The 72,089-nt window shown below is 36.1% G+C and overlaps 1 protein-coding gene across 1 annotated transcript; it reads left to right on the top strand.

Moving 5' to 3' along the window:
- Window positions 1–9,349: 9,349 nt before the first annotated feature.
- LOC149944180 (uncharacterized) lies at window positions 9,350–44,893 on the top strand. Its single transcript, XM_090175119.1, has 2 exons — window positions 9,350–10,794; window positions 44,355–44,893. Exons 1-2 carry the CDS (start codon window positions 9,516–9,518, stop codon window positions 44,465–44,467), a joined length of 1,392 nt encoding a protein of 463 aa, XP_090031245.1. The 5' UTR covers window positions 9,350–9,515; the 3' UTR covers window positions 44,468–44,893.
- Window positions 44,894–72,089: the final 27,196 nt, after the last annotated feature.

Below are 72,089 nucleotides of genomic sequence, written 5' to 3' on the forward strand. Positions count from 1 at the left end.
ACGTTATCTACCACTTTCTCCATTTTATACCATAACGTTATTTACCACTTTCTCCATTTTATACCATAACGTTATTTACCAAGTGCTTTCTCCATTTTATACCATAACGTTATTTACGACTTTCTTCATTTTATACCATAACGTTATCTACCACTTTCTCCATTTTATACCATAACGTTATTTACCATTTTCTCCATTTTATACCATAACGTTATTTACCACTTACTCCATTTTATACCTTAAAGTTATCTACCACTTTCTCCATTTTATACCATAACGTTATCTACCACTTTCTCCATTTTATACCATAACGTTATCTACCACTTTCTCCATTTTATACCATAACGTTATCTACCACTTTCTCCATTTTATACCATAACGTTATCTACCACTTTCTCCATTTTATACCATAACGTTATCTACCACTTTCTCCATTTTATACCATAACGTTATTTACCACTTTCTCCATTTTATACCATAACGTTATTTACCAAGTGCTTTCTCCATTTTATACCATAACGTTATTTACGACTTTCTTCATTTTATACCATAACGTTATCTACCACTTTCTCCATTTTATACCATAACGTTATTTACCATTTTCTCCATTTTATACCATAACGTTATTTACCACTTTCTCCATTTTATACCATAACGTTATTTACCACTTACTCCATTTTATACCTTAAAGTTATCTACCACTTTCTCCATTTTATACCATAACGTTATCTACCACTTTCTCCATTTTATACCATAACGTTATCTACCACTTTCTCCATTTTATACCATAACGTTATCTACCACTTTCTCCATTTTATACCATAACGTTATCTACCACTTTCTCCATTTTATACCATAACGTTATCTACCACTTTCTCCATTTTATACCATAACGTTATCTACCACTTTCTCCATTTTATACCATAACGTTATCTACCACTTTCTCCATTTTATACCATAACGTTATTTACCACTTTCTCCATTTTATACCATAACGTTATTTACCAATTTCTCCATTTTATACCATAACGTTATTTACCACTTTCTCCATTTTATACCATAACGTTATTTACCAAGTGCTTTCTCCATTTTATACCATAACGTTATTTACGACTTTCTTCATTTTATACCATAACGTTATCTACCACTTTCTCCATTTTATACCATAACGTTATCTACCACTTTCTCCATTTTATACCATAACGTTATTTACCACTTTCTCCATTTTATACCATAACGTTATTTACCAATTTCTCCATTTTATACCATAACGTTATTTACCACTTTCTCCATTTTATACCATAACGTTATTTACCAAGTGCTTTCTCCATTTTATACCATAACGTTATTTACGACTTTCTTCATTTTATACCATAACGTTATCTACCACTTTCTCCATTTTATACCATAACGTTATTTACCATTTTCTCCATTTTATACCATAACGTTATTTACCACTTACTCCATTTTATACCTTAAAGTTATCTACCACTTTCTCCATTTTATACCATAACGTTATCTACCACTTTCTCCATTTTATACCATAACGTTATCTACCACTTTCTCCATTTTATACCATAACGTTATTTACGACTTTCTTCATTTTATACCATAACGTTATCTACCACTTTCTCCATTTTATACCATAACGTTATTTACCATTTTCTCCATTTTATACCATAACGTTATTTACCACTTACTCCATTTTATACCTTAAAGTTATCTACCACTTTCTCCATTTTATACCATAACGTTATCTACCACTTTCTCCATTTTATACCATAACGTTATTTACGACTTTCTTCATTTTATACCATAACGTTATTTACCATTTTCTCCATTTTATACCATAACGTTATTTACCACTTACTCCATTTTATACCTTAAAGTTATCTACCACTTTCTCCATTTTATACCATAACGTTATCTACCACTTTCTCCATTTTATACCATAACGTTATTTACCATTTTCTCCATTTTATACCATAACGTTATTTACCACTTACTCCATTTTATACCTTAAAGTTATCTACCACTTTCTCCATTTTATACCATAACGTTATCTACCACTTTCTCCATTTTATACCATAACGTTATCTACCACTTTCTCCATTTTATACCATAACGTTATCTACCACTTTCTCCATTTTATACCATAACGTTATCTACCACTTTCTCCATTTTATACCATAACGTTATCTACCACTTTCTCCATTTTATACCATAACGTTATCTACCACTTTCTCCATTTTATACCATAACGTTATCTACCACTTTCTCCATTTTATACCATAACGTTATTTACCACTTTCTCCATTTTATACCATAACGTTATTTACCAAGTGCTTTCTCCATTTTATACCATAACGTTATTTACCAATTTCTTCATTTTATACCATAACGTTATCTACCACTTTCTCCATTTTATACCATAACGTTATCTACCACTTTCTCCATTTTATACCATAACGTTATTTACCACTTTCTCCATTTTATACCATAACGTTATTTACCAATTTCTCCATTTTATACCATAACGTTATTTACCACTTTCTCCATTTTATACCATAACGTTATTTACCAAGTGCTTTCTCCATTTTATACCATAACGTTATTTACGACTTTCTTCATTTTATACCATAACGTTATCTACCACTTTCTCCATTTTATACCATAACGTTATTTACCATTTTCTCCATTTTATACCATAACGTTATTTACCACTTACTCCATTTTATACCTTAAAGTTATCTACCACTTTCTCCATTTTATACCATAACGTTATCTACCACTTTCTCCATTTTATACCATAACGTTATCTACCACTTTCTCCATTTTATACCATAACGTTATTTACGACTTTCTTCATTTTATACCATAACGTTATCTACCACTTTCTCCATTTTATACCATAACGTTATTTACCATTTTCTCCATTTTATACCATAACGTTATTTACCACTTACTCCATTTTATACCTTAAAGTTATCTACCACTTTCTCCATTTTATACCATAACGTTATCTACCACTTTCTCCATTTTATACCATAACGTTATTTACGACTTTCTTCATTTTATACCATAACGTTATTTACCATTTTCTCCATTTTATACCATAACGTTATTTACCACTTACTCCATTTTATACCTTAAAGTTATCTACCACTTTCTCCATTTTATACCATAACGTTATCTACCACTTTCTCCATTTTATACCATAACGTTATTTACCATTTTCTCCATTTTATACCATAACGTTATTTACCACTTACTCCATTTTATACCTTAAAGTTATCTACCACTTTCTCCATTTTATACCATAACGTTATCTACCACTTTCTCCATTTTATACCATAACGTTATCTACCACTTTCTCCATTTTATACCATAACGTTATCTACCACTTTCTCCATTTTATACCATAACGTTATCTACCACTTTCTCCATTTTATACCATAACGTTATCTACCACTTTCTCCATTTTATACCATAACGTTATCTACCACTTTCTCCATTTTATACCATAACGTTATCTACCACTTTCTCCATTTTATACCATAACGTTATTTACCACTTTCTCCATTTTATACCATAACGTTATTTACCAATTTCTCCATTTTATACCATAACGTTATTTACCACTTTCTCCATTTTATACCATAACGTTATTTACCAAGTGCTTTCTCCATTTTATACCATAACGTTATTTACGACTTTCTTCATTTTATACCATAACGTTATTTACCATTTTCTCCATTTTATACCATAACGTTATTTACCACTTACTCCATTTTATACCTTAAAGTTATCTACCACTTTCTCCATTTTATACCATAACGTTATCTACCACTTTCTCCATTTTATACCATAACGTTATTTACCATTTTCTCCATTTTATACCATAACGTTATTTACCACTTACTCCATTTTATACCTTAAAGTTATCTACCACTTTCTCCATTTTATACCATAACGTTATCTACCACTTTCTCCATTTTATACCATAACGTTATCTACCACTTTCTCCATTTTATACCATAACGTTATCTACCACTTTCTCCATTTTATACCATAACGTTATCTACCACTTTCTCCATTTTATACCATAACGTTATCTACCACTTTCTCCATTTTATACCATAACGTTATCTACCACTTTCTCCATTTTATACCATAACGTTATCTACCACTTTCTCCATTTTATACCATAACGTTATTTACCACTTTCTCCATTTTATACCATAACGTTATTTACCAATTTCTCCATTTTATACCATAACGTTATTTACCACTTTCTCCATTTTATACCATAACGTTATTTACCAAGTGCTTTCTCCATTTTATACCATAACGTTATTTACGACTTTCTTCATTTTATACCATAACGTTATCTACCACTTTCTCCATTTTATACCATAACGTTATTTACCACTTTCTCCATTTTATACCATAACGTTATTTACCAATTTCTCCATTTTATACCATAACGTTATTTACCACTTTCTCCATTTTATACCATAACGTTATTTACCAAGTGCTTTCTCCATTTTATACCATAACGTTATTTACGACTTTCTTCATTTTATACCATAACGTTATCTACCACTTTCTCCATTTTATACCATAACGTTATTTACCATTTTCTCCATTTTATACCATAACGTTATTTACCACTTACTCCATTTTATACCTTAAAGTTATCTACCACTTTCTCCATTTTATACCATAACGTTATCTACCACTTTCTCCATTTTATACCATAACGTTATCTACCACTTTCTCCATTTTATACCATAACGTTATTTACGACTTTCTTCATTTTATACCATAACGTTATCTACCACTTTCTCCATTTTATACCATAACGTTATTTACCATTTTCTCCATTTTATACCATAACGTTATTTACCACTTACTCCATTTTATACCTTAAAGTTATCTACCACTTTCTCCATTTTATACCATAACGTTATCTACCACTTTCTCCATTTTATACCATAACGTTATTTACGACTTTCTTCATTTTATACCATAACGTTATCTACCACTTTCTCCATTTTATACCATAACGTTATTTACGACTTTCTTCATTTTATACCATAACGTTATCTACCACTTTCTCCATTTTATACCATAACGTTATTTACCATTTTCTCCATTTTATACCATAACGTTATTTACCACTTACTCCATTTTATACCTTAAAGTTATCTACCACTTTCTCCATTTTATACCATAACGTTATCTACCACTTTCTCCATTTTATACCATAACGTTATTTACGACTTTCTTCATTTTATACCATAACGTTATCTACCACTTTCTCCATTTTATACCATAACGTTATTTACGACTTTCTTCATTTTATACCATAACGTTATCTACCACTTTCTCCATTTTATACCATAACGTTATTTACCATTTTCTCCATTTTATACCATAACGTTATTTACCACTTACTCCATTTTATACCTTAAAGTTATCTACCACTTTCTCCATTTTATACCATAACGTTATCTACCACTTTCTCCATTTTATACCATAACGTTATTTACGACTTTCTTCATTTTATACCATAACGTTATCTACCACTTTCTCCATTTTATACCATAACGTTATTTACGACTTTCTTCATTTTATACCATAACGTTATCTACCACTTTCTCCATTTTATACCATAACGTTATTTACCATTTTCTCCATTTTATACCATAACGTTATTTACCACTTACTCCATTTTATACCTTAAAGTTATCTACCACTTTCTCCATTTTATACCATAACGTTATCTACCACTTTCTCCATTTTATACCATAACGTTATTTACGACTTTCTTCATTTTATACCATAACGTTATCTACCACTTTCTCCATTTTATACCATAACGTTATTTACGACTTTCTTCATTTTATACCATAACGTTATCTACCACTTTCTCCATTTTATACCATAACGTTATTTACCATTTTCTCCATTTTATACCATAACGTTATTTACCACTTACTCCATTTTATACCTTAAAGTTATCTACCACTTTCTCCATTTTATACCATAACGTTATCTACCACTTTCTCCATTTTATACCATAACGTTATTTACCATTTTCTCCATTTTATACCATAACGTTATTTACCACTTACTCCATTTTATACCTTAAAGTTATCTACCACTTTCTCCATTTTATACCATAACGTTATCTACCACTTTCTCCATTTTATACCATAACGTTATCTACCACTTTCTCCATTTTATACCATAACGTTATCTACCACTTTCTCCATTTTATACCATAACGTTATCTACCACTTTCTCCATTTTATACCATAACGTTATCTACCACTTTCTCCATTTTATACCATAACGTTATCTACCACTTTCTCCATTTTATACCATAACGTTATCTACCACTTTCTCCATTTTATACCATAACGTTATTTACCACTTTCTCCATTTTATACCATAACGTTATTTACCAATTTCTCCATTTTATACCATAACGTTATTTACCACTTTCTCCATTTTATACCATAACGTTATTTACCAAGTGCTTTCTCCATTTTATACCATAACGTTATTTACGACTTTCTTCATTTTATACCATAACGTTATCTACCACTTTCTCCATTTTATACCATAACGTTATTTACCACTTTCTCCATTTTATACCATAACGTTATTTACCAATTTCTCCATTTTATACCATAACGTTATTTACCACTTTCTCCATTTTATACCATAACGTTATTTACCAAGTGCTTTCTCCATTTTATACCATAACGTTATTTACGACTTTCTTCATTTTATACCATAACGTTATCTACCACTTTCTCCATTTTATACCATAACGTTATTTACCATTTTCTCCATTTTATACCATAACGTTATTTACCACTTACTCCATTTTATACCTTAAAGTTATCTACCACTTTCTCCATTTTATACCATAACGTTATCTACCACTTTCTCCATTTTATACCATAACGTTATCTACCACTTTCTCCATTTTATACCATAACGTTATTTACGACTTTCTTCATTTTATACCATAACGTTATCTACCACTTTCTCCATTTTATACCATAACGTTATTTACCATTTTCTCCATTTTATACCATAACGTTATTTACCACTTACTCCATTTTATACCTTAAAGTTATCTACCACTTTCTCCATTTTATACCATAACGTTATCTACCACTTTCTCCATTTTATACCATAACGTTATTTACGACTTTCTTCATTTTATACCATAACGTTATCTACCACTTTCTCCATTTTATACCATAACGTTATTTACCATTTTCTCCATTTTATACCATAACGTTATTTACCACTTACTCCATTTTATACCTTAAAGTTATCTACCACTTTCTCCATTTTATACCATAACGTTATCTACCACTTTCTCCATTTTATACCATAACGTTATCTACCACTTTCTCCATTTTATACCATAACGTTATCTACCACTTTCTCCATTTTATACCATAACGTTATCTACCACTTTCTCCATTTTATACCATAACGTTATCTACCACTTTCTCCATTTTATACCATAACGTTATCTACCACTTTCTCCATTTTCTACCATAACGTTATCTACCACTTTCTCCATTTTATACCATAACGTTATCTACCACTTTCTCCATTTTATACCATAACGTTATCTACCACTTTCTCCATTTTATACCATAACGTTATTTACCACTTACTCCATTTTATACCTTAAAGTTATTTATCATTATTTACCACTTGTTTAATACCACTTTTTAGTTTATGGTTCTGACCAATTTAATTTCTACTTTTCACTAGACGCAATTTGCGCTCGATATATGGGCTATGAATGTCACGAAAGGATAATTATATTACTGAATTTTCCTTTGATCAGAGTCGGAAATAGTAAATTTCCAATAATCTCTTTGAATAGAAAAGACCCAAATTAATAACTAACACCAGAAGTTTATAGTATATATCTTACGAGAGAAGTACCATCTAAGCCACGAAAATTAAACTTTTACCTTCAAAGGCTTGACGCGGATTCCGTTGGGTACGAATTTCCCGCCCAATCGCAGATGTTGTAAAATGTAGAAATTACACCGCGAAGGGATATTAACCTATCGATAAAGCATATTTTCCCGATGAAATAGTATTAAAAAATTGAATATATATTTTTTCTTTCCAAACGTTTTTTGAAATATCAACGGGAGCTTGCGTAGGCACATGTTTCGAGCGAAAAACATTATCAAGATATCTAGGTAGATGCATACTTATCTCGTAGGAATATGTTATATATACTTCTGCTAACACGAATTCGAGAAATATGAACAAAACAAATGGAATTTGATTAATTTAGAAGGCGATCGATTCAATAATCTCTTCGAATTGAAACGACACAAATTTAATACCGAAGACGGTTTCGAGAAATATCAACAAAACTTTAATTGAATTTAAAAGTAAATTTTGGGCCCAAAGAAAACTGGCAAACAAATTTCCTCGCGTCTTATTTTAATACATATGTTTACTTCAATTTTAATCTCATTTTTGGGGCCGTATCTAAAAGATAGATTCCCACGAGAATTTCGTCCACTTTTACCGGTTTATAAAATATAATAAAAGTCCATTTCGTTCTCATTCTTAATATAATTTGTCCGTTACGAAGCGAAATCGCTGAACTGCGGATTGGATGTTTGCACGCCCTCGCAGAGTGCTCCCCGGGGCCTTTTCTGCCGCCAGCGTACCCTTTTCAGAATACATCGACGAGACCGGGAACCTTTTAAAATATTCAGAGAATTCAGGTCCGCTCTTTAACAACGCTACGGGTTTTTTTTTAATCTCTCTAGCGTATTGCGAAATATCCAAACAAGATATTTCAACCGGCGCAGCTAGACTGGAGCTTTTTACATCCCTGTCCGGAATGACCCTCGTAGGCTGTCTTCCCCTCTAGTCTCCATCGCGGGGTTTCTTCCCTTACCAGCGGCCCCAAACTCTTCCTCCGGGCGCGCTCGCGGGGGTGACGTTGACGTTCTTCTCATCTTGATCTTCTGGCTTTTGTTTCGCCCCCCCTCAGCCTCAACCTCCGGATATCTCGTTTATTAAGGCGAGCGTCCTCGCCGCGGAATCGGGCGTCGACTGTACCCCTATTAAGGCGTTTATTCGTAATGTAAAGTCGGGGTTGGGAGAGACTGGCGAGTAGGGTAGCGGCGGAGGTTTCCATCTATCTCTAAGCTACCGGCGCGCCACCTTTATCTGGCTGTAGGAAACTGTCGAGAGTGGCGGGAAGGAGGCGGGGGAGGTAGCAGTCGTTGGAAGAGAAAAACGCGTCGGATTCTTATATAGATCGCGAGTGGGCATCGGGCTAGAAGCAGCGCCGCTCCTCCGCGCTCAAGACGTCTCCTCCGTCGCTCCGATCGTCGTCATAGTAACGGAGAGTCCCGACGATATTTCAACGAGCCCTATTCTCGCGGGTTTGCGTTTTGCCGAGTGAAATTGTTCGTTTAAAAGGGTAATTGTCGAGAATGCGGTTTTCGCTCGTGTTGTTAGTTTGTTTCGCGGCGGTGAACTGTCGGCCCAATCCGTCGGGTTTCAGATGTCCCCGAAAGGAGTCGATCTCGCCCTGTACTTGCAAAGAATTGCACGCCTTCAGCTACGTCCGATGCGCGGCTCAAAACGACACGGCCGTCATCCAGCGAGCTCTCGGTAGTAAATTCGGATGCAAAATTCCGTGGTTGCGACTGACCGGGAATAACTTGACCGACTTGGGTCCAGCCGCTTTCGCCAATATCAGCGTCTCACGATTACTGGTCAACGGGTCCAATATCAGCGGTTCCAGCGAAGACGCATTCGTCGGTCAAGAAAATTTGGATTTCTTAGTCCTGCAAAATGACGGTTTCGTTAAGACGCCGAAAGCTCTCCTCGCGAAACTACCGCGTTTGAAGACCTTCAGTTTGGCCAACAACGAGATTGAGGTCATCGAGAAAGGAGATTTCACCGTTCATCCGGTGTTGGCGCATTTGGTGCTGAGCGGGAATAAAATCCTGCGCTTGGAGAAGGATTCCTTCCCGACGTCGCTACGAACTTTGGCTCTGTCCGACAATAAACTGACCACTTTAAACGGCACCGTTCTACCGCTGACCAAAATCGAATGGCTGCTGGCCGGGGACAATCACCTGGCTTCCATCGACGGCCAATTGGACGGTTTGACCAAACTGCAGCTGCTCAATTTGGCCGGAAACTCGCTGACGGAACTGGGCTTCTCCTTCGAAGATCTCTCCGATTTGAGAGTGCTGAACTTGGCTTTTAATCAACTCAAGAGTCTCGGTAACCATTTCTCGGGATTGAATCACTTGAAACACTTGAATCTGTCCGGAAACCGGATATCCGGCGGATTATCGGGCGACGAGTTCTCCAACCTGACTCACTTGCAACTCTTGGATTTATCCAATAACGGGATCGTCTCTCTGGGTGACGCCATGATGCCCATGAAGAGCCTGTTGAGCCTCAACCTGTCCCTCAACAGTCTGACGGCGCTGCCTCACGAAGAGTTGAAGTGGCTCCGCAATTTGCGCGACTTGGACGTTTCCCACAACCGACTGATCACCCTGGACGACAACTTCGGTCGCGACCTTTCCAAGATGGTCAGTTTGATTCTGGCCGACAACCATCTGGAGTCGCTGCACGGCTGCCTGAAGCATTTGCACGACCTGCAAGAGTTGGATTTGAGCTTCAATCATTTAACTTCCTTGGAACGTCACGATATTCCCAGCACGGGTCGCCTACACCACGTTAGACTCTCTGGTAAGTCTTCTTTCCTTTATCTTATCTTTGGACCGCCCACTTTTCAACGACTCCAGAATCAAAACAATAATTGACCTTCGCGTACAGTTTGATACCAAAACGTGAACACTAGATTGGCGATTAGGGATGAAAACTGCTAAATAGGAACAACACGTTTTTTAAAAGGATGTAAACTATTTCTTACGAAATATCGAGTATTCCTTGGTTGACTTTTACACTGTGGTTATCCGTATATTTGTATTTCTGTTTCACTTAGATTTAATATAGGTATAAATAATCAGATGTATTTATGTTTAGAGATAGTGCTCGGCATTCGATTCATTTTTATCCATGAATAAAATAAGCTCGGCGATATTTAAATAATATTTATTTAAATAACCAATAGTTGAATAAAAATTTTAAAATGTTTAAATAATCGAAAGTGAATAAGCCTATTATTTAAATAAAACAAACAATTATTTAAATAAATACCACTTTGATTCAAATAAATGCTTGGTTGCGTAAAAAACATAATTAAATAAGTCAAAATGATATTCTTTTTACCAACGTTTTTAAAATAAATCGGACAATTTGTGGATAATGAATAAACAATTCCGAGCACTATTTAGAGAGAAGTATCAATTTTAGGGCTACGCGATTAGTGGCTTTAGGCAATCGAGTCGTTTATCGAGTATCAAATTTTTTTACATTGAGCATTCGAGTCGAGTAATATTGAAGTCGAGTCTAGTAATCGAGTACTTGATTAAGGGGAAACTTTCTCTTATTCGAGTCGAGTAACTAAAAACAACTTCGAGTAATATTTTTAACGAGTCGGGTTATGGAGTACTTGATTAGGAGCTGGTTTTATTCGAGTAATTAGGAAATTAAATTTAAAAGGAGAATAAAGTAACTTTCAATTTAAATGAACCACAGTTTCCACAACTTTGTAAGTACCGTTTATTGCCCCCTAAAAAGTTGTAAAAACCCCTCTTTGAAACTTTAAAGCATATTCGAGTAATCGGATACCCGAATATGCATTTTTTTAGTACTCGGTAATTGACGACCTCAAAAAAGGGCAAGTGCTCGTTGATGTTCGAGTACTCGCACAGCCCTAATCAATTTATACTATTTAAATGTAGGCTAGACAAGGATTCCGTTAGCCGCTAATTTCCCACAAAGGTGTACACCGCAACATTGCTACAAAATTTACCGAATCTATTTCTTCGCTTAAAGGTGTAAAATGTAAAAATGACACCGCGTAGTGATATTTACCTATTGATAAACCATATCAATGTATGACGGTCACTAAAATTTCTTCCCAAACGTGTTTTGATTAATTAAAACTTGTTCCAAACATTTAAATTATTGCCGATTTTGTTCGTGCGTAATGTAGACCTATATGAGATATGAAATTTCGCAAAAGGAGACGTTGCCCTACGAATTCAATTTGCCATGGCAACCGAAAATGTTTTTGACCACCTAAAACAAAAATATTTTTTTTTCCTTATTTTACCTAAAATTTCCAATTTACCCAAATCAGAAGTAAATGAACCGAAGTTATCGAAACAACACTCAGAATCGGAGGGCGTGTTCCTTATGAAAATGATAATAAAATCGAGTCAAATAAAAGCTAATTTCCATCCCCGTCCTTTGACGCGATAAATGGCACTTGGGAATTGTGGGTATAGCTATTTCTATGTATAAAAAATAGTTTCATAAAAACCAAAACGTTTTTTTTTCGGCCTAGGAGCGCGCAAAATATCAAATTCGAGGTAAAAATGTAACTTCATAAGGAAAACGCCTCCAACATGGGGAGTATAGTAGTCTGATAACTTCGGTTCATTTACTTCTGCCCAAACTTGATGAAATTTACCTGAATGTGGTCCAAATTACCCATTTCGTGATTCTTAATTTTTTCAAATTGAGATTTTTTGTTTTAAGTGGTCAAAAACATTTTCGGTGGCCATGGCAATTCGAATGGGTAGTTCAACGTCTCCTTTTGAGAAATTTCATATCTCATATAGGTCTACAATATTACGCTTGACTTTGAACCAAATCGCTCATAAACACCTCGGGCAAATTGACCTGATGAAGAACTATACGTTTCGAAAGTTCTATATATTTTAAGACGTTTAATTAGATTTTAATAGTAAATGATTTCTAAGAAAACTTGTCTGATTTTTATCTCCAAATGTCAATTTCTTCCGTGGAAGATATGGTAACTTGAGATGTACGATCCATATTTCGCTTACGAAATATTTAATCTATATTCTAGAATGGATTGAAAACGCAACTCAATTTATATGATATTTAGGTTTTCACATTCCATTTTGATATATTACACACGAGACTCGGAACAAATTTTCCTTATTTGAATAACGACCGTTAATCTTTTACGCAACGTGTTAAATTATAATTAATTGACGTATCGGAAAATTAGTTTTTCCCTCCCAATAAATCGATGAGAGCCGTCAAGCGAGACTATCATTAAGAAGCTGAGTTTACCGACATCAATCTTCCGTTCAGAATGTGACGGACCAACTCTGCTTTGGAAATTGCTATTTTACCCAGTGCTACAATCCTTTGCGCGAGGTATCGTTTTCGAGAGAAGAGAACAAGGTGATCTTTATTAGAAAACGGATAACTCTATAGTCTGTACAGAGTGTTTCAATTTGATCGACCATCAATATTTTCTCGAAGATTCTAGAAAGTTTTATTTTAAGTTTACATTAATAATGTATTTATTTATACCATAAGTAACATAATAAAATAAGGATGATACTTCCTATAGTTTTAATGGTAATTTATTGACCGAACCTTTTTACGACTTGGACTCGCACTCGAACTAACAAGGAGACGACCAGAGGTGATTTTCATCGATTTTGTTTAAATTCGGTGGATAAGTAACTGGAAATTTCCCAAACGGAAAAGTTTCGACGGGCTTTAATTTTGCCATGGCAACCAAAAATGTTTTTGATAACTTAAAATCTACTTTTCCCTATTGAAATTAGCAGATTTGATAAAAATTGTACCACTTAAAACAAAAAATCTCCATTTAAAAACGCATGGGATTTTCTCGGTGAAAATTTTAATTCATTTTTGAAAATCACGAAATGGGTAATTTGGACCACATTTAGGTACATTTCATAAAATTTGGCTAAATAGGCCGAATATTATCCTACGAGGAGACTTCCCATCAGTACTTCCCCCGCGTAAACCCGCGAAAAAGAGGATTTCTCTGATTGGTCGGAATTTACGGCCAACTTCGACGATTTGTTTTGCAGTCTAACGAATTCGCAATTCGCGAATCGGCAAGTTTGAAGCGATGGATTCTCCAAAGAAAAGTTTTGTTAATTTTTTTGATAAATGTAAATTAAATAACATTTAAATAAAACAGCAAACAGATCCTCCAATTCCAATTAGACGATTCATTTGATATTTTTAACTTATAATTTACGTGTTTATCATAAGAAACGTTCGCGTAAGGCCACGATTCTTGCTAAGGCTTATGTTTCCCACAAAAATACTGCAGCAGACGAAATTTGTTTTTAACGTTTTTTATAGTTTTGATATCTGTACATAGATGGCGCTGCTGTTGAACATACGTCACAGACTTACTTCCCCTTCCTACCCCCTTTCCGAAATCCTCTAGTAGTGAGGGAAAGAGAACAACTTAGGCGAAATAGTTTTATTGGCTTATTGGAACATTTTTGGGGTAACATAAGGAAATAAAATCTTATTTTTGATTTAAGTGGTCAAAAACATTTTCGGTTGCCATGGCTAATCGAATGGGTAGTGCAACGTCTCCTTTTGGGAGATTTCATATCTTATATAGGTCTACATTACACCCGACTTTGAACAAAATCGACAATAAACACCTCGGAAAATCACTGAATGGAATATTTCCGGTTGGTCGGTTACCAAATTCGCCTGGCTAGCCAAAGAACCAACTACAATCATAAGACTATCAAGGCCCTCCCTAAGTTTGAAAAGAATGGGATTTTAAAGTAAGACCAATGACTGGCCAAACGGGCTTCATGAATCCACCTGGTTGGTTTAAAAATTGAAACATATGCGCAAATCCCCCAATGCATGCTACCGGATGTCAAGAGGTGGTATAGGTGGTAGGGGTGAGGAGGGTTTAAAGGATTTGATCTTTTTCTCCTCCAGGTAGCGTAGATTATATAATTTTTTCTCCCGCGCTTGTCTAGTGCTGAATACACGCGCCTTTATGCCCAATTCAAACTTAGGGGTAGAGCTCGGCGTTTGGATAAAAATTAACCACTTATTTTATTTTTATCCATAACCTACAATTATCCGAAAATATAAATTATTTTTGCATGTTAAATCGTTGTTTATCCATGGATAATATCCATAAATAAACAGTTAACCAAAATATTTAAGATTAATCGAAATTTTGTCAGTTAATTTATCTGTTACGCAGAGCTCTACTCAGGGGGCCGTTGATAGTCTTATGCTACAATCCATACCCAAGCCAAATCAATTCAACTAGGTTTGACATTCACTTTATAAACGATTTTTTTTCTTCATTGCTGGTTTAATTTTTCCAAATGCAAAAACGACACGTTGACGAATGTTGACGCAAAAATCTCGGTTAAGCTTGGTTTGCACTAGCGCGCGTAATAACGCGCCATTCAAATATGGAACGTATAATTGTTTTTACGCGCGTAAAAAAAATACACTATAACGCTCCCTAGTGAAAACTATGCTTTAGGCCTAACTTCATTTTTTCGCGTCGACGCAAAAAACCTCCGGTGGACCGACGGTAATATAAGCCTCGCACCTTAGATTCGCGCGCGTAGTCAATAGCGTTTACCCACTTCCTACCGAAACTCCGAAATAATTAGCTCCATAGTTACCATGGTAACCGACTATAGATAAGACTACGGCAATTGTGCATCATCAAAGTTGGCCGTGATCGGACAATACAGCCACTGATGGAGGCCGATTTTTTCGGAGGTCACGTGCCGAAAGTGGGGAAACGCTTCGTTACAAAATGGTCAATCGGAAAGTTCTCAGAATTCGAATCTAGGGTATGGACTCTTCGGACTTCTATGTTACCTTTGGTTGGATCTAACATAAAATTTTCGCGTTGACGTACAAAATCTACGTTGGGCCTGACACAAGTCGAACGCGTCGACGCAAAAAAATATCCGTTGGGCCTGACACAAGTTTCCACGTTGACGCAAAAAATCTCCGTTGGGTCTGGCACAAGTTTCCAAAAAATATCCGTTGGGTCTGACACAAGTTTCCACGTTGACGCAAAAAATCTCCGTTGTGCCTGACCCAAGTTTCCGCGTTGACGCCAAAAATATCCGTTGGGCCTGACACAAGTTTCCGCGTTGTCGCAAAAAATCTCCGTTATGTCTGACACAAGTTTCCGCGTTGACGCCTTGACCATCATGTGGAATATTTGGTCTTTTGAAAACTAACCCTTACAAGGACTATATAAACAGTAGCTTGCACATCTAGGATGCATCCTAGCGTATCGTTGAACGGTTTTATTGAGGCATCTATTGAATCTTTAATAACGGCCGCGAAAAATTATCTGATCGAGCAAATTGGAACACCCTGTACAGTGTGGTATTTGGAGCCTCAGTCCTGGGGAAAACCTCAAGTTACCATCAACGGAGTCAGTCGATTAATGTAATTATACGCGGCCCTGTGCCTGTGAAAATTGGGCGAAGGAACTTTCCAAAAGGCCGCACTTTGATCCTCGTTAACTTTTAGCCCCCGGGCCCCATTGCAGCCCGATGTGGCCCGCCTGAACCCCACTTCCCGGGCTGCTCTAATTAAAAGGCCGAAGCCTTTTCGCAATAAAAGTTTTATGAAAGCCCGATGCTCGTTAGTCGTTACGTTTTAGCGAAAGCCCAACCATCCAAATTACTCCACTTTTTGCCCCCATACTAAATTTAACTTTGTACCTATTCGACTCAGTCGTTATGTAGCAAATGTTTACGATTTTTCTATATTTCCACGATTAATTCTATTGATTTTATATTTTAACTAATAATTGGTACGCGATAATTAATTCCTTTTTTTAATCGCGCAAAATTAATTAAACGCCCATTTATGCGCGGAAAATTCTCATTTGCATATCATATATTGGCTCTTAATTTAAAACTAAAAATTAGGTTATTTCTGTCTGCAAAAGTTACATAAAGAAAACTTTTGCATAATTACCACTTTGGCATAATTATGCCACTTTTGCTACAAGTATAAGTAACGTAATAGCGATAAGTATGCCAATTAGTAAAAATTATTCACCGAACTGTTCAATAGGCCTTTCCATAAAATAAGCTTCGATTGCTGGACTGGTTTTTATGTAGCCTATTCGTCACGAAATATGTAAAAGTTCAGTTCAGTCTATACTTAAAAACAGGGTGCATCGTCGAATTTACCCTTATCATAATAATATAGAGCTATTCACAAGACCGACTGCATTACGTGTTTCGTCGCCGTTTTGCGTCCGCTTTCTAACGCGTCACACGTAGCCTTTGACAGCACCTCGCTAGGGGGAGATTTTCTTCTTTTGATGACGTCACTCCGGTACTAGCTCTCAGTAAAATATTCCCAAAAGTGACAGACTTATGGAACAATATTATAGACTTATGCCCTTATGTCCAGCGCTTTTCGTTGTGAGACGTCATCGATACGTCAGCAACATCAAAACAAGAAGGCCAAAGTTACTTTATAGAAAGGTCTATTAAGGTTTAGAAGGCTTAGATCAAAACAAGAAGGCCAAAGTTACTTTATAGAAAGGCCTATTAATTAGGCTTAGAAGGCTTAGATCAAAACAAGAAGGTCAAAGTTACTTTATAGAAAGGTCTATTAAGGTTTAGAAGGCTTAGATCAAAACAAGAAGGCCAAAGTTACTTTATAGAAAGGTCTATTAAGGTTTAGAAGGCTTAGATCAAAACAAGAAGGCCAAAGTTACTTTATAGAAAGGTCTATTAAGGTTTAGAAGGCTTAGTTCAAAACAAGAAGGCCAAAGTTACTTTATAGAAAGGTCTATTAATTAGGCTTAGAAGGCTTAGATCAAAACAAGAAGGTCAAAGTTACTTTATAGAAAGGTCTATTAAGGTTTAGAAGGCTTAGATCAAAACAAGAAGGCCAAAGTTACTTTATAGAAAGGTCTATTAAGGTTTAGAAGGCTTAGATCAAAACAAGAAGGCCAAAGTTACTTTATAGAAAGGTCTATTAATTAGGCTTAGAAGGCTTAGATCAAAACAAGAAGGTCAAAGTTACTTTATAGAAAGGTCTATTAAGGTTTAGAAGGCTTAGATCAAAACAAGAAGGCCAAAGTTACTTTATAGAAAGGTCTATTAAGGTTTAGAAGGCTTAGATCAAAACAAGAAGGCCAAAGTTACTTTATAGAAAGGTCTATTAAGGTTTAGAAGGCTTAGATCAAAACAAGAAGGCCAAAGTTACTTTATAGAAAGGTCTATTAATTAGGCTTAGAAGGCTTAGATCAAAACAAGAAGGTCAAAGTTACTTTATAGAAAGGTCTATTAAGGTTTAGAAGGCTTAGATCAAAACAAGAAGGCCAAAGTTACTTTATAGAAAGGTCTATTAAGGTTTAGAAGGCTTAGATCAAAACAAGAAGGCCAAAGTTACTTTATAGAAAGGTCTATTAATTAGGCTTAGAAGGCTTAGATCAAAACAAGAAGGTCAAAGTTACTTTATAGAAAGGTCTATTAAGGTTTAGAAGGCTTAGATCAAAACAAGAAGGCCAAAGTTACTTTATAGAAAGGTCTATTAAGGTTTAGAAGGCTTAGATCAAAACAAGAAGGCCAAAGTTACTTTATAGAAAGGTCTATTAAGGTTTAGAAGGCTTAGATCAAAACAAGAAGGCCAAAGTTACTTTATAGAAAGGTCTATTAAGGTTTAGAAGGCTTAGATCAAAACAAGAAGGCCAAAGTTACTTTATAGAAAGGTCTATTAAGGTTTAGAAGGCTTAGATCAAAACAAGAAGGCCAAAGTTACTTTAAAGAAAGGTCTATTAAGGTTTAGAAGGCTTAGATCAAAACAAGAAGGCCAAAGTTACTTTATAGAAAGGTCTATTAAGGTTTAGAAGGCTTAGATCAAAACAAGAAGGCCAAAGTTACTTTATAGAAAGGTCTATTAAGGTTTAGAAGGCTTAGATCAAAACAAGAAGGCCAAAGTTACTTTATAGAAAGGTCTATTAAGGTTTAGAAGGCTTAGATCAAAACAAGAAGGTCAAAGTTACTTTATAGATAGGTCTATTAATTAGGCTTAGAAGGCTTAGATCAAAACAAGAAGGTCAAAGTTACTTTATAGATAGGTCTATTAATTAGGCTTAGAAGGCTTAGATCAAAACAAGAAGGTCAAAGTTACTTTATAGAAAGGTCTATTAAGGTTTAGAAGGCTTAGATCAAAACAAGAAGGCCAAAGTTACTTTATAGAAAGGTCTATTAAGGTTTAGAAGGCTTAGATCAAAACAAGAAGGCCAAAGTTACTTTATAGATAGGTCTATTAATTAGGCTTAGAAGGCTTAGATCAAAACAAGAAGGTCAAAGTTACTTTATAGATAGGTCTATTAATTAGGCTTAGAAGGCTTAGATCAAAACAAGAAGGTCAAAGTTACTTTATAGATAGGTCTATTAATTAGGCTTAGAAGGCTTAGATCAAAACAAGAAGGCCAAAGTTACTTTATAGAAAGGTCTATTAAGGTTTAGAAGGCTTAGATCAAAACAAGAAGGCCAAAGTTACTTTATAGATAGGTCTATTAATTAGGCTTAGAAGGCTTAGATCAAAACAAGAAGGTCAAAGTTACTTTATAGAAAGGTCTATTAAGGTTTAGAAGGCTTAGATCAAAACAAGAAGGCCAAAGTTACTTTATAGAAAGGTCTATTAAGGTTTAGAAGGCTTAGATCAAAACAAGAAGGCCAAAGTTACTTTATAGAAAGGTCTATTAAGGTTTAGAAGGCTTAGATCAAAACAAGAAGGCCAAAGTTACTTTATAGAAAGGTCTATTAAGGTTTAGAAGGCTTAGATCAAAACAAGAAGGCCAAAGTTACTTTATAGAAAGGTCTATTAAGGTTTAGAAGGCTTAGATCAAAACAAGAAGGCCAAAGTTACTTTATAGAAAGGTCTATTAAGGTTTAGAAGGCTTAGATCAAAACAAGAAGGCCAAAGTTACTTTATAGATAGGTCTATTAATTAGGCTTAGAAGGCTTAGATCAAAACAAGAAGGTCAAAGTTACTTTATAGAAAGGTCTATTAAGGTTTAGAAGGCTTAGATCAAAACAAGAAGGCCAAAGTTACTTTATAGAAAGGTCTATTAAGGTTTAGAAGGCTTAGATCAAAACAAGAAGGCCAAAGTTACTTTATAGAAAGGTCTATTAAGGTTTAGAAGGCTTAGATCAAAACAAGAAGGCCAAAGTTACTTTATAGAAAGGTCTATTAAGGTTTAGAAGGCTTAGATCAAAACAAAGCCCTCTAGGATCAAAAATTTACTACTACCAAGGGCGATAACATGCTACCCAGTTCGGCTGCAAGTCCGAGTTGGAGCTGAACGAGAGTGTCGGTGTCGGAAAAGGTTTTTTAACAAAATTAGCATTTAAATAATAGAAAGTGTCATACTTATTGTTACTTACGATATATGGTATATATTTATATTGGTATAAATCCACACTTTGCGTTTATATCGTAACGTTAAAAACCAATTATAAAATAAAAAATTAATTTTCAAAAATATAAAAAATGTTACAAATCGAATTCATGCATTTATCTTTGTATAAATATTCAGTTGTCAAAAAGAAAATTTCAGGAAATATGTTTGACAATTTGGAAACAGATCGAAAATTATGAAATCCTGTGTGAAAGTAGTCTAAAAAGTTAGAAACCAGAACTAAAAAATATGGAAAATGGGTTTTCCAAATCGAATATCCACTGGGAAATCATCCTTGACAATCTTGAAATGAGAATGAGACTTTTAGATTAATTCAAAAATAAAGAGGTGAAAAATTTAAATCAACTTGATCTAATTTTAAAAACACAAGTGGCGGTCAAATTTACAACCTCAATTGGTCGGTCAGTGGCGGTCAATCAGGGAGTGTAATTTACAACCATAATTGTTGGTCAGTGGCGGTCAGTCAGGTGGTCAAATTTACAACCAAAATTGGCTGTCAGTGGTGGTCAATCAGGGAGTGTAATTTACAACCATAATTGTTGGTCAGTGGCGGTCAGTCAGGTGGTCAAATTTACAACCACAATTGGCTATCAGTGGCGGTCAATCAGGGAACGGCATTAACAATAACTTAGTAGTCATTGGGGGTCAGTCAGAGGGTGGCATTAACAACTACAAGTGGTGGTCGTTGGTTGTCAGTCAGGGGTTATAACCTTCTTTTGGGTATAGCTTTGACTGTAGAAAATATGTAATCAGCATCTGAAACTTTTCATAGACCTTCTCCAGGTTGATGGTACATAAAATCCAGTCATAAGATTCAAAATAATATTCGCCCTCGTTCCGAAGTGGGGAAAACCCTACAATAAAACAAGTCCCAATCCATTTAAGACCCCATAGCGAACCGGGTTTTGTCTAAAGCCTCTAATACCATTTTGATATCGAAAGTATGGCTTCGTAACACCAGCCATTTTTTCACCCGTATAAAAATTTCTAAATAAGGAACTTCGCAATCGATAGTAGAGAGTTTAAGCCAAAACTACGGTAGACTTTATTTTCAGTCGAACGTCGGAAATTCGGAACACTATGACAACGCTGCCAAGTAAAATTGACGAAACGTCTGTAAAACACCGCTAAAGCCTCGACGTTCCCTTTCGTAACGTCGTCTACTTAACCTCTCTATTATACGTGGCGGAATAACCCTACGAACGTCAGTCCCCGCACTGCGGTCGTATAAGAAAGAATAGCGGCTGGAAAATAAATATATGCCATTTTTCTTCCCACCACAGAAAACCTCGAAAAAAAATAAAAAATTTTATAAAATATTAAAACCATATTCCTCCTTTTCTTACGCCCTGTTTGGCCAAGGAGAAAAAATAACCAGTGATATTTCTAAGAAATAAAAATAAAGAGCTGGTTTCACTATGGTACTGGGGCAAAAAAAGGTTAGCAATGGGCGAAGGATCCCTAGTTGGGAAGTCAGTGGCTATGAATGTTTTATTCGCAAGATTCCTAAATCCCCCTCCCTTCCGTAAAGTTGGCGGCCTTCTACTACACCATTACGAATTCTGGGTCATTTCTTATTTACAGAAAAGTTGTTCTAGTGTAAGTTCCGCCTTTAGCTTTAAAAGTGTTTTGCTCAACTTTTTTTACTCGAAAAACGGAGCTAGGTAAAGTGTCGGTTATGTAAATAGTCCTGTAAAAGAGAAAACTACTTCAGTCTATTTTGTGTAAAGGGAAATTACACCCAAAAATCCACACGACAAACTTTATCGGTTCAAAGCGAGCGAGATGTTTCAACAGAAATGGGCTTCCACTAAAATTAAGTAAATAGAGACGCCGATTTATTATGAAAATAAATTTTATTTTATTGCGAAATGGTCCTGTTTGCAACAAAACTGATTGATCTAGAAAAACTAGCGTCGTTTCGCTAGAACAAGAAGCGCTGTTTAATTTCTAAAAGTAGGCTTGTTTAATTTAAACAAGTATATAGCCTCTTTTAGATACCACATGTAGCCTCATTAAAAAAATTAACCTAATTTCACTTAAACATGTAGCGTCATTTCATTTAAACAATTAGCCTCATTTCACTGAAACAGGTAGCCTTATTTAAACTGTAGCAAGTAACATCATTTCACTTTATCAGGTATCCTCATTTCACTTAAACATGTAGCCTCATTTCACTTAAACAGGAAGCCTCATTTCACTTAACAGGCAACCTCATTTCACTTAAACAGGTAGCCTCATTTCACTTTATCAGGTATCCTCATTTCACTTAAACAGGAAGCCTCATTTCACTTAAACAGGTAGCCTCATTTCACTTAAACATGTAGCCTCATTTCACTTAATCAGGTAACCTCATTTAAACTTAAACAGGTAGTCTCATTTAAACTTAAACAAGTAACCCTGATTTATGTGGCATCATTTCACGAAAATACTAGGTCCATTGCACTAGAAAAAGTAGCCAGGAATGATCGTGCTAGAAAAACTAACAAATTTATGGTTGCGCTTTAAAAACTAGACAAGCTATCATTGGGTTAGAAAAACTAGACGACAAGCTATCATTGCATTAGAAAAACTAGACGACAAGCTATCATTGGATTAGAAAAACTAGACGACAACCTATCGTCGGGTTAGAAAAACTAGACGAAAAACTATCATTGGGTTAGAAAAACTAGATAAGCTATCGCTGGGTTCGAAAAACTATCCAAGCTATCGTTGGGTTCGAAAAACTATCCAAGCAATCGTTAGGTTCGAAAAACTAGACAATCTATCGTTGGGTGAGAAAAACTAGACGACAAGCTATCATTGGGTTAGAAAAACCAGACGACAATCTATCGTTGGGTTAGAAAAACTAGACGACAAGCTATCATTGGATTAGAAAAACTAGACGACAACCTATCGTCGGGTTAGAAAAACTAGACGAAAAACTATCATTGGGTTAGAAAAACTAGATAAGCTATCGCTGGGTTCGAAAAACTATCCAAGCTATCGTTGGGTTCGAAAAACTATCCAAGCTATCGTTGGGTTCGAAAAACTATCCAAGCAATCGTTAGGTTCGAAAAACTAGACAATCTATCGTTGCGTGAGAAAAACTAGACGACAAGCTATCATTGGGTTAGAAAAACCAGACGACAATCTATCGTTGGGTTAGAAAAACTAGACAACAAGCTATTATTGGGTTAGAAAAACTAGATGAAAGGCTATCATTGGGATAGAAAAACTAAAAAAGATATTATTGCGCTAGAAAAATCAAAAAATTTGTGATTGCGCTATAAAAACTAGTCGAGCTATCGTTGGGTTAGAAAAACTAGACGACAAGCTATCGTTGGGTTAGAAAAACTAGACAAGCTATCGTTGGGTTTGAAAAACTAGACAAGCTATCGTTGGGTTTGAAAAACTAGACGACAAGCTATCGTTGGGTTAGAAAAACTAGACGACAAGCTATCGTTGGGTAAGAAAAACTAGACAAGCTATCGTTGGGTTCGAAAAACTATCCAAGCAATCGTTAGGTTCGAAAAACTAGACAAGCTATCGTTGGGTTCGAAAAACTAGACAAGCTATCGTTGGGCGAGAAAAACTAGACGAAAAGCTATAATTGGGTTAGAAAAACTAAAAAAAAGAACTTTCCCCCAACAAACTGTAAAAACCAATGCTGTTTCGACTAGATGTTCTTCAAAAACACGCTTTAAATATGATCCCCGTGAATATCATGTAACTTGGGAATATCAAACTTTCTCGCCACCTTTTGTATTTTTTGATTTTGAATCCTTATTTTTGGCACGTCTGCGAGAATGTTAGTAAGCCCACAAAACTTTCTCAAGCTACACCACTGCCAGTTTTATCCATAGACAGATCGAAATTGGCCTCCAACTGGACTGGAGCAGGCTAATAGCTTCCACAAACTGTAAGAATTTCACAACTTTTTCTTTGAATTGTGAAGAGTCCTGAGAAAGATGCGACTGTTTTTCCACATCTTTCTTGGATACCAGCTTGGCTTGTATCTATTTATGGTAATGTTGAAGGAATTTGGGGAACGAAAAATACGGTTGGTAGCAAGCTAGACACCAAACAGAGTCGGATTAAGCCCACCACCACCTAAGAAGGGGGCCCAAAAGTTCACATTGTCGCGGATAACATAAACAATTACCAATTTATCAATTTACTAGCTGAGTTGATCGTGAAATTAATTTCCCATGGTTTAAATAGGTTTTCCACCGAGTTCTTGGGTTTCCCATTCCATAAAAACTGGTTGAAGTTAGCGGTAATAGTTATTTGTCTCGCGTTGCATGAAGGGGCACCTGATTTAAGGGCATTAAAATACTCAGGTGCCGGTTAAGAAAGACAAAATAACTAGCACAACTTTTGGGTAAATCGTCGGCGGGAATTTTGAATTTCGCCCATTTTCTGTTGAATTCCGAATGGTTCTTGCGCGTGTTATATTAATCCATTTTAGGAATTTCTATTGCGTAAATTTCAAAGTGATCATTAAATATTTCCTGTAGATAATTATTTTTAAGCTTCATTATAGTGTAATTTTAGTATTACGCTCCTAAACAATCATCAAATCGCACGTTTAAGTACGTCAACGTGGTAATCTCGGAATTACCCGTTCTATACTTACTCTGGACTCGCCAAACGGAATGTTTTTAGGTATGCCTCACTTGAAGTTCTAAAAATAAATTAGTATAACTGTTTTTAAATCTTATCTATGTTAATTAATTAATTATCACTTTGAAATATAACGCAATAGACGCTATTTTCCTAAATTATATATCGCGCTCACGTATAATTAGAAATTCAACCGCAGACAGCCCAAATTTGTAAGATATCGTGGCGTGCTCTTTCGACAACTTCCAACCACTCTCAACGTAGAAAACTAGGGTTGTTTAATTTATTTTATATTCTCTATTCAAGAAAAGCAATAAAATAAACACAAACTTTAGGGCTCCAGCGAACAAAAGCATAAGGGCCCGATGACCTCAGGTTATGAGAGCGGACAGATAAATAGCGCGCTTCGCTTACATTGTACATTGATATAAATTGCGCAAAGTTAAATCGCCTTAAGGCAAAGGGGCCTATAGAGACAGACAGACAGACAGACAGACGCAAAACTTTCGGAAATTTATATTACATTCGTTGTTCGACTAAAAAATATTGTTCCCAAATCTCGTTAAGTAAAAAATCAATAAACTGAAAACAACAAGAATTTCTTAGTGAAATTTCCGGACATAATCGACAAGCACACTGTGAACGAAACAAAAATGGTTTGCATTCGCAATGGAATTGATTTAAAAATTCTACGTGTCGGAAGAACTGTTCTTTCGGAATGTTAAATTTTTAAATTCATTTTATTTATTAATGCTCATTATTAAATTTTTAAATTGCATTAATTTAATTTATTTTGTTTTCAAAAATAAGGTTTTGTTTTAAACAAAATTGGCTATTCGAAGCGAATCTTTTCATTTCAATAAGTTTTCAAAAATATTACTTTTTTTCCAATTAGAAAATTATTAAGGCTACATGTGGATAGTTAATAAATAAATACCATTGGTTTTATAAAAAAAAAGTGTAGTTATTAACAGTAAATTGGTAAATAATAGAAAGTAAATGTAAGTTTTGATAAATAGTTAATATTAATGGGTTAATTAATACGTTAAAGAAAAACATTTAAAGAAATTGAAAAAAAACATTTAAAAGTTTTTATATGACAAAATGTCACATCACACTCAGAACCTAAATGAAGCCCAGTTCACACTATACAATTAATTGGGCCACTTAATTGAAACCAACTAATTGTAAGCAAGAAAATTGAATAGTGTGAACAGAAAAATTGTAACCATTGTTCCAACTTTTTCTGTTCACACTGTACAATTTTCTTGCTTACAATTAGTTGGTTTCAATTTAGTGACCCAATTAATTGTTTAGTGTGAACTGGGCTTAACACACCACAGTTTTCGGTTAGATGACCAATTTTTGACTGTAACCATTTGTTTGAGATATCCAACTATTTGAAATTCAACCAATGAAATTAAGCTATTCAGGAACATTTAAGCCGTCGTCTGCTTATAATATTGCTATTATCGAAAGAGCAGACAAATAATTTTGGCAGGCTAAACTTAATTTTCTAAATTTCATACAGGACACATTTTAGCAAATCTTGAGCCCTTATGCGAACAATTGTCGTACTATCGAAAATTTAATATAAACCAATTTTTGTTAAATCGTATATAAACTACTAATTTGGCATTAATAAAATTGCATAGTCTGAAAGGTACTTTAGTGTTGAATGTGGTAATCATTTACAACATTCATCAATTTATTTTCTCTGAAAGATAATTTGGGGTCGGGTCCAACGGGCCAAGTGGATAATCGGGCACTACTATTATTTTAGGCCAATGCACTTACAAATATTTATTATTTTGATAGTCCAAAGGTTTAACAACTCTCTCTCTCTCTCAAGAAATATTTTTTGGAATTGTTGTAAGGCCTGCTTTTCCAGATACATTACATTTCACCATAGACAGTATATATCCCTTAGGGATATATACTGTCTATGATTTCACGCGATTGTGTAGTTTTGTAAATACACCAGTACATTTCCAAAGGGCGGTAGGGGTAGAAGAGATAAGGTACCCAGGGGGAAGAGGAATGGGCGTAAGATGGGATGAAAGATCATTATTTGATAGGCACGGAAGAAAGTGCTACGCTGTTTTTCCGCGGCTTCATTTATTTGGTGCACGCCAGCCGTAAAAGGGTATCTGTACGTATGATGAAGGGGTTCTGGCTAGCCCCAACTGCCTCGTTTTATCTCGTTGCGAAGCCTTTGCTGGCTCAGATATAAATGATACGCGTATCAGACAGCTAAAGTGACGCCCACGGATATGGTCAAGGTTGTGACGTTTACGAAAAGGGTTAAATTTAGTGTTGGCTACTGGTCAGTATTTTTTGGTTTTGTGTTGGAGAAAGTACAATTTACATGAAACTAACGATGATATTTATGCTTTGCACGTCGGATATTTTGGATGGTCTAGGTTCAAATTAGTACTTTAGGAGGGGTTATACAGCCACCGTGTCTGTCTGTCTGTGGGTGGGTCTGTCTGTCTGTCTGTCTGTGGGTCTGTCTGTCAGGCCTGGGAACGCGTTCGCATTTTCGAGGCAAAGGGTAGTCACTGCGTATGCAGTTTCTTAGAATCAGGGAAAAGGTTTTTCCAAAAGCGCCCTCTTTTTGTCATTGGGTGTAGTATAATTTTTTAATTGGCCGGGATTCGAACCCGAGCCCTCTTGCACGACAGGTGAGCGTTCTACCGCAGAACCACGGATACAGTTACGCTTCACTGAAAATTAAAAACTCTTCCGAGGAGAGGTATATTTTGGCTTGCCAACTTGTTTAACTTACAATTAGAGTACACGAGGTGTTTATTGCCGATTTGGTTCAAACTCGGGCGTGATTTAGACCTATTGTAGACCTATATGATATATGAAATTTCCCAAAAGGAGACGTTGCACTACCCATTCGATTTGCCATGGCAACCGAAAATATTTTTGACCACTTTAAACAAAAATAAGATTTGTTCCTTATTTTACCCAAAAATTCTTACAATATACCCCAAAAATTTCCAATTTACCCAAACTTGATGAAATTTAACTAAATGTGGTCCAATTTAAACAATTCGGTGTTTTAAATTTTTTTAAAAAATTTCGTGAAACCGAGAAAATCCCATGCTTTTTTAAATGGAGATTTTTTGTTTGAAGTGGTCAAAAACATTTTCGGTTGCCATGGCAAATCGAATGGGTATATAGGTCTACATCACGCCCGACTTTGAACAAAATTGTCAAAAAACACCTTGTTAGTGCAGAAATGATGTTAACAAATGTTAAGTAACGAAAATTTAATTTAATGCGCGAAGTCTTCACACGTAATTGAAGTACAGGCACGTGTCCACTTTTCTACATTATTTTTATTAAATTCTTAAATCCTATGCCTTATAGAAGTTTCGTAGATCTTTCAATTGAATTAAGGATGTTAGGAAATTAGAATGCGTATTATATTATATTATATTGGTCTTTTCCCCTTCGAATACTGTCCAGCAAATTAATTAAATACGCGTTCGGATTCGAGAAAATTGTATCCACTGTCCGTTGAGAAATTGAAAGCGTTGACACATTCTTATTGTTTATAAGATTTATCCGTTTAATAACGGCAATGAATACTTCAGCTTATACGCTTGGTAAAGTCAATTAATACTAACTGGGAGAGTGGTCCGTTGAAAAATGAGAACGTGAGAGACTTCATATATAAACAAAACTGTTTATTTTCATCTTTCGGAGGCGGTAAGTTATGAAGAGATGGAGTGGCATAGGCAAGGTTGTCCAATTAATCGCCAAGATGGCTCAGCGTCACGACAGTTTTAATAAGCAGACCAGCGTCTCCGACACGAAATTAGTTCGCCAGCCTCTTCCAAATTCTCTCTGTTCTCAACCCTCGCCCAATTTTCCACGATGCCACTGGCAGTTATCCGCGCGGCTTGAAGGAAGCTTTCGCCTTTTTGCCTTCCTCTCACTCTGAGCTTTCTTTTGGCGCATCCGCCTGAAGAAATGTTTCTCACTATCTCTCTCGACCTCGTTTTCCCTTTCTGATCTCGAAAATGTTTCATGGCTCTCTGTTTAATACAATTTCCTACCTTTTTCTTCATTACTGATTTTATCGTCTTAAGGGAAATATCGAGGGTCGACTTCTCCTTTTGAGTTAAAGAGTTGGCGGGGATGCCTACGGTGGAGGCGAAGCTTCAATCATTCCACCGGAGTCAAAGCCATAGAGTAACCCACTCACATAAGGTGGTTTCTTATCGCTCGGATTTCGGAGTAGGGTAAGAAGAGTAAGGCTATGACGTCATTTTACTCCGATTCTGGGGTGGCGAATAGTTCAGTCGGTGTAAAAACGTTTTTCCAATATGGCTTCCTGTGGCCTTTTTAGGGGATAAATTCTGGCTAGCAGATGACAAAATCCGATTTACTCCTTTCCAGAAGGAGTAAAAAGAGTAGATCTAATACTCCGGAACTAGCGAATAGTTTATGGGGTGGAGTAATTCTCATCCTCGGAAAAGACGAATACAACGTTTTAGGGTAAAAAGAGTACACTTTTAGTCCGAGAACAGGCGAAAAGAAAGCACCTATAGATTGGAAGGCTATCAGCGAAACTTGCGAACACTTTTCGTACGCAACGTCTTGTTTTCGAGGCGTGAAATAATCAAGTTAGCCTAAAAGTAATGTACAATATCTGGATAAAAACCTAAGTTTATACTGTAATAAATGTAAAAACAACACCGTCATTAGCGCTTACCCACTTCCTACCGGAACTCAGCAAAAATTAGCTCCTTAGTTACCATGGTAACCAACTAAAGGTTTAAAGGTTTATTCAGTGCCGTACATAGGTACATCCTTTTGGAACAGGGCGGCTCCCAATGGAGCGCGACATAATAATATACATATATTATTACAAATATACATAACGCATAAAATATAAACCCTAAATCAGAATTTTCAGCTTACAAGCTATCACAGATATAGTATAATAATATTTTAACAGATCACAGTTCATATATGATTAGACCTACACTACGCATTGTAACCCGGCCACGTGGAATAATGGCTTTAAAAGTCGCTCGACGACTTAGGCCTAAGGTGGTGCCTTGGGGATTAGCCTAGCTGATTATTATTATTTTTATTAATATATTTTATAAACGTAGAGCCCTGGTACGACTATGCCAAACCTCTAATATTGGACGAACAATTTGTCAAATGCCCATTTTTCGCTACCAAAGCCAAGGATTTGCTCCATTCTCCAGTAGACCACGGCCAACTTTGATGACGCGTTCGCAACAGCTCGTCATTAAAGTCTTAAAAATGTATTTCATTCAACTTAGGGAGAATCACTATATGTTGAATTAAATACATTTTTGGCTAAAGTAACCTAAGTGACATAAGTATTTGTCAAAGTATAGTAAAATTATAAATGGAATATTAACACAATCAAAGAGATATTTTAAACAATGAGATTTGATTTAGGGGAAGCATGAGGGGGATTGCCAGCAACGCTAAAAATTGGCTCAACATCAATGACTTTTTTTTTCTTTGGGAATGAATTTCTTATAAATTGAGAAGCCCTGTTTTCAATCACGATTTTTCCGAATAAAAATCACGCTTTTGCGTCAAAATTACAAAAAATGCAAAAAAAAACAAATTACAAAAAACAAAAATAAACTAAAATTACAAAAAATGCAAGAAATGTTAAAATTACAAAAAAAATAAAGAAATTCTAAAATTATAAACGAATTACATAAAATTCAACAAAAACAAAAATTACAGAAAAATGCAAAAATTTGCTAAAATTACAAAAAAATGCAAGAAATACTAAAATTACAGAAAAATGCAAGAAAAACTAAAATTACTGAAAAATGCAAGAAAAACTAAAATTACAAAAAAAAAATGCAAAAAGATCTAAAATTACAAGAAAAACTAAAACCACATAAACTGAAAAAAATAAAGAAATATTAAAAATTTATGCCCAAATTCTGTTATTTGAAAAATATTAAATTCTTAGAGAAAAAAATATTAAATCCCCAGAGAAAAACCTAGAATAGCTTAAAATGGAATAAAGAAATTTCTGGACCTGAAAAATCATTATCCTATTCTTTTCCGATTTCGAATTAAAAGACAATTTATCTTTAAATTTAAAGCTAATAGAAAGAATCGATGAAAATGAAGCCCGCTAACTTTGTTTGTAGAGAACAAAAGGAAGTGAGACCGTGCCCAAACAGCTTAGAAAAAGATCAGTCGCTTTTCTAAAAGCGTCGAGAAGTCCGGAAGAAACTCGCTGTCTTGTTTAGTAATGTAAACTTAATCAACTACCCTGGGAAGTATGACTCGAGACGATTTGCCTCCACTCACGTCCGCTCTCGCTTTCAGCATCTCGCTGTCTCCGGCACTCGTGTGAATTGCGGCCAACGGAGGGGTGATGCCGAACTGAGCGTGTTAACGAAATTTCGGGCAGAATCAGTTCTCCACTCCGGCGGTTGTCGTCCCCTTTGGGAGCCAAACGCGATTTTAATAGATTCGCGCTCTCGATAGCCGCTCTCGCTTCATCTGACCCGAATGGCGTTCACTCCCTCTCGAGAGAAAAAACTTCTTTCTTCTCGGTACCCAGAATCAGCCCGAAAACAAGAAGGCAATCCGGGACGCAAATAACCTTTTCACGCGACTGTTCTAGCTAGACGTCTTATTGGTAATTATGGGAGTCTGGGGATGCAAGTAATCAGTCTTCTACGAAATGACCATACAAATAAACAAATTTGTTGATTGATTGACGGAAACACTATTGAATAACGTAAACGTGCTCAAATTAACACGAAAATTCAGAAATTGTTGATAAAATGATCCTTACAATCTACAAATTAGGGTAGGGCTCGGCGTTCGGATAAGAAATGTTCCGTTCATTTCTTTTATATCCATATCCGAAAATTATCCGAATAAAAACTTGTTTGTTGCATATTAAATCGTACAATAGTCGCGAATAATACCCATAAATAAACAGTTAATCGAATTTTTTATCGTTAATTGAAATTTTGGTGGTTAATTTATCTGTTTCCCCGAGCTCTAAATTAGGGGTTTAAATCTAAATACTCCTTGACGAATTTCTCATTTTCAATAATGTCACACATGTATCTAAATAGTTTTCCCACCTACATCAAAAGAAAATTTGAATCCTTTATAAATTTCGAACTTTAAAACATCTAACAATACCTTATTAAAAATATTCTACCATTATCTTTTTATTAAACACGCTGTTTTTTGAGTGACTCGTTCGTCAGTTTCATGCTGGAAAAATAAATCTCACTGTGCTGTGTACGCGCCATCTATACCCGTACATATAGTAAATTACATAAAAAACAAATTAATTTATCAAATATAATAAATTTTTCTTTTTTGTTTGCAATATTCTAATATTTAAACAAAAAATATAACATAATAATATGTTAAGGTTCAATATTCCGTAAACAGAAATTATATAATATATTTAAATGTTAAAGTTCAATAGAGGGCGCATTCTTTAGTCAGCCTTCTATAATTTAAAGACTAAAAATCATATTAGTTTCACTAGCGGTCGATAGATCGCGCGGCTAGACACTGTGATATTTTCTCCTCTAAGCACTCTAAAGTTACGATCGTACGGTATCTAAAATCCAAATTGGATTCGAAAACAGTTTTAACCAATGAAATTTAGAAGCAGTAGCCACGAATCCTGGTTACAAGTATGACCGTTGCTTTTGTGACAATAGTAAGATTCAGCCTCGACAACAAGAACGACAATGGTAATCACAATACACTCATCCGACACTGGTCACGGATAGCCAAGTTAAACAATCCGCGGAGGAGGTCAACGCTTCTTTACAGGTTTTATCGCGGAAACGGAAGTTACGTAACAGAAGTAGTGGGATCTCCAAAGTTCCGTGGCCGTTGTCTGAGGCTTTGAAGGCGCGACAAGGAAAGAGTGGGATGGACACTGGATAAAGGTATAGGGTGGGCGCATTAAGAGACTGTCTGCGTGGTGGTCCCATCCTCCGTACGATATAAATTCTCGTAGGCACTCGCAGTCTGAGAAGGAGACCGTGTGAGAACCAAGCTCATTAATCACCTTGCCTTTAGACAGTCGGACAAAGTTTTCGCTAAAAGTGTTCCCTCGAACGGAGGCCAGCGAGCCATCCACGGTTTTACCGCTTTTGAAGTATTGAGAAAAGAAGCGGCAGAAAGCAAAGTTGATCCGCCGGATGAACGGAAGACGGAGAGCGCGCAAAAAAGATTGAGAGAAGCTGCGGATCTACGAAGCAGTCCCTCCCATCCGCTAGGGGTCACTCCATCCCTCCCTGCCTCCCTCTGTTTGTTCGGGGTTTGTCAGCAAACATTCTTTTCACTTTGGAATTATTGGTCACTAAGGGCCAATTGAGTGCGTCATCCCCAGTTACAAAAAGTAGTCGGTACTACTCGATGGCGGACCCCCAAATGACGTGTTGCAAAGCAGGGATGAAATGGCGACGTTATAGACCAGTAACGTAGGTAGCTTTCCACGTGCAAATCCCGCTCTTGGACATAGCTTTAACTGTATTAAAACTTCACCGTTCGTCCTACGATGAGTTAAAAGAGCGCCACAGAGCTTCAAAGTTAGGCCTACTAGCCCCTGGAAGGAGGCTGCAACAAGCGCAAAACTAAGCAGCCGGTAAATGCGAAAATTAAGGTTTGTGTTCGTGTGATAGGTAAAAAAGGACTTTGTAAACAAATCGAGGTAACCAGCGTAAAAAAGTAAACTTAAACAGTATTTAAAGTCCCTGCTGCTTGGTTTTGCGCTTGTTGCAGTATACTTCCGGGGGCTAGTAGGCCACACTTTGAAGCTGTCTGGCGCTCTTTTAACTAATCGTAGGAAAATAGGGAAAAACAGGCATTCTTCACAACTCACCCCCCACAACTCCTTCAAATATTGCAAAACCTTTTGAAACACCCTGTATACAATTAGAGCCTAGCGCCGCCGGTCACAAACTTTGTTCCTGCCACCGAAATTTTTTGAGTTTTCCTACGTAACTTAATTTTTTTTTCAAACACATTTTGGAATTTGGATTTGAAATTTTCAAAAAAAGGGGGGGGGGCATTCCGCCCCCCCCCCTTCGTGCCACCGCCACCAAAAAAAATTAACGTTGCCGAGGATTTTGGAAAAATCGGCGGGCCAACCGCCACGGGTTGTTTTTCGCCGAACGCCGCGACCGAAATTAAATCGCCGCTATGCTCTGTATACAATACAACCCTGGTCAATAGTGTTGCCGGTACCAATGTTGTATAATATCTGTGAGCTGTGTGCCCGACCCAAAAAATCGGTGGGTTGGATATTATTCAAAATCCCGAAGTATCCGAACCCTCGCCAAAGCAGTTTTTTCGTATTAAAGGTGATACTATTCTTAAAACATTTTTCATTTTAATACTCTAATTGTATTCGGAAATACTGTATGAATCAAGTTAGTATTTTTATTTCTAGAGTATTTTTTAGTACTCAGTATATAGCTTATCATCTCCTATATAAATCTTATACTTCGATAACAATTCTAGTATGTCATCCACTTGATTAAAATTCGTTTACATTTATATAAAAATAATCTCAAATTCTTCAAAATTATGTCACTAAGATCAACAGTTTCCCCTTGAACTAAAAATAATAGTTTATTTTCCTAATCTTTGGTGATTTATTTTTGCTTTTTTTACCGTTGTGACTATTTAGATTCCAGAAATAAAACTTGGTCATGGCTTAAATAGAATTATACTTCTGGCTCTTTAATGGCCTGCTTTTGTTTTAGCACACTCGATAGCGAAAAAACAACATGACCTTTCTGCTGTAGACAAAATGCTATAGAACTTTTAATTGATGGTCTTGCCCCTTTATTGAACACAAAAACGATTAATTTTCGTTGCAATTTATTAAAAGAATAAATCAAATAATACGTGATTAATTAACGCAAATTTATCGACTACTTCCAGTTCTAATTAATGTATGGATATTCGAGGAGTATATTTTCTTATTAATTAATTTTCTTGTTAATTAACGTTCAGTAACCCAAGAGATCTCCAATACTACATCCATGTTTTGGTTTTTCGAGTATATCTAAAATAGTTTTGTTTCCATTTCTGGTTTTACTTCAACATTTTCGTGTTATAATATTAATAATATTACTTATCAGCTGGTAACATTCAAGGCCCAAGTCATCTAGTATCTTTTAATGCCTTTAAATCAGGTGGACGGGTCACACGCGTAGGAGGGTGGTGGCAAGCCGTTCATGCCACGCGAGACAAAAACTCCCTACACTTTCTATATTTTAACTAAATTGACTAATCAATATCTCAATTATCAACTATATATGCCTTGCTGGTCTAAAGATTCGAAACATTTTTTATTTAAACTCTCTCTTTCGGCCTCCAGATAGTTGTATGGATGTTCATTGGCTAGGGGTAATGGCGGACAGAGTGTGCGAGAATGGGGCCCACATTATAAAGTCTATTTATAATTTAGCTAGTTAATTATCGATCCGCAAACAATCAAAATTCGCAAGTCAATGTAATTAAAGTTCAATACACTAAGACCCAATTCGAAAGCTTAAGAGCAACCAATTACACGTGTTTAATTTACTTAATATTCTCGGTTCAAGAAAAGCAATAAAATAAACACAAACTTTAGGGTTCCCACGAATAAAAGCATAAGGGCCCGATGACCTCAGGTTATGAGAGCGGACAGATAAATAGCGCGCTTCGCTTACTTTGTACATTGATAGAAATTGCGCAAAGTTAAATCGCTCTAAGGCAAAGGGGCCTATAGAGACAGACAGACAGACAAACAGGCACAAAACCTTCGGAAATATAAAGTAGATTTCGTCGATTTTGTGTTAATTTCTAGTGCTTATGCTGGAGTATATCTCTTTTAATCATTTAACCATTTTTTAATACTACTAGAGTAATTCAATGATATAGTCTATAGAGTATTTCTAGAGTATCTCCATGGTAATCTATTACTTTTAAGAATATTTTCGCACTAATCTCTCGACAAATCTAGTACTCCAAGATTATTTCCGGTTTAATTTATCAAATACGTCTAGATTATATCCGGTTACATTTATCGAGTACGTCTAGATTATATCCGGTTACATTTATCGAGTGCTTCTAGATTATATCCGGTTACATTTATCGAGTACGTCTAGATTATGTCCGGTTACATTTATCGAGTACGTCTAGATTATATCCGGTTTAATTTATGGAGTACATCTAAATTATTCCAGATTTAATTTATGGAGTACTCCAAGATTATTCCCAGTTTGATTTATGGAGTACACGTATCTTATATCCAGTTTAATTTAGCATTTCTAAAAAATTCCAATTAAATTGATCAGTAGCTCTTAGATTATTTACGTTTTCATTTATCCGTAACTATTAGATTATATTCGGTTTAATTTATCGAGTACTAGTAAACCTTTTCAAGTTCACTAGTACGTCTAGACTATATCGAGTTTAATTTATCGATTACGTCTACATTCTTCGTATATAGTATTTCAGTAGTAGTTACAGTTAACTACATACTAAACTACATAGTTTATATTTTCGTTTCGTTCCCAAAACTTCCAACTACCTAGATAATAAAATATTTTAATAAGAAGAATAGGCGTCCGTAGCATGTAGGGGCCACCTTATTTCCTTGTTTGTGTAGACTGGTTCTATTTCTTTCTCGCTGGCGTGGCTCGTGCTGAAGTAGAGAAAAACCGTGTTTTCCTTTTAGCCTCCTTTTGTCGGATTCCGATCACGATCCGGAGATTAAAAGCCCCGGCGAAATGTACGTCTCTTAGCTTTCTGCTCTCATCCCCTGGCGTCCAAACGCGGGGGCCCCGACCCCGACTAAAGAAAAGAGCGCTGTTTTCTCTTCACCACTTTGGACCAGCATTTGTCTCGGGTGCAGGGGACGAATCCGTTTCAGAGTGGCCGTGTCCCTCTCGATTAAAAGGCGACAGGACACCCCACCCCGAAATTAATAGTTTTTGCTTCTTGTTGAAAGCTACTAATGAATGTGTCTTTTTGAATACGCGACAAATTTGACCCCCCCCCTTCCGCCCTCGTCCCAGTCGGCGAGCTCAAACAGAAATTGGAGATTCCTATTTGACGTTTAGCTTTTTTAAGTCCAATGAATTTGATTTTAATTTGGGAAGGGATTCGAAGTATGGGCGTATTTTTGTCGCTTTTTGGGGTAAAAAGAAAAGTAATTTAACGCTCTCGTCGAGTCGGCGAGGTCAAAAGGGGAATTGGAGAAAGAACTTTTGGGTTTTTAGCTTTTTATTTGGTATTTCCGGCCCATTATTAAACCATTTAGATTTTAATTTTAGAGCATGCTCGATTGATGAGGTATTTATTTTGGTTTTGGGATATAATTCGGCTGGCTAGAGGTCTTTTCCCCGAGTTCTGCGGTTTCCCCTACCCATAAACACTTGCTGAGGTTAACGGTAATAGTAAGTGTAGGTAGCTGTTGGCTCGCGTGGCATGAAGGGCTGGTCATCACCCTCCTCCGGCCTCCGGTAATTGGCTTCACAAGTCACTAAATATTATTATTATGAATTGACCACTGGCGATTGTCGGAAAGCGTTTTAGCGTATGATTTAGGGAACCAATGAGAAACCGGACTAATAGTGGGGTGGCGGAGTGGTTGGCACTTTCGCCTCGCAGCAAGAGGAGCTGGGTTCGAACCTAGCTTGGGGCATTAGGTGAAAACTCGGAACCACCCCTTCCGCGTTGAGTTTGCAAGTTCTCTCCCCACTGCTTAAAGGAGTTTTCTCCCGAGTTCTTCGGTTTCCCCTGCCCGTAAACAATAGGAAGTGCCATACTTTAATAATAATAATAATCAGCTAGGCTTATACCCAAGACACCACCTTAGGCCTACGTCATCAAGCGACTTATAGATAATATGTTACTTATGATTAAATGTAGCCTCAAATTACCAAATGGTTAATTTCAATAACGTCATTTGCGTAAGCACAGATTAATAATAATTTAACGTTAAAATGTTTACAATCAGAAGTCCTTATTCAAGAGGCGTTTCCCCCCCCCCCCATTTGTTAAACGCAATAGGCGCTAAAATAAAACATCTTCAAGGAAATCCCCAAGTAATATATCCGAGAGCCAGGACCTGCAAGTTATTGTTTATACATTGCTAGTTGAAATAATAGAAACTTTTCACCTGTAAACAGAACGTCATGTTTTTGCTAAGCCTTAATATGCCAAAAAAGCTACCTGCTTAAAATGTAACACTTGTTGCATACCGTATAGGTGAAAAGTTTATATTATTTTAACAAACACTACATAAACAGTGACTTGCAGGTCCTGGCTCTCGGAAATATTACTTCTTGGCAATTTCCTCGAAATGGTTTTATTCACTCCACTTGTCAGTCCCTTTGGATTCCCTCCGCTGACGGTATTCGATCCACATCCAGCTTTCCTAGTTTATCAGCTTGGCCGAAACATGGACAGTAAATGAAGAGGACAGGTTTTCGATAGCCTTCCACAGTGCATTTGATTTCTCCCCGCGTATCAATCAGCTCGAGAGACTCCGAGGGAGTCTTGCAAGGTCGTTTGTACCACGTGATCTTAAAATTTCAAAGTGGCAATCTAATGCGGTTGATATTGTTACGTAAGTTTTTGCGCTTTATATTTTAGTAATTTTTAATTTTGGTTTTTTAATTCAATAAAAACTATCAACTGATATTTAGTATTTTTTTAAATAAATAACTTGATGATCATGAGTTTTAAAAACAACTATTTAAAGGCGGGTTTATAAAGGAGCGAGAAAATCCAAAGAAGCTTGTGCATGAAGCCGAAAGCTGATCGACGCTATCGGAAAAAGCTTTCGGAATCTGCCTCTGCACCGTAAGCTACTGTTTACAAAAGCGCTTGTCGTGCTGAGCCCGTTGCTCAACTTGACGTGATCAGGTGGTTTTTTTTTAGTATAAATGGCGGCTACAAAAAAAGTCGAAAAATTGTGGTGCTGAATGCAGTTTTTTATTATTGCTTCAAAAACGAAAATTGTGAATTTTTAAAAAGATTAAATAAAATTTAAAAAAAAACAATAATTCCACGAAGATCATAGAACGGGTTGCCTTATTATTGGTTAAATACGACCACGTGATTACAAGCGATAGCCGAGAACCTAGAAAAACACGCGAGAATATCAAACGGAGTTTGATGCCGCCAGCGTCGGAATTCGGCGTAAGCTGTCTGCTACAGCAAGTAGGAAATCGGCTCTCACTTCTTTGTAAACGCTTACGCGGGAGCCGACGTTGACGAAAAAGTTTCAGTTTCTACAAAAAGCTTCAGCTTTTCGCTTGCTTATAAACCCGCCTTAATATTTAATAATAAAATTAAAAATGAAACAAAAGAGCCGTGATGTGAAAACAAAACATCTATAGCGGCAACGACACAACGTTTCAAACCTTACATGGTTCTTTGTCAAGTGTAAAATATAATGTTGGTACAAGCTTATTTATAGACAATAATAGAGGTTATAACGTCACAACGTGTTAAGGCGTCACCTCGCGTTTCAACAATAATGATAAGGCAGGGTAAATGTAGTGTGCGGAGCGTTACAATAAGTAGGGGCGTATTCAAATACGCGTTACAATATTAAGGTGAAAAAATACCTTTTGGCGTAAAAATGTACTTCGTGTTTATCTTTGTTCTTTTTTCGAACAGTATCGTCCACTCTTAGCGATACTTGTTTTTTTTTTCAAATAACCATGGACGACTCCCTTAGTGTGATTGGTTTACGGGGGCTAAAAACCAGGCTTTTTACCGATCCTCTAAAATCTACTATCCATGGCCGAAATAACGTTATCTTCTGCCTTGAGTGAAGCCAGGTTCACATTTACCTATAAAATCTCTTCGGTTTAGATAACTAGTTTTCAAAACCTGCGTGAGAAATCGCTTCGCGTTGGTTCGGGAAGCAACTCGTCCAAGTCGGTTCGCTTAGAATCGCTTTCAAAACGACCAGGCGGGGAAGTCAAATTGCTCGTATTTTCCAAAATAATTGGAATGAAATTCTAAATAATGTCCAATAATATTATGTATGTATAGTAAATACGATTGACTAATTGTTTTGGCAAACATTTTAGTATTTTCCAAATTCTGGTCATAATTTGAAATGACGTTAAGCCTTGGCTATAAGCCGGGGTGAAGCGATTTCGAGCGTGTGAACCAAGAATTATCGTCGGCGGTCAGAACTGGCATTCTCACTGACCTAAACTTGGTTTTAAGCTCTAGTTTTACCATGGCTTCAGGCTTACATGCAGTTGAAACACGTGTCCCTCTAATCCCGTTCTGCAGAGGCTTGTCCACACGCTGCAATTGGTGGAGTGGCGAGATTCATGTGGTACGTGCGGAAGTTTGTTAAAAATATGGCCAATAGTTATTTTTATAAATTCAGCTACGCTTATCGAACTTGTTTCTCTTACGTGACGATGTCATACCTTTATTAGAATAGTTTTGACACGCGTGGTTTCCACGCGCACGTTAAAAGCACAGATTTCTCGCGCCTTAAGCGCGCGCTCGTAATATTATCAAAGTTAAAGTTGTGAAGTAGTAGCTACATTCAAACAAGAAAGCCACGTTAATTTATAAAAACACACATTGCTTTATACATTTTCTACTAATAATCAGTGCCGCTAAAACAGCGCAAACGCCAACACCCACAAAATCGGCCAAAAGTCAAAAACCGACCAAAAGTGTCGAAAACCGACCAAAAGTCAAAAATCGACCAAAAGTCAAAAATCGACCAAAATTGTCGAAAACCAACAAAAAGTGACAAAAGCCGACCAAAAGTCCAAAACCACCTAAATTAAGAATATAATTCCAAAGCTGGCACAAAAATTAGTCAAAACTCATTCATTTGGCAAAAACGAGCAAACCCGTGTAAACACCGATCAAAATTCAGAAACCGATCCCATATTTTAAAACCGACCAAAATTCAGAAACCGATCCCATATTTTAAAACCGACCAAAATTCAGAAACCGATCCCATTTTTTAAAATCGATGAAAATTCAGAAACCGATCCCATATTTGAAAACCGACCAAAATTCAGAAACCGATCCCATATTTTAAACCCACTAAAATGCAGAAACCGTTCCCATATTTTAAAACCAACCAAAATTCAGAAACCAATCCCATATATTTAAAACCGATGAAAATTCAGAAACCGATCCCATATTTTAAAACAGACCAAAATTCAGAAACCGTTCCCATATTTTAAACCGACCAAAATTCAGAAACCGTTCCCATATTTTAAAACCAACCAAAATTCAGAAACCGATCCCATATTTGAAAACCAACCAAAATTCAGAAACCGTTCCCATATTTTAAAACTGACCAAAATTCTAAGACCAAACAAAACGTTTATAACTATACAGTCCGCGCGACCTTTGAAAGCGTTGCTCCCAAGGCCCCTCTTCCAACTAATCGCTCCAACTTGAATATGGCCCGCAACTAGTCGTACGTCGTGCGAACGAGGCTTTGTTTGGCATTTGATAAAACATACGTGGAAATTGGAAGTCCCGATGGCGAGAGCTCGAAGCGTAGTCGGATTACATAATCGGAACTCGAGCGAGCGCGATGCACGGAACCAATTGCGTTTGAATGGACGGTTTGGCATTATACCATTGATTAATGGTTTCGGAATTATAACTGTTCCTAGCGTTCTCTCTCCGCGCGATGGATGGATGGATGGAATAGCGACTGCCTTCCTCGCTTTGGACTCTGGAAGGGCACGCGCCATTGTCTCGGAATTCTCTCCTCTTTGATTCAACGCCACCCACTCCTTCGTTTCCTTCCCGCGCCCACCCTGCCCACCCTGCCCACCCGAGATGCGGTTTCCCCCAACAGTCGGATTTTTGTACGCGGGCCTCGGTCGATACGGACAGCCTTTCAAATTAATGAGGAATTTAGTTGGTTCCAATGGAGGCTCATATTTGGTGGACCCACGCTCAAAGATTGAGACGAAGGGAGTCTCAACTAAAGCGCGTCAACTAAATTGAATTCACTCGATGAAAAGTAATCAGCGGCCATAATTGGCTAATAAATGTGTCTCGGATCAGAGAGGAGAAGAGTTAGAGAAATGGTCGAGGCGAAACTCTCTCCTTATCTCCGCTTGGGGTTACGGTCTTGCATAGTTTGATTTATTGTCGCCTTAATTAAATGTTACAAATTACAAGTGGCATTCTACCCCTTTCCTGGGCTGGGATTTTTCGGGTTTCTATCGGAAGAAACTGTATTTAAAATAAGATGTTGGTTTTAATTTAAATTTAACATTTGCGATCTTGAACGTCTTTACGAGAAAGTATACCAAACAGTATAGTTCTCGTGTACTTTGGTTTAAATCTTACAGAATGTCGGCGATTTAGTGTGTAACAAAGAGATCTTAGTTCAAAATCTTGGCTGGATTTAGATTCTGATATCCGGTACATTTATATCACATATGTGGTAGATTTAATGCACATAATCTCTGGTAGGTTTTGTAAAATAATACCTGGTTGATTTAGTTCAAGAATCTCTAATATATTTAAATCAAATAATATCTGGCAAATTTAATTTAAAAATATCTTGAATTTTTAGTTACAACCAAAAACTGGTTGATTTAATTTCAAAAAGCTCCCCAAGATTTTTTTTTTTTTTTTTTTAGAAGCTCGTTATGAGCGATTGTAACGGGTGGGACAATTCAGTCCGTTCGTCCATTTGATTAATCAGGTGCGAGATATGTGTTACGGCCACGCCAACGGGGGATACTTAGGGATAGGGTTGGGACACCCGTGGCGGAAGTATGACAACCACCCGTTGGGGGATTAGTGGTCGTCCTCACACGGCCATCCACAAACTCTGCCTCCCGGACGCCTGGGATTACAGGAGTGAGTCAGTGAGCCACTACTCCCGGCCTCCCTAAGATTTAAATCAAATAATATGTGGCAGATTTAATTTAAAAATATCGGGTTGATTTAGTTCAAGAAACTGGTTGATTTAGTTAAAATATATCTTGTTTATTTAGTTCAAAAAGCTCTGATAGATTTAGTTCGAATAATATGTCGTAGATTAAGTTCGAATATTATGAGGTAGATTTAGTTAAAAAATCTCGGGTAGATTTAGTTCAAAAATCTTTGATGGATTTAGTTCAAAAACCTTTGATAGATTTAGTTCAAATAATCTGTCATGAATTTAGATAAAAAACGTTGTGGTAGCTTTAAACATCTCTAGTAGATTTTGTTGAAAAACGTTGTGCTCGATTTAGTTAAGAAACTGATTGATTAAAGGTTGCATAAGTATACCGGGACAATAGTTCGAAACTCGATTATTTATTTTTAGTTAACGATGTAGAACTTATAATTAAAAATCCGCAATTAAAATGGAATTAAAGGTTTAAAATATAAATCTTTTTATAAAATTATCCAGACATTATTTTGAAGATAAAATTAGTGAATAAGTAGATTAGTCCATTATGAAAAGGGATAATAAGGCTAAACCCTAAACAAATTTGAAGAAATTTGAAAACTTACAAATAGCTCGTACCGATAGGTCTTCGAGCAAACAAAAAGACGCGAAACTCGGACCAAATAGATCTTCGAGTGAAAAACTAAATTAAATTAAATAAAATAGCCAGAAATTCCAACGGTAGACCGGTTTCGTCCTATTTGGGACTCGTCAATACAGTGCGGGAAATCTGGCTCGCGACTATAACACCGAATAGAGAAACTAAGCCTAAACATTAAAAATTTCAAAACGAGTTGCTTAGCAACGGAAAGCCTTTACAATGCAGTCCATAGGTGGTTCCTTTTAACTTAACATTCTTTTGAAGATGACTAACAATTTGTAAGAGCTTCGTCAATGTAGGGAAATCTTCAAGCACCGCCATTATGTCCCAGCAATTGTACGTAATATAAAAGACGTTAATCGTCGTCTATACCGATAAACTAATTACCACTAATTTATCCCAGACTGAATAATTAAGGACAGCCGTTAATTTTCATTAATTATACCTCGATAATCACTTGAAAAATGTAGCTTAAGATATATTTGAGGTCACCCAAGGAAAACCCAACACGGTTGATCTAATTTTGGACGGTCCAATTTTTCAGGCAGACGCGCCGGTCTTAAAGCAAGACTGATGGAGTAATTAGGTTAAATTAGATGCCTCATTAATACCAGGCAACTGGGGGGAAGGAACAGTGCAAAGACCTATAACTGAGTCTCCTACTAATTACGTCTAACCCGAACGACTTTGATATAATTCTTTTATTTTTTTCGTTGCAGGAAATCCGTGGGTTTGCGACGGTATGCTGACCCACACTCTTCACGACTTGGACACACGACTCATCCACGTCGATGGCCGACCAACCTGCAGTTTAGGACCCGATGGACTTTGAACTATATATCGTGACTTTAAAAATCGTGTAGATATACCATATTTGAAGATATAAACGACAAATTTGGAGGCAATGGAAATAAACCCGGAGATTAGCGACCCCTGTCGCTAATTATTATAAACATTCTTCTAACTCTTTCGGGGATATATATGATATAACTGTGAGAAAAAATCCGTTGGCAAATTTATACGGCGCTTTTATCACGCGCGTGATTTTGTGACGTGTATCTTAAGCCCCGCCCCCTCTTTTACATTTGCCCACCCCCTCCCTCCCTTCCATTTTTCGCGTAGTTGTATATTATCATAAGTAAAGTAACTCCTCATAAGTATGCCGGTGTAGAAATTTTAGAAATTTTTCTATTAGATTCAAATTACTTAGATCGGTTTTGGTTCCCCCCCGCAAACTGAACTAGTTTCGATCGACGGAAAATGACGACAATTACGTCATATCCTTGAAACAAGGTCCTAATGAGAAACCTTTCTCTGTGGCATATTTACGAGTAGAAACTATTATTTAGGCATTTCGAAATGTCGTAAAAAATACCAGTTGATTAAGGTTTATTACAATATAAAAAAAAATCGACAAACCGAAAGTGTCGCCAATTTGGCTCCAAAGTATATATCTTACTATATTATTCTTTTAATTAATTTAAAAACTCTCCACTTGAGGTCGTTCTCGCTAATAAACAAGTGGTTTTAACAAAATGAGCGTAGAAGAACCAAAGTCTTCGCGCATTGCACAATTTCAACCAAAAAAAGTAAATAATAATGTCGAATTTGCTTATGATACGTTAGCAGACCGTACACTTCCACTTATATACTTCTGACGTGACGAGCGGGTAAAACCCTAGCCATTTAACCAAACGCCAAATGATCAATAACTTTCATTTAACGGCGTTCCCCTTCGCTCTCGAGTAAATGACTCGGGGTGATTAGAAAACATTGTCCGTCGTAATCTTTCGTCGGCCGACTTTAAAAATGTTGTTTCAAAGAAAACTTCTTTTTGTTCTCGTCTGGATAGAAAGGAACACGCCCTTAATACCGGAGCCCGCCGTAGCAATCCGCAAAGAAAAATAACAGTCTCCAGAGTCGGTTAAAATCACCGAATAGTTCGGCGAAGGCCGCGAGTCTTCATCTCGAAAGTGGAACGCCGCTGGATGGCGCCAGGGGTAGGTCCTTCGAACGGCGGGAGGGGGTTTTTCAAAGGACGACCGAAATTTATTGAGATTCGGATCATTTCTTTCCTCGGGTCCTCTCGTTCCCAGCTGCTTGATTCTTTCTTCTCTCTGGGCCCCCCTCTCCGGGCCCCCCTGTCCCCCCTCGTCTTTTCTAACGGAACGCGCTTGAACTCTTTCTACTCCCTTGAACCTCAACGCCGAAAGAAAAAGTAGAAACGAAAAAATAAGCGACAGAAAGAGAGAAGTTCTCCGTTTACCAAATTTATTATTTTTCCGGGTCTATGTTGGTGAGGCCATTTCTTTTTAAGGTTTTTGGGACACCGTTTTATACTCTTTCAAAAAGGCTTAAACATACACGGAGGGTTATATCGAAATCCGCTCGGAATACTCTATCTTCGTTAACGCCGCAAGTTTTGAACGTGTTTCGGTTACTTGGAGATATTTTTTTCGTGAGAAGTGGATGAAACTTTTCCCTATTCGGTTACCCTATGAGAGCATTCGATACTAGCTAAGAGATAGTGCTAGAACAACCACGATGTTTTCAAAGTGTTTCTCGTAAATATAAACATATTTATTTGAACTTTCCAAAGTATTGCGAAGTAGAGTATTTTAACAGCTTATTATGGAAAGGCGAAATTTAAAATTAATTAAAAATATTAAACTTTAATCGACCATCAAATTTTCAATCTTGAAAGAGTCGAAGTTGTAAATTAGTCACTGTTCAGTCGAGTATAAAAGTAATCGATTATTAAAAATTGGTACAAATAAATTACCAGTTAATTAAGACGTCAGTTTATCAGTAATATCAGAAGTAAATGAACCGAAGTTATCGAAATAGCGCTCGGAATCGGAGGGTGTTTTCCTTATGAAAATCGAGTCAAATAAAAGCTAATTTCCATCCATGTCTTTTGACGCGATAAACTGCAAATTTGAATTGTGGGTATAGCTATTTCTATGTATAAAAAATGGTTTCATAAAAACAAAAAAGTTTTTTTTCGGCCTAGGAGCGTGCAAAATTTCAAATTTGAGGTCCAAATGTAACTTCATAAGGAAAACGCCTCCAAACATGGGGAGTATAGCAGTCTGATAACTTCGGTTCATTTACTTCTGGTAATATTTAAAATGGACACAGTTTTATCGTTTAAATATGAAAATAATCGATTAAACGGTTTAGGCTGCTTCCAGACTGCTTGTCTGGTTCGTTTCGCCACAAGCCGCTGTGTAGATTTATACAAAGTATAATAGCACGTATCTATAGATAGACCAGCCTTTCTAAATTGAATTTCGTTGTCCGAGATCGAAACTGTATCGTAGGCAGCTCGTTCTCCTCGGCATCGACGTAAGGCGTGTCAAAATTCGCGAAGAATACCAGATTTTCCACTCTAGTAGGCAAGCTTAGTTGCTCCAAGAAGCCGCTTGATTATTCACTCTCCAGTAGATTTCGCGTAAGTGACAGCTGCGAATGACTCGACCCGTCACTTCGGCGGGGTTTAATCCCGGAGATCATGCCCCCCCCCTCCCTTTCCCCAAAGTCGAAGCCAATATGGCGGCGTTCTCGAGCGAGAGCTTTCAACTCTCAAAACTTTATTTTACATTTGAAAGAGTTAATCAAACGCGTCTACCACATTCGGAAGAATGCGCTGGGATTTGACCTTGCCAATTTCATGCATAGACGATTTTATTATGGCTCTGAGTAGGCGAATACATCTTTTTAAGTGGGCGAAATTTATATAAATGCAACATTTGGGCCGAGGACAATAAAATTCACTCTCTTTTAGCTTTTAAACCCTTTGTGGGGATCACTGGACGATATATATTCGGTTGGTTGGTTACCAGATTCATCCTACTGACGAAAGAAGTCAACTACGATCCATAATTGACTTAATTAGGCTTGTGTCGACGCAAAATAATCTTCGTTGGGTCTACACACAAGTTTTCCACATCGACGCAAAAAATATTCGTTAAGCCTAACGGATGTTTTTCTCGGCGACACAAAGAATTTTCGTTAGGCCTAACGGACCTTTTTCGCGTCGACGCAAAAAATCTTCGTTAGGCCTAACGGACGTTTTTCGCGTCGACGCAAAGAATCTTCGTAAAGGCTGGTTTTCACTAGGGCAAAAACGCCACGACGGTGAACGTCGACGCGAAAATTTCCCGTTAGGCCTAGTGCAATATTTTTGCGTCGACTGTCACCGTTGTGGCGTTTTTGCCCTACTGTAAACCAGCCTTTAGGCGGGACGTTTTTGGCGTCGACGTAAAAAAAAATTCGTTAGGCCTAACGCACGTTTTTAACGTCGACGCTCACCATCTAGACATTTGTATCCTTCAAACTAAATGTTAAATGTGACGTTCAATGAACTTAAGTCTAAATAATACACCTTCACCAAGTAGCCTACAAACATTTTACGAAATGTTGAAAAACCTCTCATCAAAAACCCCAGTGACTTTGGTGTTCAATCTAAACGAAATCAGCCTTTGAACTGACCAACTCCGACTGCAATCCCGGTGTCCCTCAATATTAAAACTAAAGTTAATATTTCATCGCTATCGGAATTCACCAATAATTTTATTAGACGCTAATTCACCAGACACTACTGGCAGGACGTAAAACGCTATATATTTCTTTTTGGGGCGAAATGTCTAGTGACATCGGAATGCGACTATATTTTCTTGGTCCGTTGTGACAAAGGTGACGGCTTCCAACTATACCTTAGTGAGAAAATATAGTATGTAAGGTTTATGAAAATTTAAGATAAACGTTGCTTCTTGAATAAAAAAATTAGTTTATTTTTGATAATTTTGATAATTATCTTGGAAATTTAAAATTATTTGAAAATTATAATTAAATTTGTTTTAATTAAAAATTATTTCAAAATTATGATTAAAATTTTTTAATAAAAAATTATTTCAAAATTATTATTATCATTTTTTTTAAATTTGTAAAATTTTTCAAAATTATGTTTAAACTTTTTTGAAATTGAAAATTATTTCAAAATTATCATGAAACATCTTTTAAATTTAAAATAATTTCAAAATTATTATTAAAAATCTTTAAAATTTAAAATTACTTCAAAATTTTAAAAATTTATATATTTTAATTACTTATTGTTCCATAACTTTTTGAATTCGGAAAACGACACACTTCATATTATCAAATTACTTGCACGAAATATTGAACAAAACTTTCTAAAAACGTTAAAATAAAACCACTTTGAAGTTTGAAATTAAAAGTTTTATGAGCGCAATATATTTGATCCATATAAAAAATGGATAGAATCTAGGTTTTTCCTCGAATCAATACCTCTAATTTGAGCTATTCTGGTGATTTCCCAAAGCGCCAAGTTCCAATTTTCGAAAAACAGAAAATTTGTTTTGAGTTACAATATTTTAGCAACGAAGTGGCGTTCTATTTTGGGTGAAGGTGGGAGAGAAAATATATATTTTCTCCTTCTTAGAAAACCCAGCTGAAGATTTATATACTTTATACGGAAAAAATCCTAAAAAAACTCGATATATAACAAATGGAAATTGTGAAATGTCTTAGACTTTTTCAAAATGGAGAATCTTTTTCTCTCTCTATACTGATATACTTTTGTGACGAATTGCTGCTCGATATCTTCCGTTACTGGTTTTATAAATTTTAAGAAATTTCGGTTCCCCTTGGGTTTTTTGGGGTACATAGCGGATAAGCCTTGGTCGTACTTTATTTGGGGAAAAATATGATTGATTCTTCATCGTAGCAACGGTCGCCCACGACACTGGTCCGATGTTACGCGAAAGAGTGATTGGATTGGTGACCCGTTCTAGAGAGATCTTACCCCCCTACCAATTTTTTTTGACAAACTGAAACGAAATTTGATCAAAAAATATGTTCCTTTCACTTCTTTGACAAATTTTTTATCGCTTATTTTTATATTTTTGTCCCCCCCCCCCCTGTACCCGTGATCTGTGAATTGTTATAATTCCTTACCCACCCCGGTTTTGTATTAATGATCTTACTCAGTCGATTTTCACGCGCTATAATTTTAGCATAATTTATCTTCCAACCAAAATATATTTTTTACAACTTTTATTACGTCTGTTTGCCATACTTCTAGTTGGAAAAATTATTTTATTTTTGTACTTTTATTCAGGATTCTGAATTTATTTTTTTAGACTTATCATTAAGACAATATACATTTAATTACTTGGTAACTATTCTGTTGGAATTTCAATGCCCCGAATCTTGAAAATGTTCGAATTCTAAAAATTTCGCTGGTTCAAAATACGATAAAATCAATGCGAGAGAAAAATTAATCTAAACTAACCTGATTTAACTTTAAATCTACAATTTTAAGGGGAAAGCTATCTGTACTTAAAATAAATCTAAAAAAGATAATTTCGATTAGTTTTTTAAATTAAAACATTTAACGACGATTAGAATTCGAATACATTTCGCTAATATTTTTTCTTCCATTCTGAATAAAATAAAAAAAATATTTTATTCTTAATTTATTATCGAAATCACTCGCCAAATGACCCAACAATATTACGTAATCTAAATGATATAAATCAAAAAAATAAAAGAAATGACCTCGTTCCAAAGGCATTTTTAGGTCGTGTTGTATCAAATTGAAGATGTAAAAGTTGAAAGATCAAAAATGTTTCGTAACATTTTTAGATCTTGTATAAAAAACCGCTTTTTAGTCGGTGATGAAACTCATCTGATTGTAACGTCAGCCTTTGCTCGGGGGACAAAGTTGCCTTTGATCAAACTACCAGATCAGTTTCGAGTCGATTTGAATGTACTTTGTTTCAACTGATAAATCGCGTATCTTGGTATATCCCGCTTGTAGGAAAAACCGCGTATCTCCGTTTGCTTCTCATTATTGATTTTATCACGTCTCGGGTAACTGAATTTTGGTGATAAAGTTGAGACGTTAGCCAATTCGTAGTGGTGACGTCGTAGACTAGCTGACGCCGACTAAGAGATTAATACGTCATGGTGATTCTGTATCGGAATTTATCTCAAAACTTTGTTACAAATTCATTTTAGTGTTTCTTTAAATGCGATTTTCAAACCTCGTGTTAACGTGTAGAAATCCTTGCCAAAAATATTGTTTACGTCTAAGATTTGATAAAATCCCCTTTAAAGGAATCAAGGAGAATACGAGAGTTTAGATATATTAGGAATTCTAAAATAAAAAATTTACTATTTGAATAAATAATAATATTATTATTATTATTGTTATTTTATAGAAGTTACATGTTTCATTCTATGGGCTTAATCTTTCTAATGTGAACCATGGGAGATATGGGTTTCAAATATCAACCTTTGAAAAATATATGAATGCAATTGTTAGTCGCGCAATGTCTTCTGTAACAGAACATAACTACCCCCATATATTGTCCCCCACTTTTGTATTACAAAAAAAATCATTGTTATTTATATTAAACGAACAAAACCTACATAATTTGTAAAATGTATAACGCTAGTCAATAGTCATGGTTTCCATAGATACGATTATTAATAAAAAAAAAACATTATATAAAAAAATGCTGTTGTGGAAATTATTTTTATTTTTGTTTCGATCGTAGCAATCTGAGAGTTTCTTGGCATCGCCCCTATCTCTTTGCGCCAGAACCAAATATTCACACGGACGGAAAAAATCTCACTGGCAACGCTTTCAAAAGCGCATTAATCTTAATTTTTAATCCTTTGTACTCTTTAGAAATGCCCCCAGTTTGGCGCTTACATTGTTACATTCTGAAGGAGACAAAAACGGCGAGAATTTGTGACGCCTTAGCCAACCTTTAAGCCTGGTTTTCACTTGGCGGAAAATCACCGACAGAAAGTTTGACGTCGGCGATATGGTTTTCGACGTTTCGCTCACTGTCGGCGTTTTAGCATTTTCACTTGGCGTTTTTTTTGGGCGGAAATAAAGCGATTTCTTTCTGGCAGCGAGTTCGTCGGTTTTCGTCTGATAGTGGAGATTTAAGCCTAGGCCTAAAATGGATGATTTATCTGATCATAATAGTGAACTATTGATTAAAGCTCATGTAAGCATTTTAAATTTAATGTTATTTTACATGATCTATCGTGTTCAAAGAAATATGAGTTATGAAAGATCGGTTTGTGTGAAAGAAACATACTGGAAAAGAAGGCAACAAGGGTATCAAAAAAAACACGTTCCAAAATTCACAGAAAAGCACGTGGCCGAGTTCGGGATGCAAGAAGCGGGAAATTAACCATCCCCCTGACGTCACAGTCACCTTTCGAAAATGGTTTTTGATTGGTTGAAAAAGAGCGAAATCGCCCAACTGAGCGAAAAAAATAGAAATGAAAATCGCCACACAAAACCGAAAACCGACGGAATTTCCGCCCGGCGTCGACGGAAATTTTCGCCCATTTTCCGTCGACGCCGGGCTTTTTCGCCCAAAAACCGCCAAGTGAAAACCCGGCTTTAGTCGCTCTAAATGTCTTCATTTAGTTTCGCGCTAGGAAATATGACGGAATTAGCAACGGTTAACGCCGAGCGTAAGGGAAAGTTATCATTGGGGCTAAAAAGTCACAACGGCGAGCGTCAACGCAAAAATGATCCGTTAGGCCTAATGTTTGATTTCCACTAGCGAGTGTCATAATGCTTTTTTATTAAAGCACGTCAAACCGTCCCAAAGTTGAGTGTCGAACCGTTACGCACGCTTGTGGAAACCAAGGCTTAGACAAGTTTTCCGCGTAAACGCAAAAAAATCTACGTTAGGCCTTGGTTATAGGGAAAACTAACCTTAAAGATTGTTTAACCCCTGCTGATGCCCGATTGCACCCGGATAATTTTCCTTCAATTGTGAACCGATCCTTCCACTTCTGGAATTTGTATAACGGGAAGAGGATTGTAACTTTCTGGCATTTGATTTAAAATACCACATCAATAAGCAAATACAAATTTCACTATTTGAAATAGCTTGGATTGTATTAGAAACGAAGGCATTTCAAATGTAAACAAAAGTTTAACATAACCGTAAATTTAATTATGAATAAATACTCTTTGGCTATTTATATCAATTTTCGGTGGTCAATAACTTATTTTAAAGTGACTGAAAATCGGCGTAAATAAATACTATATTTAACCAAGAATTTATTTATTTACAGTTAAAGAGGATAACTATGTTGCACCGATACGCTGGCATCAGTGGTTGAATTTATCCACGAGAGTGGGGAGGGAAAGACGTCAGTTTTAGGGAACCAATGATATACCGGGCTGATTACAGCTAGAGCGTGGGTTGGATTGGAAGCAATATATATATATATATATATATATATATATAAAAGACGGTTCAGTGCACTGCCATACCATTTTATTCTAATTTTTCATTAAAAATGTTTGCAAAAGCATTTCCGAATATGTTTATTTTCATTTTACCAGAAGAAAATAGGGGGAAGTACGCTTCTAGTCAGCTTTGGAAAGGCGTCACTTTTCACGAATTTTCGCGGCAAAACGGTTTGGCGGGAAATCGCGGATGAATACATCGTTTAAAAAGTCATTTTTCTTAAATTGAACAATTGTAACATATTGCCCTTCTCATTCTCTGCTATTTGAGCTAAGGCGTATTTGCTTTCGTCGATTATAGCCGTGTTGAATCAAAACAAAAGTAGGACTACTTTTTCAGTTTGGTTTATTATGCGTAAAAAGGCGTTTTCGTGGGTCACACGACGACTTCTACGGCTCAAAGCTACAGATACGTACTTCCCCTATTTTCTTCTGATTTTACTTAATACATATTTTCTATCACAAATGAAAATATTTTTCTTATACCGGTATAGGCCAATATCGGCTTAATTTAAGCCGATATTGGCTGATACCGATATTAGAAAAATAGACTGATATATCGGTGCATCCCTACATTTTACAGGCGGTAAATTTTGAGCCATCAAGGTGGCGTAAACACATCTATACTTATAAACTTCTGATTACAGCGATGCGGGAATCAGCTTATATATAGAGATCCCTTAACACCAAATCCGATTAAAAAGGTGCTTTGATCAAATCCGAAGCAATATAAACCCGGTGCAACCATTATCCCGGAATCATCGGAATACATTCCGCGTCTATTTTCCCAGAGGGTTCAAATCTCAGGATTTCTTTATTTCTTTCCGAGAGCGGCAAAAAACATACGCTTAATCGATTTCAAAATATCGGTAAATCCATACTAATGTTCTTCGAAATAGGAACGCGATATAGAAACGGCCAAATGCAGTTGGTATTGACGGCGCCATCTGCGGGCCATCTCTGTCGATGAGCCGTGATTAGCGGTTCGGCCGAAGACCATTGAGTTTCGCCGTTAAAAAGATGGGTTCCCTTCGTTTGATGGTGTGGTTCGATGGTCAAGAATCGAGGGTAATGTCCGAATCGAAAAGGCGAAGCGGACTACAATCAGCGGCTTATCTAATGATCACTTGTTAAGTTCGCAACCCCAAAAAGGATTTCTCCTTTTTCGAGCTGACACGCGCCTTAAAAGCGAAGATTACCCCTATTTCGAATATAATCCCACGTGGCGTGAAAATCCAATATTAAGCTCTTAGCGAAGGACTCTACTTCGCCCCTGGGGATTCTTATCAAATCCTGCAAATTGTCTGTACGTTCAGGGATTTATTATATTATATTATATTATATTATAATTATAGATTTTATTTATAACCTTGTGAAAAATTAATTAAAAGACAAATATAAGAGATTGTATTTCAATAAATAAAATACTTTTATTGAATTGTTTTTGATTCACTCTATTAAGATATTTTAATCGTCATTTATTAAACAGGGTTTTTGACAAGCTTGGAAATTATCTATTTTTATTAGATGAAACGTTAAAATCTAGCCAAAAAAAAGCACTTCTCATTCCATACGAAATTTTACAAACCTTTTTATTACCTGCTGGTGGTAAGCTTCTCCCTGTACACCGTTGCGCTGCTATTGGAACACTTCTACAGGAGCCAGTAGACATTTTGATCTACTGCTATAACTTTTAATTTTTAAAATATTACCTGAAATGTCGATGGGTAATTAATAAATTATAGGTGTGTTTTAATTTTCAAATTCAATTCGATATTTTATGTTTTATTCGTCAAAATTGGTCAGTTTTTGAATATTTCAACATTTCTTTCGCAATTTTTGTTTTTCCACTTTTAACAAATTGTTAAAATTCGCAACAAAGAAAAAATTTGAGTCGGGGAAAAGTCATTGGTCGTTATTAAAGGAATAAATTAATGTAAAGAATACTCAACAACAGTAAATCGCTGACTGAGAGCGAAGATTGAGATACATGACTTTGAAAATAAATTCAAAATAAGAATCGTCGAATACTTTTCCATAGATTACCTCCTTCATATTTTAAATGTTGATTTAACCTCCTTTTTAGTATATTGCAATTATGAAATTACTATTACCATTATTAGAGATATAGAACTAAAAAAACCGTTTTTTTCTCAAAATATGGGTTTTTATTTAGTTACTCTATACCTTGGCTCTCAGCAAGGAGCAACAAACACAGCACTGCCCACACAAGGAGAACGCAACCCGTCAAAAGTCGTGCATTTTCTTGCTTACATTTTTCATTGGTTAGACGCTTTAGCACCTGCAGCCGTTGGAAGGGGAAAATTCGGAAATTATCTTCCGTAAAACGTGCAGCCTAAAGGTTCGTCCAATGAAATTTGTACACAACCCTGCGTTAGCGTGTTTAAAGGCTAGCTGCGTTCTCCTTGTGTTTGTTGATCCTAGCTCTCAGGTAGCTAAATATTAACTGATATTAACTTTTATAAATTTTTGATGGCATTAAGTAAATGTAAATACAATTCAATATCGAATATCATATTTTTCAATGATGAAAAAAATAAAGTGATTTTGGTTCGAATTTGGAAACTTTTCAGCGGAACGAGGTGCACGATGTGGTCCCATCGGGGCTCCTTATTTTTCGTCCCATTTATAAGTTGCCATATATAGGCAGCGAGGGGTAGTAAGGGGTGGCACTGGTGGTAGCGTAGCTTATCTCTCTTTGCCGAACGAGTCTCAGGAAATGAAAAAAGTCAAATGGAATGGTCCAGGCTTCGGCACCAAAACCATCTCCACCAAGTAAAAAAAAAGACTAGTCACGGAATAAAAAAAAGAAACGGCGAAAAGTTTCCAATAGTTCTAGGTAACTATAATCTTGGCTTTAGCTCGCTCGAGTCATTAGACTGCTTATCGGTCTCAGCCGAAATTACCGCTTACTCGTAGCCGTAGCGAGCGGCTGCTAGCGGCTCGATTCCCGCTTATTTCGGCAACGGGGAAAAGGACTTCTGTAATTAAGCGAATCGTTCAGCGTGAAGACTCTCTTTTTTGGCAGTCCAATCGCGTTTGCTGAGGTGGCCAACATGGAATATTTTCGGGGCCTGCGACCCTTTACTAATCAGCCGTAATGTTGCCAAAATCGATACGACACTCTAGCCTTTTTTCTTCTATAGCTCAACGGAGGCTTAGAGAAGCGTCTCGCTCGAAGGCGAACAGATTGATGTACGTAGACTGAACCCTTCTCTTGGCCTATCTTCTAATTATGAACTTCTTTTTGTACGGTTTTTTTTTCATTAATTTCCGTCCTCATAGTTTTTGGGCAAACTATTTTTTTCCCTGGTCGCTCGCTTCGCTTTGACAGACATTTTTTTTATTCCGTAGAATTTTCAAAATATTCCGGAAGAGATTTGAGAAAGCAATTTGCTTTCATTTCATTTTCGTTTCTTTCCCGAGCGAGCAACATTCTGCTCACGTTAGTACCGATTCGAATCGTTGGATGGCGTTTTTAACGTGGTTAGGTGGGAGGGGTCCGATACAGCTGTGTTGCCTTATTTGAATCCGCTGCCGAATGATAAGTACCGTTTATTGGCCCATTCATTAAGAGCGAACTCGATGATTGATTGAATGTTCCTTATAATAGAGAGGTTAAGATAAGGAGTGAGGAAAACAGTCTGTACGTAAAAAGACTACGTTTACAATCCCACACGTTCTTCCTGCACGCGTTTTGTGGCGCCGGCTTAATCCGTCACATTTTAAGACCAGGGATTATCTCCAAAATGTCTTTCTTCTCCAACTTTGTTTAAAACAATGCATACATTTAGAAGTATATAACATAACTAATACATCTTGGACATTAGCATCCATCTAAGAAAAGAGCATCTGGAATATTAGTATCCATCTAGGACATGAGTATCCATCTAGGACAAGAGTATCCATCTAGAAAACGAGTATCCATCTGAAATATTAGTATCCATCTGGGACATGAGTATCCATCTGGAATATTAGTATCCATCTGGAAAATTAATATCTATCTAGGACAAGAGTATCCATCTAGAGCATGAGTATCCATCTGGAATATTAGTATCCATCTAGAGCATGAGTATCCATATGGAATATTAGTATCCATCTAGAGCATGGGTATTCATCTGGAATATTAGTATCCATCTAGGACCAGAGTATCGATCTAGAGCATGAGTATCCATCAGGAATATTAGTATCCATCTAGGACCAGAGTATCAATCTAGAGCATGAGTATCCATCTGGAATATTAGTATCCATCTGGAATATTAGTATCCATCTGGAAAATTAATATCTATCTAGGACAAGAGTATCGATCTAGAGCATGAGTATCCATCTGGAATATTAGTATCCATCTAGAGCATGAGTATCCATATGGAATATTAGTATCCATCTAGAGCATGGGTATTCATCTGGAATATTAGTATCCATCTAGGACCAGAGTATCGATCTAGAGCATGAGTATCCATCAGGAATATTAGTATCCATCTAGGACATGGGTATCCATCTGGAATATTAGTATCCATCTAGGACATGAGTATCCATCTAGGACAAGAGTATCCATCTAGAAAACGAGTATCCATCTGAAATATTAGTATCCATCTAGGACATGAGTATCCATCTAGAGAACGAGTATCCATCTGGGACATGAGTATGCATATAGGGCATTTTTATCACCAGAACTTTATATATCTTACCAAGATTGTATTTACTTATAATGAAGGACTGTTTTGACAGGATCCGCGGGAATTATGGTCGAATTTCCCCCGAGCACGTCAATATCGTGTTCTTCAATCTCGTCGAGAGATGTCAGTTTTAGGTAACCAGGGATATACCAGTGGTATAATATCATGCTGATTGGATTTGATTTAGGGGGAAGGAGTCCCAACATGCAAAAATACATTATTGATCTTTCTATTTACTAAACAATATTTTCCCGATGAACTTTTAGCAAAACACTGGAAGAGTATCTGAAATGACACTTGTTTCAAGCTAATAACATGTCATGATACATGCCATTGGTAACAACATAATCTACCCAAGAATGTGTTTCCTCGAACACTGTTATCAAAAGTCCCCTTCATCACGTGAGGTCATTTTCACGCGCTATAATTTTAGCATAATTTATCTTCTCTTGTTAAACCGAAATATTTTATCACAACTTTTATTACCTCAGTTTCCCATACGTCTACTTGGAAAAATTATTTTATTTTTCTACTTTTATTCAGAATTATGAATTTAAATTTTAACATTAGTGTTTTAAGTCGGAAATTTTTCGCGGAAAATGACCGAGGCCTTTTTTTCCGGAAAATTTTCTGTATTTTCCCAAAAAAATTAAAAACGTTTTAATTCCATAATGATTAGTCTAATAAGCCGCGTTCACACTAGACACTTTGGAACCGTTTTAAAACGATTTCGAAAGTACAAATTGTAAAATTTTGCTGTCGAATGTATTTATCGTATGGCTATTAATACAGTTGACTCCGAAAATGTTCAATTTTAGCTTTCGAAACCGTTTAAAAACGGTTCCAAAGTGTATAGTGTGAACACGGCTATATTGTTTGCAAATTTAAATAAAGCGGCATTTTCGCCTCATTTTTTCGAATCTGAAAGTAAAACTAAACCGCTAGACTAGTTTAAACTGATTAACAATGTAATACTATTAATGTTTTTAGTACGTTTACTGTTATTAGACATAACATATCGATAAAAAGATAAAAAATTAAAAACCCTTAAAAAGTAATGTATGTTTCAATTTTTTATTTTTCCGATTTGCGGAAAATTTTCCGCATTTTATTTTTCCGGAAAATTAACAACACTAATTAACATAAAGATAATATAAATTTAATGGTTAGGTAACTATTTTGTGGATATTTCAAAGCTCCGAATCGTCTTGAAAATGTGTGGATTTTAAAGCATTTAACTTGTTTAAAATACGATAAAATGCGAGTCGCTAGATGACTTGGGCCTAAGGTGGTGCCTTGGGTATTAGCCTAGCTGATTATTAATATAAGAAAACGGAATTAAATTTAATTAAATATTAAAGGCAAGAGCATACTGGCAGACCACGGCATCGTCTAAACAGAGTCATTCTGACTAAGAACATACTTGATTTAACCATAATAATTTGTTGGTATGAATTTATCCGGATACGGAGTGCGTTTTTAATATCCTTTTTGCCTATTTTTTCCTTCGTTCTGTAAGGGTACACTGGCTCTTTGTCACTTTGTGGGCCATAAACGTAATTGTTGCTCGCAGTCGGTTTCTGTGGCTCCTTGACAAGTGGGTATATGACACGTGAAAAAAAGACCATCACCCCGGGAAAGAGGACAAAACTAAGAGAGTTCTGTCGTTCTCGCCTTGTACGTGCGTGTGTGGTGCTGAGTTGAGGCCAGAAACGGCGGAAAGCCATTCTCATCTTGGCTTGTCTCGGTCGCCGTCAAAACCGGCTCTGATAAGTCTTTCCCGTGACAGTTTGAGCAACGTCGTAGCATCTCCGTATAAAATACTCGCGCTGCCGGAATTAGATTTGCTTTTTGGGGTCGTCTGATTTTAATAATTTACTAGGCAACGCGTACTTTCTTCTTATCCGAAAGGGAACGCTCGTTTGTAAGTGCGCTCGTAAGACGGAATTTCAGATGGATACGATAAATATATTAAAAGATTTATTTAATCAAGGATCAATTTACGCGAGGAGGAACCTGGGAGTGTATAGCTTATAGCTTGGCTGATATTTCAGCGAGGGGTCGGACATTCCCAAAAAAAGCGTACGGGATTTCGAAATATATGTGATTTCGCCGGAGATTTCGCGATTTCGTCAGAGATTTCACGATTTCATAAGATTTCGCGACTTCGTCAGAGATTTGGCGATTTCGTCTAAGATTTCGCGATTTCGTCAATGATTTCGCGATTTCTTCTGAGATTTCACGATTTAGTCAAAGATTTCGTGATTTCGTCAGAGATTTCGCGATTTCGTCCAAGATTTCGTCTGAGATTTCGCGATGATTTCGTCAGAGATTTCGCGATTTCTTCTGAGATTTCACGATTTCGTCAAAGATTTCGTCTGAGATTTCGCGATTTCATCAAAGATTTCGTCTGAGAATTCGCGATTTCATCAAAGATTTTCGCGATTTCGTCAGAGATTTCGCGATTTCTTCTGAGATTTCGTGATTTCGTCAGAGATTTCGCGATTTCGTCAAAGATTTCGTGATTTCGTCTGAGATTTCGCGATTTCATCAAAGATTTCCGCGATTTCGTCAGAGATTTCGCGATTTCGTCAAAGATTTCGCGATTTCGTCTGAGATTTCGCGATATCGTCAAAGATTTCGTCTGAGATTTCGCGATATCGTCAAAGATTTCGTCTGAGATTTCGCGATTTCATCAAAGATTTCGCGATTTCGTCAGAGATTTCGCGATTTCTTCTGAGATTTCACGATTTAGTCAAAGATTTCGTGATTTCGTCAGAGATTTCGCGATTTCGTCAAAGATTTCGTCTGAGATTTCACGATTTCGTCAAAGATTTCGTCTGAGATTTCGCGATTTCATCAAAGATTTCGCGATTTCGTCAAAGATTTCGTCTGAGATTTCACGATTTCGTCAAAGATTTAGTCTGAGATTTCGCGATTTCATCAAAGATTTCGCGATTTCGTCAGAGATTTCACGATTTGGTCAGAGATTTTGAAATTTGGTCAGAGATTTTGCGATTTCGTCAGGGATTTCGTGATTTCGTCGGAGATTTCTTGAGAAGTGTACGGGATTTTGTACAAATAAACGACCCCTCGTATTTCAGAGTTAATCTTGATTTTACGTCTAGAGCGGAACACGATACATTTTTCATTAGTATTATTATTTTATTTTATTTATTATAATCATATTATTTTTTTACAAATAAGTTATATTTTAGAATTTTTTGTATATCGCGTATAAATTTTATTTGTTATTTAATAATTAATTTATATTTATGCATAATTTCGTAGTTTTTTAGTTATAATGTAATTTTACTCATAAATAATTAATATTATAAAATATTATCGTTACAGAATTTTACAAAAGTATTTTAAGAAGTACCTATAAATTTTTGTGAAAGTTGGTATTTATAAATACGTTTCTTATTAATAATTTGAGGGTTTCCGTATGAGCAACGATGTAGAGGTTTAATATTTCTTGACGATTGTCCGGCTAAGAAAATGTTTCAAGAATATCAAATTGCAGTGCTGTTACGCTGGAAAAGCTTAAAGCCCAACAACTATGTTTGTGCTTCCATGGAACAGGTAAAACCGCGTTTACACTAGAGCTTAAAACCTAGTTTAAGTCGGTTTAAATGGCAGTTTTGAGAAACGCAATTGAGATAAACTCACTATCGTTTCCGAAAGTCATACAGTGGCTATCGGCAAACTCCGAAACAGACCAAGTTCTTACAAGTAGACTACCCGAGGTGTTACACACCGATTTTGTTCAAACACGGGGGATTGGTAGATCTTCATGTAACTTGAAAAATCCTAAAGGGATTTTATTCAATGGGCAACGGTTTTGCCATGGCAACGAAAAATGTTTTTGACAACATAAAATAACATGGGATTTTGACCGATTTCCCTGTGAAAAAATTTTAAAAAATTGATAAAAATGTGACCAATTTTGATTTTTCGTCAATTTTTATCAATTTTGTTTTATAATTTTGGTATTTTCATTTTTTTTAAATTTTGTAAAATGTTTCCCAGGGGGGAACCCTTGGAATCGGTCAAAATCCCATGCTATTTTCAATGGGAAAATTTCCATTTTAAGTTGTCAAAAACATTTTTCGTTGCCATGGCAAAACCGTTGCCCATTTAATAAAATCCCTTTAGGATTTTTTAAGTTACATAAAGGTCTACCAATACCCCGAGTTTGAACAAAATCGGTGTGTAACACCTCGGGTAGTCTCCTTGTTAGTTAGGTTGGTTAACTTTAGACTATTAATTCAGTATTAGGATTTATCCTTAAAACGCCTATAAAACAATTTTGTTATGAGCTTGTTTGGTTCAAAATTGATTTCAGTCTCAACTAACTAACCGTCATATTTGCTTAGTTCCTTGAACCTAGGATCAACAAATACAGCACCCCACACAAAGAGAACGCAACCCGTCAAAAATCGTGCATTTACTTGTGTACAATTTTCATTGGCTAGACGCTTTAGCGCCTGCTGCCGTCGGAAGGGGAAAATTCGGAAATCGTTTTCCCCCGCGCCCGTAAAACATTCAGCTTTAAGGCTCGTCCAATGAAATTTGTACACAACACTGCGTTAGCGTGTTTAAAGGCTAGCTGCGTTCTCCTTGTGTTTGTTGCTCCTAGCTCTCAGGTAGCTAAATATTAACTGATATTAACTTTTATAAAATATTGATGGCATTAAGTAAATGTAAATACAATTCAATATCGAATATCATATTTTTCAATGATGAAAAAATAAAGTGATTTTTGTTCGAATTTGTATTTGTTGCTCCTAGCTTGAACAAATTTGGTCGTTAGTAGGCTAAAAATTCGGCAATTTTCTGCGCAATCTAGGAATTTTTTACTTTCAAATTTGAGAGCTTTTCTACTCAAATTTGGTAGCTATAGTAGACTAATATTCTCAAAGTTGGCCGATCAAATGTTCACATTTGATATTAGCCTAGCTGATTATTTATTTATAAATAATAATCAGCTAGTCTAATACCCAAGGCACCACCTTAGGTCCAAGTCATCAACATTTTAATCGATGTTCAAATTTTAACTTGGTATAATCAGTGGCAGATCCAGGATTGTTTCCCGAGGTAGACTAGCCTATGTAAAATGAGCCACCAGCTCCGCCGTACAGAAATGTTCTGTAGAAATATATCTAGATTAACTATACGAAATTTTGTTTAGATATATTATAGAAAATTCACGAAATTTGTGTGTAAATTTGGGTAAATTTTTTACACAATTATCACGGAATTTTTTTTTATTAACATTTTTTATAGAAATTTATTAAAAAATACAAGTTTGTGAGTAAATTCGAGTAACTTTTTTTCACAATTACCACAGAATTATTTTTTAAATATAATAGAAATTCTGAGTAATATTTCCTACAGAAATATAATAGAAAATACTGGAAGTTTGTTTGTTTATTTGGGTAATTTTTTTACATAATTACCACAGAATATATTAAAATAGCTTAGTAATTCTGAGTTTTTTCTGTGTTATATTTTCTAAAGAAATTTTGTAGAAAATACAAGAAGTTTGTGTGTAAATTTGGATCAATTGTTATACAATTACCATAGAATATTTTTTAAATATCTTAGAAATTCTTTGTTTTTTCTACGTTATATTTTCTAAAGAAATTTAGTAGAAAATACAAAAAGTTTGTGGGTTAATTTGGGTCAATTGTTTACACAATTACCACAGAATATTTTTAAAATATCTTAGAAATTCTGTGTTTTTCAGAGTAAGATTTTCTATGGAAATTTAACCAACATACATGAAGTTTGTGTGTAAATTCTAGGTTATTTAAGTTGCGGTTCTAATGTTTTATCGTGGTGATTTCTGTGTAGTGTACACAAAGTTTTTATGGTGTTTCTATAATTGATTTTGTAGGAATTTGTAGATTTCTTTAGAAATTTTACAGATATCTGTAGATTCCACGAAATTTCAGTGATATTGCTATAGAAAACCTATAGACATTCGACCAAACTTCATTGAAATTTCTACAGAATATCTCTGGAAAATCTTCATATAAATATGGACTAAGACAATTATATTAAAAAACAATAAATATTTTATTTTATTTATTTAGCTACAATTTTGGGAAGTATACTGCTTGTTAACTTCTTTTATTTTGTTAGCCAAAGAGTCTCTGACATCTCTTTTATTGGCAGCTGGGTACGTTTTGAGTACATATCCTTAATAAAACAATAAATTGAAAAAACAACACCACTTAATTTTAGGTTAAAAAGGGTTTGAAAATTTCATTTTACCCATTATTGCATCAATTTTCTGCACATCTTAGCATCTAGCGCTCTTTTTTTCAAATTTATTTCCTTTTTTCGTATTTGGAAGACATCTGAAATTAACTATTATCAAAAACACACTCTTATACAAATAAATATTAATTCATGTACTGTTTGCATACCTTTAAATTCCAAAAAAAAAAGCTTTTTGATCTCCGCAATAAAGATGGTGTTTCTTAGAGCCACGCGTATGGCACGCCAAACCGGACAAAATTCATTTCATTGGTTGCTGCCGTACGTTTTTAGACTCTTCCGTACTTTTATTTTGGTTCTCCCCTACTTCTTTCGACTCTTCCGTATATTTTTTGGTTCTCCCGTACGGTTTTCGTCTCTTCCGTACTTAGAAAGCGTTTGCTATCCTACTTTGAAATCGGTTGTTACGGTACTATAAAAAACGACTGTTACGGTACTATAAAATCGGTTGTTACGTTATTTTCAAAATGGGTTGTTACGGTACTTTAAAATCGGAGGTTACGGTACTTTAAAATCGGATGTTACGGTACTTTAAAATCGGATGTTACGGTACTTTAAAATCGGATGTTACGGTAATTTAAAATCGGATGTTACGGTACTTTAAAATCGGATGTTACGGTACTTTGATTTATTCGCAACCGAACGCATTTTCGACTTTTAGTACCTGGAATGTTAACGCCTTAGGGGCTGTTCATAAATTACGTAACCCAGAAAAGGTACTTTTTCGAACCTCCCTCACCCTCTCCCTTGGTCAGTTTTGAGCCCCTATACCACCTAACAAATATTTCAAAATTAAGTGTATTCTTTGGCCTCTAGAAAGGTAATTACACTATTATAAATGATAAAACAAGTAGTAAATTGCGACTGTGAGCTAAATTCATTGATAATTTAAATTCCTATGTAAAATTATGATGTGTGATGTAACATTTCGATGAACCCTCCCCCACGTCACATTTAGTGACATTCAAACAACCCCCCCCCCCATACCAGTGGCGTAATTAAGGACTCGCAGACCCCACGACGGCGGGGGGGTCCAAGGCATTTACACAAAATATGGGGCCCTTTCGTTTTAAGTATTGATTTCTTAATTTATTGAAATTTTTAAATAATTAAAAAGATTATGCTTTGACTATTGGTTATAATGTAGAAATCTGGCACATATCCCCAATATTTTCACATAACTTGAAAAAATGTAGTAAATAAAAAGTTTTTTTTTTATAGAGTCGGATTCACAAATGACTTGCAGGGAAACAAACATTTAAAGCATGCCATGTTGGCTCGGCTTTAAAGCTTTTCCTTTGTAGTAGATGTCGCCAATGTTAACTTTTTATGTTTAGAAATATTGTAGAATACTATATTAAGTCACAGATTCGTTAAATAAAAACTCTAAAGTTAAAATCTGAACAATCTCAACATTCAAACAAACAACCGAATATTATTTGCGCGATTTCTAGCTAATAAAAAAAAATGTGTTTCTGACTGGTATCGCCTTCTAGTAACACTTGGCGTTTTTATTAAATCGGCCAAATATGGCCGGTAGCCCTGTTAAAGAATCTTCTCGCACTTCAAATGCGTATCGGTCTAGTGCGAAGTCTATCGTCGTCTTAATATACAAATTTTGGATCAAATAGAAAATGCTACGGTCTACACCGTCTATATCACGAGTAGACATGTTTTGTATATTTTTTTAAGTTTTAGGGTAATGCTGGGTTCTTGATGATAAAATGCGTTTTATCATTACAGAAAATGTGAAAAACAAAAGTTTTTAAGATTTACCATATTTTCAGCATGACAAAAATTGAAAGTGGGGACTTTCAGAATCTTGGCGCCCTAGGGCAGTGCCCTTTTGGGAAAGACGGCACTGAGCTCTAACATATTCCCTCCGCCCATTTGCGGAAAAATACCACTGTGCACAGATAGGGGGAAAGAAGGGGTTGACAGCTACCGCAGCAGCAGTCAAAGCGTCTGTTGAGAGAAAGCGGGGGGGAAGAAAGCGGCTTTGGCGCGATTCTGCACCCTCTCGGTCCACGGTAGCATAGAGAAAGAAGGTAGTGAAAATGTCTTTTGAAAATTTTAAACATATTCGGTAACTTAATCCATAGAGGAACTAGTTCCTCTATGCTTAATCTAGTACCTTGAAACATCAAAAACACACATTGTTAAATTCATTTAAGATATAATGTATATATATTATTGAAAACCTTTGAAACGAATAACAACACAATATTTAGGAACTTATTAAATGCTGGGGGGGGGGGCGAAAAATAGACATAAGTAAGCAGCGTGGCAGAAAAGTCGTAAATTTTTACGCCCCTTATACACTTCACCCTTTATACAATAAAATAAATAATGTATTTATTTATTTATAACTATGAGTGTAAATAAATGTAATTTCGATTGCTAATCCAATCTCTGATATTGAGTTGATATGAACTTTGCATAGTGGGGGGTGAACATTTAATGTTACCGTGGACCGAGAGGGTGCATAATCGCGCCAAAGCCGCTTTCTTCCCCCGTTTTCTCTCAACAGACGCTTTGACTGCTGCTGCGGTAGCTGTCAACCCCTTCTTTCCCCCTATCTGTGCACAGTGGTATTTTTTCCGCAAATGGGCGGAGGGAATATGTTAGAGCTCAGTGCCGTCTTTCCCAAAAGGGCACTGCCCTAGGGCGCCAAGATTCTGAAAGTCCCCACTTTCAATTTTTGTCATGCTGAAAATATGGTAAATCTTAAAAACTTTTGTTTTTCACATTTTCTGTAATGATAAAACGCATTTTATCATCAAGAACCCAGCATTACCCTAAAACTTAAAAAAATATACAAAACATGTCTACTCGTGATATAGACGGTGTAGACCGTAGCATTTTCTATTTGATCCAAAATTTGTATATTAAGACGACGATAGACTTCGCACTAGACCGATACGCATTTGAAGTGCGAGAAGATTCTTTAACAGGGCTACCGGCCATATTTGGCCGATTTAATAAAAACGCCAAGTGTTACTAGAAGGCGATACCAGTCAGAAACACATTTTTTTTTATTAGCTAGAAATCGCGCAAATAATATTCGGTTGTTTGTTTGAATGTTGAGATTGTTCAGATTTTAACTTTAGAGTTTTTATTTAACGAATCTGTGACTTAATATAGTATTCTACAATATTTCTAAACATAAAAAGTTAACATTGGCGACATCTACTGCAAAGGAAAAGCTTTAAAGCCGAGCCAACATGGCATGCTTTAAATGTTTGTTTCCCTGCAAGTCATTTGTGAATCCGACTCTATAAAAAAAAACACTTTTTATTTACTACATTTTTTCAAGTTATGTGAAAATATTGGGGATATTTGCCAGATTTCTACATTATAACCAATAGTCAAAGCATAATCTTTTTAATTATTTAAAAATTTCAATAAATTAAGAAATCAATACTTAAAACGAAAGGGCCCCATATTTTGTGTAAATGCCTTGGACCCCCCGCCGTCGTGGGGTCTGCGAGTCCTTAATTACGCCACTGGTATGGGGGGGGGGGTTGTTTGAATGTCACTAAATGTGACGTGGGGGAGGGTTCATCGAAATGTTACATCACACATCATAATTTTACATAGGAATTTAAATTATCAGTGAATTTAGCTCACAGTCGCAATTTATCATCTATAATAGTGTAATTACCTTTCTAGAGGCCAAAGAATACACTTAATTTTGAAATATTTGTTAGGTGGTATAGGGGCTCAAAACTGACCAAGGGAGAGGGTGAGGGAGGTTCGAAAAAGTACCTTTTCTGGGTTACGTAATTTATGAACAGCCCCTAAGGCGTTAACATTCCAGGTACTTTAGTTTAAAAAGTCGAAAATGCGTTCGGTTGCGAATAAATCAAAGTACCATAACAACCCATTTTGAAAGTACCGTAATATCCAATTTCAAAGTACCGTAACAGTCGTTTTTTAAAGTACCGAAACATTCGATTTTAAAGTACCGTAACAACCCATTTTGAAAGTAACGTAACAACCGATTTTAAAGTACCGTAACCTCCGATTTTAAAGTACCGTAACAACCCATTTTGAAAGTACCGTAACAACCGATTTCAAAGTAGGATAGCAAACGCTTTCTAAGTACGGAAGAGACGAAAACCGTACGGGATAACCAAAAAAAGTACGGAAGAGACGAAAACCGTACGGGAGAATCAAAAAATATACGGAAGAGTCGAAAAAAGTAGGGGAGAACCAAAATAAAAGTACGGAAGAGTCTAAAAACGTATGGCAGCAACCAATGAAACGAATTTTGTCCGGTTTGGCGTGCCATACACGCGGTCAGTATTTTTACGAACCTCGCACGCGGTCTGCTGTAAAGTGTAAAGTAAATGTGCCGCTTGCAGTGGTGGCAGAGAGAATTATCTCTGGTGGTGGCAGGCCGTCGTGAAACAAAATTTCCTAACCGGCCGTTAAAATTTTACTGGTTATAATTGTTCGCACCAATTCGCACGTGCGCATGATACAGATAAAAATATATTAATTTTAATAACGTATGTGATTTAAAAGCGTTTAGTCCACTTTAAACTTTTATAAGTTCTACGAATTTTTCGGTAAATTTAATTTCCCCTTTTTTATTAGAAATTGTTTTTATGTGGAAAATATTCCTCTACATTGTTTAAAAGGGCTGTACATACGAGTTGTTTTGGAATTCTATTTTTTACAAAAAAAATAAAATGTATTGCGTGTTTGATGATTATTGATAAATTTTGATATATTTTACATCAAATCTTTACAGATATAACACATTATTCAAATTATGAATTAAGCTGAATTGAGAAATTATTGTACTCTCAACCAATGCCTCGACCAATGCCCTTTTCTGTTGAGCAGAAACAAGAGCAGACGACTATGTACTCTCTCTAAAAGCTTGGTTTCTGGCAGGGTGGGAAATAAGAATTTTTTTTAAAGTGGACAGGTGACCAGTGACCCCTCTAGCCTATAATTAATAAACTGGACCATGACTAGTGTACGTCATCTGCTACATTAGAATGGCGTGTTTTAGCTTTTAACCGTTTTTAATAGGGTCAATTCTAGGGCTGTGCGAGTCATAGAAATAGAAATAAGACTAGAACCACTGCGCTATCCGGTAATCTCAAAGGAAACGACAAGCTAGAAGGCTTCCATGAGAGTGGAGTAGCTACTAATCCACGCAGGAGTGCGCCATCTATTAAAAAAAAATTAAACTTTAAATGGTGCGAGTACTCGAACATCATCGATTACTCGGAATTTTTCTAAATCGAGTACTTGAACTGGACCTCGAATAAGTAATTGGAAAACATTCGTCGATTATCGACTACCAAAACATTGAATAGTCGGGTACCCGATTAATCGAATAAGCTTAAAATTTGGGATTCCATTTTCGTAGACTAAAATTATTCAGAAAAAAAAGTTATTTTAATAAAATTCCGTGGAAATTGTGTAAAATAATTCACTGAAATTTACACACAAACTTCCTTATTAACAAAAATCTATAGAAAATGTCACCCAGGAAAAAATAAGAATTTCTAAATTATTTTATTGAATTCCGTGGTCATGAATAAAAACTTTCACAGAAACTTCCTGTATTTTCTATAAAATTTGTATAGAAAATTTTGTATAGTCAATCTAGCTATATTTCCACAGAAACGTTTTTATACGGTAATAATAAAAAAGCTTCATATATTATTCATAAGAATCTTGTATAAAATCTAAGTGATTTATACAAGAATCTCGTAAAAATTCTAACGTAAACTTTGAAGAAAATCGCTGTAGAGCTTCTATGGAAAATATACACCGCTTTATACAGAACTTTCTGAAGAATTTTCTTTTTCTACAGAGCCCCATTTGTACCCTGTAGAATTCTAAACGTTTTCATAGAATTTCTACTAAACATTTCTGTACGGGCGCGCGCCGCCATCGCAGTGTATAGTTTGGGGGCCAGTTAAAAATTACTAGTAAGCTGTAGCCTACCTTGATCCGCGACTGGATATAAATCGCGAAAACTTGTCTTATAATCTGTAAATAGTCAAAATTGCTCAGATTTTCTTCACATTGTAACTAAATACAGGGTGTCCACTAAACAACGATCCAGGGTGAATATCTCAGAAACCGTTTTCTCAAGGAATTTAAATTTTTCGTGTTACGTAGCTCGCGCAGGGGGCCAAAGAAAAATGATAACCTCGATGACCTTGAACCATGTCTTCAAGGTCATCCAAAAACTATCTCGAGAACCGTAAGTGTTAGAAAGCAGGTTCCAATTACAAAAGTGTTCCCCGTCACGTTTTATGTCTATATAGCGTAAACACGATCGGATTCGACCAATAGTAAATCGAGAAAAATTTTACCAAAATCACAAATTGCAAGACAGCGCTAATAACTCCAAAACAAGTCGTGCTACATAATAGAAATTTGCTAGATAATCGCTTCATGATATGAGATTTTAATATTCGGAAAATTGTATGACCTTGAACCATGTCTTCAAGGTCATACTAAAATTATCTCGAGAACCATTAGGTTTGGAACAAAATTTCCAATGTGTTTTGTGTAGGTGACCGATTTTTGGGTGTACAATTTGTTTGAGATATACAACTATATGTACAATTTTACATCGCGATTCAATCACATTTATTTCGATAAAATGAATAATATTTTTACTTGTAAAAACTCTACGATTTTGCCTCAGACTTTGTCCTGGCTTTGTTTGGCTATAATGATGGACTATAATAGAACGGAAAATAATCAGAGTAAAATTATCTAAAAATTCCATAAACCACCAAAATTTATTCCTTTATATTAATGACGCTGTTTCATTACCAGATTTTAATCGGTTTTGGTCTCTGTAGAAATTAACCCAAATAAGCTCAATTTCTTTTTAATAATGATAGTGAAATTGTGGATTATAAAGAATATTTTTTCCCATAAAGAGAATGTCATTAAACTCCTTTCAGTGGTGCATTTTCAATCTCGACAAAAAGCAAAGTGGGCCAAAAGAGCCCCTACATCCCGAAGTCTCTAAGCATTCTTCATCAGGACCTCATTTGCATATATGACGTGATTCTTCGAAGGTTTACGTAAGCCTCTAATTACAGCCCTCACGCGTTTAATATTTTAATGGAAGCTACCCTTTCACCTCAAGCTCGTATTTCTTCCTGAAAACCTCCCTAGTTTCATTACCCACTGAGAATAAGAGTTTACGTCTAGAGATAACGTGAAAAAAGCTGCCTGAAATCAGTACGTTTACTAAGCCTAACTAAAAGAGAGTCCTTTTTCCGTTAGGCCCGAGAAATGTATCTATTTAAGGTAACGTTTTTGACGTTCTCCTAAACCTTAACCTCTCTTTCATATTCCTTAATGAGAATTTTACAGGGTCCGGCCTCCTTACGATGTTTATTATAAATTCGCGGTAAACGTTTTAGCAACGAACCCCCGGCAAATTTCATTAGGTTTGAAATGCGAAAAATTTAATGGTTTGTTGAAGTTGGTTTGACTGACGAAGAATTGCTCGGGTTAAATGGTTCTCCGAAAAGGCGAGGTATCCGGCAGCTTACCAAATCCGCGGGGGAGGATGAAGATTCGTTGGGATAGGGGGGAAGCGACGGGGGGATGGCAGCGGCGGGGTAGATAAAAGGCGGCCAAAGCCCTCGGCTATCGATTCCGGCGGGGGTTGGGGCAGAAACAGAAATATCCTACTCTCAGAATACTTTACTTTTGGCCGTCTGCCCTATCGCGTACGCGGACGTCATCCGACTGTTTAATCCCGGTAGGCAGGGACGCGGACTGATACCTCCGAGACTGCTTTCGCCGGAAGTGCCGAGTGACGGTGGCCGACGGAGCTTCAAACGAAACAAAAGATCGTTAAAAGTTCGGGAAACCATTTAAAGTTCCAAACAGACTCACCTTTGATTTCTCGTTAAGATGATCCTTTCGCGGCTTTAGCCTTCTGAATATTGCACAACCCAAAAAAGGGGACAGGCCTTTCGTGTTTATAAACTTTGTAAAAGTAATTTGCTTCCAAATTCGCTTTTGGCCCGTACTTATAATTGAGTTAGGAATTGGATTGATTCGTTTTATTTATTTCGAAAGCAATGACCTTACTAGTAACTTCTGGCTTTAGTGCTTCCCCCATGTGTACAAATATATCATGATGTTTG

Source organism: Leiobunum rupestre, chromosome 5, assembly GCF_980474605.1.
Source record: "Leiobunum rupestre chromosome 5, qqLeiRupe1.1.hap1, whole genome shotgun sequence".
In the NCBI taxonomy this organism is placed as follows: Eukaryota; Metazoa; Arthropoda; class Arachnida; order Opiliones; family Sclerosomatidae; genus Leiobunum; species Leiobunum rupestre.

What these genes read in the sequence shown, in the direction of transcription:
- LOC149944180 (XM_090175119.1), top strand. Translation starts at nt 9,516, where the DNA reads ATGCGGTTTTCGCTCGTGTTGTTAGTTTGTTTCGCGGCGGTGAACTGT. An exon ending in ACACCACGTTAGACTCTCTG is followed by an intron (nt 10,795 to 44,354) that starts GTAAGTCTTCTT and finishes TTTTCGTTGCAG; the next exon opens with GAAATCCGTGGGTTTGCGAC.